The sequence below is a fragment of the Cyclopterus lumpus genome, chromosome 1 (genome assembly GCF_009769545.1).
Source record: "Cyclopterus lumpus isolate fCycLum1 chromosome 1, fCycLum1.pri, whole genome shotgun sequence".
Lineage (NCBI taxonomy): Eukaryota > Metazoa > Chordata > Actinopteri > Perciformes > Cyclopteridae > Cyclopterus > Cyclopterus lumpus.
This window is the reverse complement of record NC_046966.1, coordinates 13,312,338-13,380,512: the sequence shown is the minus strand read 5'-3', so window position 1 is coordinate 13,380,512 and position 68,175 is coordinate 13,312,338. Positions and strand designations below refer to the sequence as shown.

Here is a 68,175-nt window from a genome sequence, read left to right as displayed (position 1 = left end):
ATATTATATAAATATATATAAAAATAATATTTACTTCCAAAAGACTAAACTTCTAGGATCTTCTAACTGGTTATGATTTCTGGTCGGACAGAGCCAGGATAGCTGTTCCCTCCTTTACAGCCTTACATGACATTCAAGATGCCCCCGATTGTATTTGGGTTTCAATGACGTAATAAAATCCAGACGCAACACTCATAAAACAATTATTTACCTGGAGTACAAACAAAAAAAAAGATTAAATTCTGCCAGGTAATTCAGCCCACTTGAATACATAGCAAGTACACATATCAATTTGAACCATATCCCAGTTCAACCGCCTGTGCCTTCTGCGCTTTGTCAGGAAAATGTAGCCATGGAGGAGCAGCTGACCTGACGAGCGCAGCAGAACCTCGTGGAGGCATCAGCAAAGATGAGCGCCGCTCAGAAAACGTTGCTCTCCACAACTCTGCCGTGAATGCAGCCACAGCCGCCAGCCTCCAGCTGCTGGAGGACATCCGTTTAGCTGCTGGGGACAACGACTTTCTGAGGTATGACAGTGAGGTGTAAAAGATATCTTGAATGATTGGTCTGGAATCTCTAATCTTGATTTAATGATTTTACCATCCAGACTGAGGGGGGTTGACCTTTTTAATTCTCCACTTTCTCACAGAATGATGGGGATTGCTCGCTCATCCGTCGTGTGCTTTGTTATTGACACTACTGGCAGTATGTCAGATGATATCAAGGAGGCCAGGGAGGTTGTTTACGAAATAATTGACAGTAAAAAAGGAACGCAGGACGAGCCATCCGAGTACATTCTGGTGCCCTTCAATGACCCCAGTAGGAACTCTTCTACTTTACTGATAATCTATAAATCATTAGTTGTCTTAGATCCTTGGTGGTTACATAATGCCATCACAATTTTAAGCATGTGATATGCTTGGCCATATAGTTGTAACACTAGTTACAAACTATAGAGTATGATCTTATGTAAAGTGTTGAAAAACTCTGGTGAAAACTGTAAATCTATATAGACTAACAGTGGTTCTGTAGGATGAAAAGTGATTTTAAAATAGATATATTTAGTCAAAGATACTTTGAGTCATAGGTTAGTCTTGGCACTTATCCATTTTCTATGCTTCATATGTAGATTTTGGACCTATGATCAGGACACCAGACCCCGATAAAATGAAAAGAGAAATCTCTAAGCTCACAGCAACTGGAGGTGGTGATACCCCTGAGATGTGCCTGTCAGGACTTCAGGTACTATAATCTTTACTGACTACGGTGGCTGTTGTTCCAGATATGTGTCATCAACCCCTTAATGACTGAGGTGATGCAGAAAGGACTGACAAGTTTCATCGTTTCATTTCTCCAGTTGGCTCTCACCGGTGCTCCTGCCTCCTCCCACATCTATGTTTTCAACTGATGCTATAGCCAAAAGACATTGATCTCAAGGACACTATTGTTGCTCTCATCAGGAGCACCAGTCAACGGTAAATACTGACTGACACTCAAAGATGCCCCTAAAGTGACTTTTACTTTAAAGGCTGGGGGTGTAATCTCCATATTTAATGATTTCCATAGGTGTCATTCTTTATGACCGGGCCCAGTAGGAGGCGCCGTCGTGACCTCCGTGCTAGCTCCTTTGAGGACTACAAAGACCTGGCTTTGGCCTCTGGAGGCCAGGCCATCCAGGTTTCAAAGAGTCAGTTGCCTCAGGCCACAGACGTCATCCTTGACACCTCTACTTCAGCTCTGGTAAAACGGTGCAGTTCTAATAGTATATTCTGTACTATCTGAAGCATGTAGCCTTCAGTGGGTGTTACAAAAGTGGGAAATCATCAGGCTCTTCTTTTTTCCACAATCTCCCTCAGGTGACAGTTCTTCAGCGAGCAAGGAACCCTGGGCAGAAGGAGACTTTCCCCTTCATGTTGGATGAATCTCTGAAAAATAATCACCATCTACATCACAGGACAATCCATTACTTTCACGCTGACCAACCCTGCAGGTGACAAACCATTCCGATTTGCAGTGTTTTGCAGCGGTTTAAGACAATGTACGTGCTTGACACTCATTGGGTTTCCTTTTCTTTCTGGCTGAGACTATGATTGCGATACATCTTTATGAATGACGAATGCATGCCATCAATTTACAGGTGTGAGCCAGAAGCACAACGAAGCCAGCGGTAAACTGGGGACTATAAACACAGTGGGAAACCTGTGGAGAATTCTTCTCCACGTTAACAAAAATACAGGGAGCTGGCAGATTGACATCATTTCCAAACAACCATACACACTTAAAGTCACAGGTCAGATACTCGGTTCATTATACATGCTCTTTCTGTACAGATATGCTGTTGAAATTGTGTCTTATTACACTTAATTTGTAGATTAAATGAATAGTGTAACATTACGAGATATGTACTTATTTGCTTTCTTGCCAAGAGCTGGATGAGACGTTCACTACCACTCTCATGTCTATCTGGTAAATATGAGGCTACAACAAACAGCTGGTTAGCTTAGCTTAGCAAAAAGACTGGAAATTCTGTAAACAGCTAGTCTGGCTCTGTTCCACATTAGTAAGCCTGAGTTTGCAGGACGACCAGCAAAGGAAGTTACTGCTCGCTGCCTAAAAATAGTCCTGCTCGTCAGCTCCAGTAAAACAACTAATTGTTTATTTTACCCTTTACTTTGAACAAAGTTGAAACAAACAAGCTTTTGTTACATTTGGACAGAGTTGAACTAACTGTTTCCCCTCTTTCCAGTCTCTGTGCTAAGCTAATCGGATATTAGCTTCATATTTCATATACAGACATGAAAGTATTGATCTTCTCATCTAACATTTAGCAAGAAAGCAAATAACATTAATTAAGGTAATCTCCCATATTCACACTGACACTGATTGTAATAAAACAATTCTAATTAGTAGCATATTTCATATTTATTTCCACTCAATTTTGATCCACGAAAACCACCTAAATTAATTCAGCTTCTAATGTCAAAAGATTTTTTTTTTTTTACACAGTAGTTGGTCGAACATCATTTATTTAATTTTTTAATCTTTATTTACTGTAAGTCTGTGCTTGTGTTTCAAGCCAGAGTACTATTACCTTCATCTATGACTTTGTGGAGAGCTTCGGAGGACCTCATCCGGGTTACGCACAACTCAGTGGCGTCACAAGCAGGTACAATACATTCATAAAGCAGTAATGGTGTAATTAAGAGTCTCTATAGGAACTCTAGGATACTTGGTAGAGAGGGTGTATATCTTTTAATGTAAATATGACTCTATACCTTTTTTCCAATCATGAAGCATGTGTTGATTTTTCACCAGTGCTGAGCTCAATGTGTGAGCTCAAGAATAGCATCATAGTGGGAAAAATAATTGTGACACATTTCTTGTTCTGTAAGGCAGACAGAAAGATAATCTTTAAAGCTCCTATACTTAATATGTCCATATTGACAAAGGATCACAATGACTACTTGTTGTAAAATAATGAATATTTAGAGACAATAGTCACCCGACTGTAGTTCCTCTCAGCTCTTTTAGAGTTGTAGTGTCCTTTCTAAAACAGAGTGGATATTGGACTCACATTTGCCAGATGTACAGAAACACAACTCTGAACAAATGCTAATGTTGCTCAGTGTCTGCTGGGTGTGTATGTGAGCAACCCTTTGCTAACAAGTTTGCTATAGGTTGAGCAGATTTCCCCAGTTTGTGTAGGATTTTCCGAGTTTGAAGCGTGTCCCGAGTCCCCTCAAATATCTGTAAATCACTCAAATAGGTTTTCACCTAAATTAAATGATTACCTACCACAATGTAAAAACACATACATGTGCACATGAACATTTGCTACACTAAATGGGTTCCGGTTTGGTGGTTTGAAAACATGGTCACCCTCCCATACTTTATATGGTTAAATGACAAAATCAATGAATGCAGGAATTTTTATCCTATGGCAATGCCCATAAAATTAAGATTATGATGATGTTGGGCAAATCAGGCATCCATTCCACCCCCCATTCCCCGAACCCTCTAATGTCCACTTTTTGTCATGAAAATTAAAGTTGCTCTTGTTTTTGTCCCTACCTTATTTCTTTACTTCTCTCTTCTGGAAACTCAGGCCAGCCGGCCACTCTGATGCTCTCAGTAATGGGTAGGAAAGGTCCGTCCTCCATGACCATAGGGCCTGTTGCCCTGGTAACTGTGTCTGATCCTGAGACTGTTAGAAATAGCACAACAACTGACATGGGCAACGGAGACCTCCTGGTGACTGTTGATGATGTCCCTGAGGGGGAGTTTGTGGTCATCCTTAAAGGAACTGACAAAGTGTCAGGCAGTGAATTTCAGAGACAGTCTACCACCCAGATGTCTGTCTCCAAAGTGAACATCAAGGTTGGTCTCTTCACTTCCTGTTCACATCCTGTGTGCACACACAAGTATGTTTTGTTTTATTTAAAGACACATTAATATTCACACTTTTGTAGTATGTAAGAACAATAACACTTTTCTTCACATGCACCCTTCCATCCATTTTCATCCTCTTATCCGGGGTCGGGTCGTGGTGGCAGCCGGCCAGGCTTCCCTCTCACCCGCAACATTTTTCTAGCTCATTCTGGGGGATCCATCCCGAGGCGTTCCCAGGCCAGTTGGGAGATATAATCCCTCCAGCGTGTTCTGTGTCTTCCCCGGGATCTCCTCCTTTCTTCACTTGTTTTGTATTTTATTCTTTCACTTCTATTTCCCTTTAGGCTGTGGTGGAGAGCAATATGGAGCCAGGTAAAGACTTCAATCTCCCCTTCAGTGTCATGACCCAGGGCTCTGGTGGTCAATACTCCATCAGCGCCAAAAACGATAACAAATTCCTCATGTCCTACCCAACCAGGTGAGGAGAAGCAACTAACAACTATTCTTGTTAAATATCCTTATTGATACTGACACAGCTTTAAATCTAGAGCACCCATTCCTGCTACCTAAGGCTGAGGGCAAAGTTACATCTGAGTGGAGTAGCTTTGTGCAACCCTACTCACTAGTTGGAGTAAAGGTCACAGTCAGGCTTAAGGCAGCAGTATGCTCTGTTACAACTGCTCACATTAGGGGGCACTGTGTCCAACAATTTCTGTAACCTTCCGAATCAATGATCCGACATTCACACACACTTCACATTGTGACTGGTCAACTGTGTGTCGGTTAGAAAGTAAGCTGGGTTTGCACTTTCTTTACCATTTTAATATTTTAATCATATTCACAGTAAAAGCTCTGTAATCACAAAGTGTATTATTATGTCTTCTTTTGACAGGCTCACCTTGACAACGGGACAATATACTAATTCTACTTTGACCATCACGCCACCTGCCAACACACCATCAGGCACTGACGTCACTCTGACTCTGGAAGCCAAGTTGTCAGGAGGTGTTGACTCCAATTACGTCGTTTTGAGAATCTCTGTTGTTACCAAGGTAAACCAGGCACCTGTTGGATTACATATATGGAAACAGTGAAATAAACTAGTGAATAGAGTGCTGGAGGAATGAGTCCTGAAAACCCGGAAACGAGTAAGCCATTATTGCCCTTCCGGTTCCCTCTTCCCAAGTGGGAAAATGTGTTTTTATGAAATGGATTTTTGGATAGATGCCTCAATAAGGTCCAGGGTTAACACCTTTCAGATTGTTTTATGTTTTGTTCTCCCATTATAAAATATGTCAGTAAATACTCAACTCTGGAATTTTTAATCTGGTCATAAAAAAGATGGTTGCTAACAAGTTTCTAAATGAGTCATCAAACCGACCACTAGTCTGCCTTCGTGGTTGTGACGTTAAGCCATGCGACTATCGTGTACTGTTCATTTGTGAAGATTATCTTTCTGAGCAAGAAGTGTAAGTATCATAAATTTGTTATTACCACAGAGTTAATTTTCGGCAACAATCTAAAATTCAATGAAAATATCCCATTGGCTATGGTTGAGGGAACAAACCTTCTTGGTTGGCATACAAAATTACGTTCTTCCCTGCAGCACTCCGTTTAAAAAGCTCTGCACAAAAATGGCTTTTACAGATGCACTTCTTCAAAAAGGTTTACAATTATCCAACAGATTTTGATTGACGTTCATGAATAAAATAATAACTTTCTTTTCTTCTTCTCTGTTCAGATTACAGATTTTGTTCAGCCCTTTTGTGAAGTGGTGCATGTGCTGGCTGATGATTGCCCTCAAGAAGTGTTTCAGTGTGAACTTTTCCAGTGGGAGCTTATGGCCACCCTTACAGATGGAAATGGTACCGGAATAGAGACCGTTTCACTGCACCAGGGCAGTGGAAACTTAACAACCACCTCGCTGAGTGATCCCATCATCCAGGCTAACTACACAGCCTCCTGCTGCTCGCAGATTGTTGAGTTTGTAGCTGTAGATCAAGTTGGAAATGTGGGCAAGTGCTACCACTCCATTGTACGTTCTGCAGGCCCTCCTGTCTTAACAGGGTCTCTGCCACTGTGGTTGTGCCTGCTGGTATCTGCCTTTGTAACGAGGATTTGAAGGGCTTAAGTGAGGTTGTCTTACTCTGCATCAGATATTGGATACATCATTTACCACAAATTTATTTTAAACAAACTTCATTATGGTGATGGTTATCTAATAATCAGATATCTTGCTCAAATAAACGTGAGCATTAAAAAGGAAACAGATGATGGATGTGTACATGTTTTCCTAGATTAATTATTTATAAAAAAAAACACATGAAATATTATTCAATTGGAAATGGGATAATGAACCTTCTCTACATAATGAATTATGATCCATTCAAATAAAAAAAATGTCATTCATCAACATTGCATTCTGTACTATAATGGTGGCAGAAATGTGTTTTGTGTAACTTTAGGAGAAACAAGCGTGATGAACACCCATGTCATTTGCAACATGTTGGTCATTTTAAATACATATTGCCATGTAAAATAAAGGCCTTTTAATACTACATTGGATTATTTTTATTCCACAAATACAATGAGCCCTCGTCAAGATCAAATAAGCACAGTATGCCTAAAGGATTAAAGAGCATCTGAATGCGATCACCACAGCAATGCTTCAACTCCTTTAAGACTTTTGATTGACTTGCCAATCTAGTCATCACATAATAATAATACAACTAATAAGTCAGAAAGTGGCTTCTTTTAAAAAAAAAAACTACTGCAGGCCATTATTCTACACTAATGTAGACCTAATCACAGCTGCTTGGCAAGTCTTAGTCACAATTTAGAAATAAACTGGCCAATTATCTTACGAAATAAAATGACTATTTCCCCAAAATATTTCAAACAATAATATAGGTTTTCAACAAAAAGGTACACAGAAGGGGATCAGTTTGAGGCCTCTATTTATTATGTTTTCTCAAATCACAGGACCAAGAAAATACACATCTCAGTATATCTTTGAAAGCAATTAAATATTTACAATTTCTTACATGTTTACAATTCTAGCGGAATGGGTTTGATGTCTAGAACTTTAAGAAACAGATGGAAATAGATCTAATATCATTGATTTGGTAGATGATCAGCAGAATGTCCGACACACAAGACAAGATAAGAAAAGTGGAATTTACGCGCAGACTTTTGCTCAGCTCTTTAATCATCACAGCTGACCAAAGCAGTTTCGAAGGGAAAATGAAAGTAAAGAAGTGTAGAGACCAACTGAAGCAATGATGCGTCTGCTCAGATTGAAATGGTATAAATTAAAGTGAAAATGTTGTATTAGTCCCGAGCTGCATGACAACTATGGGGTTACATTCATGGGCTTTCTGGGGATTAAGCGAAATTTTATTTTCTGTCCAGTGTAAACATTAATAATTCTTGTTTGTAGTACTAGTAAAAATAAACTAGTACAAATAAACTATGTTGCCATTTTTGTTAACAGAAGTGAAAATCGATGTCATGAATGAACCTGCAATATAATGCATCCCCCTCCCCCAAGTAAAAAACAATTTAAATACTTTTTATGCATTGACTTTATTTTCCAGCTGTCAGAATGTCACATTAATGTGAAAATTGGTAACGGAACTGATCAAAACCTTTTTGCTAATTGGGTGTATGCTACCATTTAAAGTTTGGTAGTAGTAGTAATACATAAATCAATGAATGATGAAAACAATTTAAAGTGATACTCACAACAGCAAGATATTTAAACATATCCACTGGGGTTATTCTAAAGTTGTAGGTTATCTTTGATATACCAATGGAAGAAAAGTTATGATAGTAAAAAATGTGGCAGTTCTAAATGCCAATGTTTGCACTATAACCCATTTCCAAAACAGATGTTTGAAGAACATCATAAAGGCTACTTGAGGTTACGTAACAAAATCCTGGGATATTCCTTGGTCAAAATCGACAAACTAGAAATTATTAGTCGAAATGCATTACTAAATATGCTTATTTGTTAACTTGCTGAGAGATAGCACTCTTACAGCTGTTCATCAAATATTGAGCTGGATGAAAAAGGCATTTTGTTGCATCTGTATGCCTTTTACAATTTAAAAACAAAGCTTTGGAAGGTTCTGCATCCAGTCTTTACGCTGAGCCAATCTCCGCCTTGTTCTAGTGGCATACACGCAAGCGTGACATTGATACTGTTCTTCGCAATCAAATCTGGAAAAGAAAACAAAAACGCTAAACGTAAAAACATTGTATGTCCTTCATAAAACACAAAACAAAAAATCTCAGATGGGACACATGAGGAAAAAAAAATATTATCCATTTGCATTTGTTTCACAAAAGCATTTAATCATAAAAATAAAACTTGTCAGATCCATTTCGCAAGAAGCATTCTCACATTACAAGACTATATATATCTCCCTTCCCAAATACATTGGAGTTCTCACTAGAACAGGGTGGCATCTTGGATATCCATCTTTCATAGTACTTTATGTACATTTTTTACATGCTTTTTCAGGTGGCCTGACTGCGTGAAGCTCTTGGGACAGTGGGCGCAGGAATGTGGTTTCTCCCCTGTGTGGATATACTTGTGCCTTTTCAGGTTATTGAAATCTAGAAATCCTTTCCCACAGAATGGGCACCAGTGTCGCTTCTCCCCATTATGCCACCTCAAATGCACATTTAGTTCTACCCGCCGTGCAAATTTTTTTTCACATAGGTTGCAATGGAATGGTTTCTCTCCAGTGTGCATTCGTATATGGGCTTCCATATCTCGTTTTGTGAAGTATGCCCCGTGGCAAATTTGGCAGATAAAAGGTTTAAGTTTCCTGTGTACCATCTGGAGGTGTTTGGTGAGGCCAAAACGGTAGACAAAGCCCTTCCCGCACTGCTGACAGATATGGATTCTACCATTGCGGTGCACCCTACCATGCCGTTTAAGACCTTTTGAGTCTGGGAACCTCTTTCCACAGAGCGTGCAAGAGAAAGGTCGCCGACCTGCGTGGAGACTAACGTGGCTTTCCAGGGCCGCAAGGCTGCTGAGGACACGGCCGCATTCACCACACTGGTTTTTAAGCAGCCGTCTCCCAATGACTGATAAAGGCTGTAACGGTGATACAACAGGTGGAGCTTTGACAGGTATGGGAAGGAGAGAAACACTGGGGGGAAATACTAATGTATGATCCGGCAATAATGGTGATAACAGCTCTTTCTGTCTCCCTGTCGGAGGTGTTTTCCTGGCAGGCAGTCTAGGAGGAGTCCACACAGCTTTAGCTGTACATTTTCTCACAGCCTCACAGCTAGCACGGCTTTCTGCCAACTGGCCTGTTTTTGCTCCATTTTTCATTTTAGCTATCGTTTTGGCTTTTGCTGCTTTAGCCAACCTCTTAGCATCCCCCACTATTAATTTCTGTTTTGGACCAGTACCATCTTGAATTAATCTGGGTTTCTTCGCAGGAGTGGACTCATTTGTCTTTCTAGGACTGAGACCATCTTTAGCCAATTCAGGCCACCTAACATTTGGGGAACCCGTTTCAATCTTAGAGTTATTTGTACAAGCACTGTCTGCAGTTATGCTATACCTAGGACTGAGGAAATTGGATTCTCTTTTATTCTGTTTACTGCTCGAACCATCTTTAGGTAAGGTGCACCTCCTACGGCAGAACATTGATTTATCAATTGACACTTTGGGGCTAGTACCCTTTTTACTTAAATTTGATGTCTCTTGACCAACAATAGATTTTGCTTTTTTAGGAATAACACCATCTGTACTCAAACTAGTTCTTTGAGGGCTCAGAGAAGTAGCTTTAGTACGTTTAGGGCTTGCACCATCTCTAGTTGAACTAATCCACCTAGGACGCACAGAAATGTTTCTGGTATTTTTAGAGGTAGACCTCCTGGGACTCACAGAAGTGGATTTTGTCTTTTTAGGGGTAGTGCTTTCTTTAATTGAGCTAGACCTCCTAGGACTCACAGAAGTGGATTTTGTCTTTTTAGGGCTTACGCTTTCTATAATCGAGTTAGACCTACTCGGACTCACAGAAGTGGATTTGATCTTTTTAGGTCTAGCACGTTCTTCCATTGCTGTAGACCCCCTACGACTCACAGAAGTGGATTTTTTTGTTTTTGAGGCTACACCATGTGCACCTGAACTAGATCTCTTGGGAGTCACAGGAGCGGATTTTCTAGTAGCCTTAAACCTCCTAGAAATGATGAAAGACGGTTCATTAACAGTCTTCTTCGGGCTAACATCGGCTCCACGTAGTCCAGACCTCCTAGGACTAACAGGAGTGGGGGATTTAGTGGTCTTCATTGGAAAGGTAACATCTTCAACTACTCCTGGGTCTTTTGGACTGATGGGAATAGGTTCTCTTTTCTCAGGACTTTCATTCTGAGGTCTACTTTTTTTAGGGTTTACAGTGAGGGTCTCTGCTACTGTGCATGATTCTGAATTTGTTTTCGTTCTTCTAGCTTGCAGGCGAGTTTTGAGATGACTTCGGAGTTGGGCCACAAGGGATTCTTTCTGTAACCTTTTCTTTTCACTGGTGCTGGTCTCTGCAGTTGTTGCATCTACTGAGTTTTCAGAGGAGACCTATAACAAAAAGCATAATAACAAATTAACCTTGAATATCTATATAATCAATGATTTTATGATACAATCAATCAAGAGTACAACATTGTTTTTTAGTAAAACATTGTTAAAGAATATTACATAGTTTTTCCACCAATATTGTGCAACTCTAGTATAAATATGTTATCCACAAAGCAATTATATTGCTTAAAAGACTGAGAAATATTTACTACTAGATTACCTTTGTTGGGTCTTGCGGTACAGGTGTCACTGCCAGCTGCGCCAGAAACTGCGCTTTGGTCATCTGCAAATGAGGATCAGATGCGTCCTTGGTGGTGATGGGAATTAGTTGTATGAGGCCAGCTGATTCTTTCTCTTCCATTGGTGGGTCATGGGGTGATGGACAATCTTGCACTGCAATGCTTATTATTTCCTCATCAGAATTAGAAGTAGGTTCACCCGCTGTACCATTTCCAGCTGGTGGTTCAGTCTTGTTGATGGCTATTGTCGAGTTCTCAACGACTGGTGCTGACAACTGGGATGGTGTAGATGGCCCGCTGTCAGGTGAGCTTTCTTCCAAAATCAGGGTCTCTGATACCGGTGTCGATATGACCACAGATGATGGTTTCTCTTGTGTGGCATCTTCTTTCAAAATGGATCGACTTTTAGGAGATCCAATTGTAGGCAGTCTTGAGACGAAGACTGCTTCTTTGGGCGATACAGGAAATGGGAGCCTGGTTAATCTGACCACAGCAGTCGGTCGTACCATTGGAGACACCGAGGATGGCACTAGCCCAACTGACATGTTTGAACTAGAACAGGTTTCTATAGATGCATTTACCAGTTCAGAAGCAGTTTGTTTGGGAAAATCTAAGTTGGACAATGTTTTATACCTCTTTTGAGAGGATATTGCTGCTACTTCATCTAAAACTGTTTGTGTATCCACAGAAATGCTTAACTCCTGCGATGTAATCAACTGCGGCAATGATACTATAGCAGCAGCAGATTCGGTGGACCCTTGCTTGGTTGTCAGAACAATTGTCTTTGACGGAGGTTTACTTGATGCCTGTCTTGGAATTATAATAGTTATTTTTGGATGTGGTAGAGTCCCTGACTGCAGGTCAGAAGAGGTGGTCGACTGCGAAGGGACCACAGGAATTGATTTCCCGGACGTAATGCGTGTAGTTTTCTGAGGAACAGAGGAAAGGGAATTACTTCCGAGAGGCATGCCTGCAGTTGTAATGCCTGGAAGTCTATTTTTCTGTGCAGCAACAACTGTTGACACAACAGTAGGAAGCTGGGTTGGTGACAGCGCTGCTATTTTATGGCGTGTTAATGAGGATTCTGATCTTGGCATGGCAATTAGTTTATGCGATACCGCCATACCAGGTTTACTGGGTGCTACCAACGTTATCAGAGGACGGGAAAGGTGCTGCTGCATTGACTGTACACTTGTTTTAACTGCATCAGTTAATGATGTCATAGTATTGGATGGCTTGACTGTATGGTGTTGTTTTGGTATGACAATCTTAATGTGGGCCTGAGCTATATTAGTTGGAGTGGCATCTGATGTTACAGAAGTGACACTAAGTTTCTCTGTTGTCAATTGTGCTGGCTCTGCTGGAATCTCATCCACAGTCTCTAAAGTACCCACACAGGGGGCACACTGGGTTTGAGTTGATGTTGCCATTCGTTGAGGAGAGGTCAATATGCCTTTTATTATTGACTGATTCATGGCTTCAACTAACAGTAAAGCATCCTGTAGAGTAACAGAGGTGCGGCGTTCTCTGGGTTGAACAGTTGGAGTGTTTATTGTTTCATTTGCAGGTGAAGCAGGAAATGGAGCCCTAATCGCCCCTTCTTCAATTACCATAGACGGTTGAGATTCAGATGCCTTTTCCATTTCAGAGGAACATATTTTACTTAAAGAGGCTTCTGACACAGCGAGAGAACCAATTTCTTTCCCTGAATGTTGCAGACGTTTAGTTTTTTTTGGTGGCCGTCCTCTTCTACGTTTTTCTGGCTTGGGACTAGCCTCACTTTGTGCCACACTACTTTTTAATGCTTCACATGTTTCTCCTTTCTTGGGTGGAGTAGGATGTGACAGCTGTAGTTTGGTAGATTTCAAATCTACATAATGTTGCTGAGAAACATTAGCCTGTTCACTTACTGACACTTTGCCCTCTTTTTGACATTGTTGGGGTTTTACCAATGGTTGCTCTTTTTTAAGGGGTTCCACCTCTGATTGACGCTGAGCAACTACCAATGGTTTTTTTTCAGATGTTAGGTGTTCTCCCTTCTGACTGAATTCTGACTCTTCTTCGATGTTGTCATTTATTGCAGCGAGTGAGAGGACTTGTGAATGCTCCAATTCAGACAATTGGTTCTGGGCTCCTTGTAAACTGCTTTCCATTCCCTGGATCCCTTCATATTCAGTTGCACAAGCAGGGGCCTGTGGTGAACCTAGCCACAGCAGTGAGAGAGACATGTCAGAGGAAACATGATAGAACATAACAAAATATAAGAATGGGAATAACAAACCTTTCCACATTTTGTAAATGTCGCTTTTAACTCCTCACCTGCTTTATCACTCAATACTAGCCCACAGACAAGGGCCTCAGCTTCCTCTTGCTTCACGACTGACTGCTGAGAAGAATCATCATAAGAGTCCTGAAGAGGGAGTAAAACCAATTAATGTTCAGAGATAAAGACAAAAAATAGTTTGTTGATTCTCAGACAGACACACACCTCCTGTTTGACGAGTATGAAGGCCATTTGAGTAGTTCCCTCTACATAGGTGTGGTCCTGCAAACTGTGCTCCATCTGCTCACAACTGCCCTGTTGCTCTTGGTTTTGCAATGATGAGTGCCTCAGTGGTTGACATTGCTCCACTAATATTGTGCGGATAGGAACAAGGTCTGTAAAAAAAACAACACAAAAACTGGTGATTTTTAAGACCACAGTCCTGAACAATTCAGTTAACAATGCTGTGCCGCTAATATACCGTATTTTCCACACTATAGGGCGCACTGGATTATAAGGCGCACTGTCAATGAATGGTCTATTTTTGATCTTTTTTCATATATAAAGGGCACCAGACTATAAAGCGCATTAAGCGAAACAAAACAGTCAGTCAAACTTTATTAAACGTGTTCACAATAACTCAACATTGTTCAAACGTTAATGAGCGTATTCACAATAACCCCCAACCTTGTTCAGTTGTAACACGTAAAAAAAACAGTCTGAAACTCTGTGTGGTCTTCTTTACTTGGCGCAGGTCATCTTCTTGCTTCCTCCACTTCCGTACCATTGATTCATTAATGTTGAATTCTCTCTCAGCTGCTCTATTCCCATGTTCTACTGCGTGACTGATAGCCTTAAGTTTGAAGTCCGTGTCGTAAGCGTGTCTCTTGACAGGTGCCATTTTGGGGTTCTTATACACACACACACAGTAATATTATGGCGGAAAATACGGTACAAAGAACTAGCTTGCCCTTGACAGCTCAAATATTAAGTTGAAAAGCTGACAACAAAGGCCATGAGCCAGACAGAGTATATACACACATAACATTAAACATGCATACACCATTTTACACACAACTGTTATTAATAAAAGCAAAGGGCAATGGCATGGTCACGATTAGATTCAAAGGTTTGTACCATTGTTAGAATAGGGACGATCATTTTTTTAAATATATTTTTCTGACCAATAGCCGAACCTCGTTAAAATCGATAGATAAACGCTTGATTACAGGTCAATACAAAAGTAAAACAAAACAGAGACACTGTTGGTTTTCTGATGTAACAATGTAGCTGGGAATTAGCTTTGAAATATTTATTTCTGTTTATTTTGAAGTTAAACCTGTAATTGTACGTTTGCCTCTGAACTTTTCTCCGCTAAAATATGTCTCACACTATTACAATGTTTACTTCATGTATGCTGTAATTCATCTTGTGAGCTACAAAACTGGTTGACTGCCCTGAGGCACTGCCACAACGAATGGCATGCATAATAACTTAACCATTGACCAAATTTTTGGCAACTAATTTTATAATCTATTAGTTGTTGCAGCCTTTGCTTTTTGCATCTCCTCAAGCAACATGACCCAGCAATGCATTACCATGAACTGTCCAAGTGGGGGGCTACTTAGAGTCTTAATGCTCAGTTATCCCAGCATTTTAATGATAATTGCATCTAAACCATTTCAAAACTTTAATATATATATATAAAAAATGGAAGAAATAACCACTATTTCTGCTTTGTCCATGTTGCTGAAATCCCACACACATCGGACAATCATGCAAAAAAACATCCCAGTTCTCCCATTATTAATTCATCCAGACTCAGGACTATGTCAGTGGTACAACTCAGGTTGAAGTGAGTGCTGCTTATTTTTCGTCAAAGCACAACGTTTTTCAGTATTTACCTACTTATAAAAGGTAATCAGAAGAAAAGCTAATTTTGTATACTTAATGTTCCTCAATTTGGGTCACGAATTGTCATTCAGGGGTTATGGTGGGTTCCACAGCCAGACCAGTTGAGAGCCACTGGCCTATATCATACAGCCCAAGTCAACAGACAAGTATCAGATTTCAGTACGTTTTTCCCACACAATAAATTGCTCCTTGAGAATGACGTGAGTGAGAGGACATCATAAGACACAATAACATCCTGGTTGTGTAACACATGTGCAACGTGTTACATACCCATATAAATAAATAAGCCTCTCAAACTCCACCTCATTTCCCCAAGACTGAGATGCAACAATTTAAAACAAGTTGCATTGTCACAAACATTGTATGATCCAGACCCACTATAACACAACTAAATTGACAAAGCATTCCTTCAAATGTGTCAAGCTTCTTCCAATAATATCATTTGTAAATATTTCAACTCCAGATTATGTGACCTCACTCCTTGTGAACGTAAAATAGATATGAAATTGCAATAGTGAATCTAAAGCATCCAATTAGAATAAAAGAAATTGTGTTAATGAACGTCAACTTTTGAGTTTATACTGTTTGTGTGACAGGTTCAGTGCTGGATACAACCATTATGACGCAACCTAATGTTGTTGGAACACACTGTATGCATTGTATGGTTTCCCTCAGATGTTGGATTCCACGCTTTAGATACGTTCGAACTAGGCCGGGCTCACGTTACTGTCACATGCTGCTATATGAATTCAATATGGCGCAACAATACAGCTAAAACACCACATGGCATTATCAGACCATTGTTACGGATTGCATGCTTGTTGTTAGTAGCGGGCGTCACAACTCACCGCATTGAACAGCTCGGTCACGTTTCTCAGAGTCGTTGGTACGCCCTTGACGAGAATCACTTCCTCCGGTGTGAACAGTAGGTGGGTTTCTCGCACTCTCAAATTGGCTACATCTTAATTTGAGGTCCTCGTTCTCCTTCTTCATCCCAGATATTTCTACCTTCAGCTCGTCGACCATAGTTTCGAAAAGTTTCGTGGTCTCAGCGATTGCGCTCTTGAGCATACTCTCCATGACAGAAGAGTACTTTGTCTGAAAATCATCCGCGGACATTTTTGGAATGGTTGAAGGTTCGTCTGAGTTTAGTTATGAGTCCACTTTTACGAGTAGCTTTACTGTATCGTTATAAAAACTATGGCTTTAGGAGCTGACTCAACATGGCTCCTTTCCGTCGTGGCCCAACGCGGTCTCTCTGCTTTGTGTGACGCACTTTAACGGAAGTAGGGAGTTGACCGTATATCCGGTGACCCACAAAAAAAATGCCAAACTGTATGTTTTGTATATATCGTATACAATTGGCAAAATAACAATAAACGGGTACATGTGCAGTTATTCATTACCATTAACGCTCTATGTAAAACATATTGAGCAGGAGGCGTCATTCTTTAAAAAGACACCCATTCAACTGAAACACTTAAGATTGTCCCAACTCACGACCCGTATTTTTTATTTCGGAAGTATGGTTGTTGGCGGAATCAACAGGAAATGATAGACTAACAGCATTTGGTAACGTTAGATTACAGCGAAGAAATGTAATTGTTTTTTTTTTTTTACTACCAAACCCACTTTGCATTTTGCATACATTATATGAATGTTAACTGTGGTTATTTTATGTTTCCGGTCATTATTTATCGCATGTGTCGGACTCTAGATTGAACTCTGATTCACAACTAGCTAACCTAGCTCGCTAGTGCAGCAAGCTAGCTAGCTTAGTGTTGACCGTCACAAGCAACTCTGCAGTTAGGTTAACGTTTAGTTTGGTTTGGCGGAAGTCACACAACGGTTAATGTGGACCGACTAACATACGCGGGCGACTTGTTTGCCGTTATCTGGACTAAAAACTGAGTTAAAGACACTGGCACGTCCATCTTAAAGACACCGACGTTAGCTGTGCCCGACAACTGCAGTCTTTGCCAGTCGGAAATTGTCTGCTTTTCAGTTGACTGAAAGTAAAGGACAGTTATCGTACGCCATTACCATAATGGCCGAAACGATAGCAACGTTTCAGTCCCAACTTTCAGGTGTAATGGAAACTGTCTTCAAAGCTGCCATGTATGAGATCACGCGGCTGGTCGAGGACAGTTTCTTGGAAGAGGTGACAAGGTGCCGGGAGCAGGTCGAGTCCCTGAAGAGGCGACTGAAGGCGGAGAGCCGCCGTAAAGACAGAGAGGGAGACAGGAAGGGAAGATGCATTGACTGCGGAAAAGTCGGGGAGGATACTCACAGTAAGACAGGTAAGTCTGTCAGGTGTTACTAATTATATACATTCAGCCACTATTGATTTTGTCACATGGGGGACTAAACTTCATGACCTGCATGAACTCTTCTGGAATCTAACTTTTTTTAAAAAGTATAGCTGAAAGGGTGTTAGAAAGTTTAAAGACAAATATGCCCTGCAACAACTTTAACACTGCACAATTAGTCAAAAACAATGTGAAAGGGTTGTTGTTTAGAAAAAAAAACACAGATAATTTAACACTCAACTCTTCAAGTCTCCTCCAATATGTAGAGCATTTGATGTCTATATGTTAAAACAGCATACAGACAAAGTTAGCAACAAGCTGGTGAACAGAGAAGAACATTTAGCAGCCACAGAACCAGATTTCCCTCTGAGGTTTCTTGAGACCAAATCGGAGCTAAAAAGAGAGCAACTATTGGACTTTTATTTATTTATCATCCAATTGCATGCTAATGTTGCTCTGTTTCTGCTGGGTGTTTAGGCAAACTGATGATGCACCCATGAGGCCATCATCAGTCATGCTGCTCTAAACCAGCAATTTCTTTGTTGGCCACTTAAGGGCAGAAATAAACATCTGTCAATGCAATATTGACATATTAGTGCCTTCAAAAGGGATTTAAAGCTTAAAGAAATGTTTTTCCCATCTTCTGCTACAGAGAAAAGTCTTAAACAGGAGAGTGTGTTGCAAGAAGAGATACATAGTTCCCGAAGCAATGCAGGAGGGCCACCTATTCATGAAGCGGAGGAGACGAGACCAGAGGCCTGCAGTGCCATGACGGCACCACAGGTAGAGGGCAGTTTGTTACACTTATGTCATTTCAATAAATTAGATTGCAATGTTAAAATGTTTGTAAGCACCTACAATGGACATTGTATTGTTGTATATGTCCCAGGAGTTAAGTAATTACAGTATTAAAACCTCCATTATATTTCTAAGTATTTACATTTTTGTGAAACTTAAATGTTGGAGAGTCCAATTAGACCTGCTTGTTGATCTAATGCAAAGCTTATAGTTTCTCTTGAGGTGAGTACAGTTAAAGCCTTTTGTATGAATGTTGTCCTTTTACTTGTCTCCCAGTCTCCAGGTGTACAGGGTGAAAAGATGAATAGGCTGCTCAAGGAGGAAGTCCTTCGGATCACACCAGAAACTAATGAGTCCCAAGAGAGATGGGGAGTCAATTTGGATGGTTGGTCTCTTCATATATGCAGACATTCAGCAAAGCTATTTTTAAGCATATTAATATCATGTTGATTTTCAATCACATAACATGAGTATGTAGTCATTTCTCCAGCACTATTTTTACAGGAAAATTATACACCAGACGACGCACTTCCTAAAAACTTTCTCCAAAGTCATTATGTTCAGTGATCATATGGTAATTGTGTCATTGTATTCTCTACTCATAACTGTGAGAACATCTTTTTCTCCTCTCATTGATCAGAAACAGAGGCATCAGGTCTGCCAGGGCCCAGTAAACGTTTTGTTGACCAGAAGATCCCAAAGAGTCATTTGAACTGGGAAGCTGGCTATGACCAGAGGCCAGAATCGGGGCAAGATGGACACTCAGGTGACCCATCTGAACCACTTTTCCATAGCAGGTATGGTATGGAAGAATTGGGTGGCTTTAGCAAAACTGGCTATGGAGATTCCAATATGATAGACATGGGTAACATGGATGGGTTACAAGGATCACCTTCCCAACTGGGTGAGGATCTGAACTACATCGGGCACTATGAGGGAGATCTGGAAGCACCAGAAGGAGCCGAGCATCAAGTTTACCAAACAGGTGCTGCACCGAATAGAGGGGGCACGGTCGGTTCACCGGCTGGCTCTCCCACAAGGACAAACATTGATGTAAGAGGAGAGCTGAGCTGTTTATTGATCAATGAAGAAGGTTATCTACAGGACCCCAGTATCTTGTACCCTGGCAATGTGTCTAGTGATCCGGGCGGCAGGTTGAATTTCAGGGGCCAGGGCATTCGCATTGACCCTTCTTTAGACAACACAGAGGATATGTATAGACCATCCGATGCATACAGTGATACCGTAAACCTGGGAGAGAGACTGCAGCATCAGGTAGGAGGGAGAGGTGGGAGGAGACACACCTGTAACCAGTGCTCCATGTCCTTCCCTGACTTAGCCTCACTAAAAGCCCACAAACAGACGCATAAAGGTACCGTACAAGTGTCACCGTACTCCTGCACCCAGTGCGGAAAGACCTTTACTCAAGCCTGTAACCTCAAAGTCCACCAGAGGATCCATTCGGGGCAGGGACTCCACCTCTGCAGCCATTGTGGGAAAGGATTCCCTTCTTTTTCTGACCTAAAGACACACAAGTGTGGCCAAACAGGTGACAAACCGTACTGCTGCATTGTATGCGGGAACAAGTTCAGCCGTCTCTGGAATCTGAAGTTGCACCGGAGAATTCACACACAGGAAAAACCTCATCGGTGCAATATGTGCGATAAGAGCTTCACACGGGCAGACATATTGAAGGTTCACCAGCGCACCCACACGGGGGAAAGACCATACTGCTGCACTGTCTGTGGCCTCAGCTTCAAACGCCTGGATCATCTGAAATCACATCAACGTAAACACATGACAGATCTATAAAGAGCTTTTGGGGAAAGAGCATCAGAAGGCTCATAAATGAATATGTTAATTTTTAAATCCAAAACCACATTTTTTTTTCTTCTCTTCAATTCCACGCCTTTTGTGTTTTTTTTTTAAAAAACTTGTTTCAATGAATAATATAGGACAAAGATGACAAATACGTCTTTATTTGTACACATTTTTTGCTGCATATTTTCCACAACATTGTCCTTGTGAAACATTTCAAAATCAATAAAAAAAAGAAGTATATCTGTTAATGTTTTCCTAAAGATTACATGTTTTTTTTAACGCACCAGTGGATTTAGTGACATCTAGTAGTGAGTATGTAGATGGCAACTGAATACCCCTCTACAACAGTAGTCGTCTTCAAAATAAAATCAATGCAGCTGTATAATGTGCATGATGTACACATTTATGTTTTATTCCTAATTTACCATTGACCTCCCGCTGGCCGGTCGCTCTGTGTAGATATATATTACTCTAAGCCAACAAAAACGAGTCTTAGTTTCAGGTGATTTATAAACTAATGAAAACTAATTTGGAATATTATCTATCATGTTAGACAATAAATATTCCTAAATATCACACACTGTTCCTTTTAACAATGAACTGCTTCTTTTTTTCTTCTTCTTGAAACAAACTTTATTTGAAAATTACATTTTAGTCACTTGGCACGCTATTCACTTTCATGGAGATTCTAGGGAAGTATCGGCTTATGGTGAGAGGGGTATCTTCATATCTGCCCTCATCTCAGAAAACCACTTAACATAAAAGTGATCTTGGATGTTTAAAAACGTATGTGTCTGTGTTGCCTTATCCAATTTAAACTGGATTTAAACTTCTATAGCTGGGGTCTACCAGTTTCATCTCCCAAAGTTGAATGGGATTTTGTTGGCGTCTTCCATTTCTTAAAATATGTAAAAATATGAATTTTCATATTTGTTATGGCCTCATAACTGGAGTTTGTCCCGTCACAGTGTTGTGATTTTATTCTTAAGGGTTTTCTGGTTTGCGTGGGTCAAAACATAACTTTTGTTATTTGGCCAGAACATTGAATAACAGACATGTCATAACAGAGTAAAGACGTGCTTGAACAGGGCCACAATTAAGGTTACCTGTATATATACCCTGCAATGACATGTCAAGAATGCCTGCTGCAGAAAAGAGCCTAGTACAAAGTACAAAGTGAACATTTCTACGTGACCTAATATTCAAATGTAGAGGCACTGTTTTTTATGTGAAAGTAGTAAACACATATAGTGTCAAAAACCTTTATGGAAATGAGGGAATCAATATTTTATCTATCTTCATTTTGGATAAAAATGCGTAATCTCTCAAGAGAGCCTGGTAAGATATATAAAAAATACGCATTCCAATTTTAAACAGTAGGTACATCCCAAGTCTCCTAATTGACTTTTCCTCGCTCTTTGATCCTCGCTTAAACCGGAAGTTGTTCTGCGCCGCCATATTGACTGCTGTCTCAAGACTGCGGCTGCGGTCGAATCGTCCTTTTTGATTAGGAAGATTGCGAACGGAGTAAAATGACCCGGAAGTATCTAAGGGGCCGCCATGATAAGTGCTGGTCGAATTCTCTAAAGGGAAGGCGCTTCAATGCTTCCTTATTTAGCTCCTTTAACATAGGAAACCCTGGACCTTCCTTTATGAAAGGAAGGGAGATAATGCCGCCCCACAATTCCTTGCGGCCTCACGAGAACAAACTATCTTGGCCGAGAAACCCAGATCATGTAAATAAGGTGTTTCATAAACTATTGTCTGCATATTCTATGATCAGATTATAATCAGCGTATAAACCATAACAACAAAGAGTGATATGAGACAGTTAGTGGGAGATCAAATTTAATTAATATGTTTGAAACTGAACAATGAGACAGTTTAGTAGCTTTGTTCTTTGTGACAATCCCTTGGTTTCCCTTTTATATTCTCCTTTCATTTATATTCCAACCTCGTTAATAAAGTAATTGAACCAGGTTGTTCATGTCGAGAGGAGGGATCTCGAAGGAGCCATGATAGAGGAGGCAGGAGCGCGGGTTTCCAGGAAGTGTTTTAACGCTCGACACGCCCCCTTATTGTTTATCAGTTATTTGATTGGACGCTGAAGCTGATCGGATTGATCGCAGATTAAACACATTTTCCATAATGTATCATATTTCCATTCCGTCTCGTGTGGCTGATCATTCCTGGGTGTCGGGTTTGATGAGTTATATCATTTAAGTTTAACCTAAAATATTGAGCCAAAAAATAATTCCAGTGTTGAAAAGAAACCATCATCATATTGTGGGTTATTTTATAATGATGTCAAATCAGAATTTCATCAAAACATGCAGACGCAACTAGACAAACGCATTCCGCCCGTAGAAATTCTGCGTGTATAAGCAGGACCCAGAACACAGTATAAATGCCACAAAGCATATAATTACTCAAAGCAGTTTGTTTAACAGGTAACAGAGAAAACATCTCCACTCTGACAGTGATGATAACTGTGTCTTTATTAGTATACGTAGTAGATTAACACAAAGTGAAAACATTATACGATCATTTAAATCACTATTTAAAGTGGATTTGGATTAGAAAGTTCGCTACAAACTGTCCGGACCAGAGCCAGCTGTTAAAGCGGATTGAAAGCTGATCAGCTGTGATCAGTGGTCGCTGTCATCAAAAACAGACATGGCTTCACCTGACGCTTCTGTCCCATTTCTCTTAAACGTATTTCCTCGTTTCTTCTCTCCTCGCATGGTTTCCTTGGGTCTCTCCATGCATCCCCGGTGGGAGGGACTAAGACTCAAGGAAAATACGCTAGGGAGCGATACCGGGATGCAATTACGAGACTTGGGATGCACCAAGTGAGCTTAATTTATAATGGACTGCTTGGCGCAGCCTGTGGGTTTCACTTTATTAAAACGCGTTTTGTTATAAGCCTCTGATAGGGCCACCGTAGTGCGCTGGGTATGACGTCACGAGCAAAACAAGGAGGACCACAAGCGATTGTTTAGAAGCTAACTGGGTTGAACGCTTAATGCTGCTCATTTGCTAAGCTTAAAATCGGTCACTCAAGGAATTCATGAACACAAGTGTAAATAGATCAACACGTGAGGCTTGACTATGGTTCCCATAATTAGTTGTTGTGTAATGTTACGGTTTGTTGACGTTTTTACGCAGTTACCGTTCGATAGCATACGAATGCTACCGTTAAGCTAACTAGTCACATTAGCTGGCTGGGTAACAATCTGAATTTAGCATTAAGGCACTTTGTATCAATAAATAGCTCGTTGGGCATCGTTAGCCCAGCCTTTTAACGTTCATAATGGAATTAATATCTGTTCATTAAGTTAGCCTGAAACACCCACACCAAGGAGTTAATGTAAAGCAATGGTGTTACGTTAAAGCGTAAACAACCCGTGGTGGTATTCTCCGAGAAGAAATATTATATACGTGTCTATTTTTCTCACAAACACGCGGGACTCAGTTATAAGACACGAGACCCTGACAGTCAATCATGTCGGACCTGGAAACCCTCATTGTAACTTTCCAGACCCAGCTGTCGGATGTAATGGAGACCGTAGTAAAGACAGCCATGTACGAGGTCACGAAGTTGGTCGAGGAGGGCTTCTTGGAGGAGATGCAGTGCAGGAACCGGGAGGTGGAGTCCCTGAGGATGCAGTTGCGATGGGCTGAGACCAAATTAAGTGACCAAGGGGTGAAAGGGAGGAAAGCTGGGAGGTGTACCGACTGTTCAAAGGATGATTTAGAGCTGTCCAGTAATACTGAAGAAGAAAGGCCCACAGAACAGCAAGATGGTAAGAACGAGCAGAAATATGAGAACATACACACGCACACACACACACACACACACACACACACACACACACACACACACACACACACGGCATTATGTTATCCTACTTTAGTATTTTTGCTTTACAGACATCTTTGGGGGCTGTGGTGTAAAAGAAGAAGATGACTCCGTAGAAAGGTGGTCAATAAGCTGCACACAGGAGGTCATACCAGAGTCAACACAGGCAGAAGACCCTCCTACATCCACTTTCAGTCCTGCGATGAAGTCACTGGTGGGTCAGAGGACTCTCTCATAGTCAGTGATGATTGATCAGTATTGTTCCTAGAGTCTTTACGCATATCTTCTCCGACAGGAAAAGCATTCAATTAACAAATGAAACCATATTCTCTGTGCTGTTCAGACGACAGAAGAGGATTATTTGTTGCCAGCGGTGGATGTGAAAGATGAAAATTCAAATAAGCCATCTGGTTTTTCTCTGCATTGGAGTGGTCCTCTTAATGGTGAGTATTGTGCTATGTCCATTGTTTCATTTGCATATTAAGTTTGAACATCTATATTTATATTACAAATAAATTACTTTCTATCACTACTAATGCTATTAAAATAATTAGCAATGGGATTTACCAATGTCTAAATAAACTATCAGTTTGATATTAGTCACTTCTTTTTTTTACGCAGTGAAGCTCCATGACCAATACACATAACACTTAACATAACTACTGTATCACACTTCATTTGAAATATTTACTTATAAAAGAGCAAATTGAACCACATTTGGCACTTTTTTCAATGATGTAATTTGTGCAAAAAACGTTTTTTTTAAAGTTTCATTTATACAACTGTATTGTGGCATTTTCCCCTGTAGCTTGTGGACGTCAGAATTAATTTGTCACCATGGCTTGTGAATAGGATATATTGTCTCATGTAGACAGTTTCTCCACTGTAATTTACACCTTTGAACGTTGTGTCTTTACTGACGCCATCTTTGTGTAAATATGACTTTTTTTAGCTTTTACTGACTTAATGGCAGTGTTAAGTAAAAAAAAAAAAAAAAAAAAAAGATTTGGTTCTACATGTTAGTAAATAATTGCTGAAAACATGTAAAGAGTGTTAGACTTTTCCTCACCATTTCTGTTTTGGGGATTTTTTGGGCAGGCCTGAAGGACACAGAAGTCCTCCATAGCATAAGCATTCTCTAAAACTATATAAAAACAAGAGCACATAGCTTCAGTGGTTCTGCTTCTCAACCTAGAGAGCTAGGCAGACGCCCTGATGTGCTGGTGGACTCTCAACTATTCCCTAAAGTTTTTACCGGTCATCCGGTCCTTACTGTGTGCCAGTCTATCAGGGTGCACATGAGAGCATGCTGCATGCAAAATGAATCGTTTCACTATTATAATTTAATCAATTTGGTCCAATAACATTTGGAACATTTCTGGTGCGTATGCACATAAAGCATTCCTGCAGCAGTGAGATAGGTGTGCTTTCAGAGCCTTCAGGGAACAGTATTGCTTATTTCTTCCTGATTTTGTAACCTAATTTTATTAAGTTAAGTTTCAGTGACTGTAATGTCAGCTGTGGCAGCAAGCACATTTTTAAATATGTCTACCGATTGATAAAAAAAAGCAGTTGAAGACATTAATATAACCACCGATTCTATTAATCTTTCCAGGTGAAGCAGAACTTGAATCCCACAGCGCCACTGAGAAGACAGAGGCACAACCAAAACAGCCCCAAGAGAACAGTGAGAAACTATTGAGGGATGTTATTAAGCAAGACCCACAGGTGTCTGCTGCATACGTCTTCCTTGAAGACCATGAGGACACGCACATGACCACAGATCCAGCTTTAGTGGAGGACAGTGGTTGGGCTAGCATGACTGTCACAGCAGCTGGTTTACTGCAGAATCACAGACTTGCAACCGAACAGGACTGTGATCCAGTCCAAACTAGAGGACCTCTAAATCAAACAGAACACGAGCTGTCCGACTGCGTCACAGCACATGTTGATGTTCTGGTTACCCCAAATGGAGACCAGATTTCATCCTCAGTGTCCCCTATGTCAAGACTCCAAAACAGTGATGCGTTGGGTGTGTCTATCAAGCAGGAGTTAATTATCGATTCGGATGGGTGTGTGGAAAGCGAGCCTAACAAAAAGAAAATGACAAAGTCTAGGATGGCATCTTTTTCATGCTCAGTAAAACAGCACAGAGGGAGTTCAGAAGCACTGAAGCAGAACCGCATATCCCACAAAAACACTGTGCAGGAGGTTATGAAGCTACATTCCAAAGTGGGTACAGGCCTCAGATTGCAAGCTGCTATACAGCACCTCCACAGGCCGATGAAAAAGGCCTCTCACACATACTCAAACAGTGGTAACGCAGCACTGTCTATAGCTCACTCTCATGTTGCAAACTTAAATTCCCTCACCAGAACTTCCATCCACATCTGAAGCGTCCTCCTCCTCCACTCTCAGTCCAGCGAGTTCACCTGAACGACAAAATGTCCGCAGCACATAATCGAACTGGTGGCCCGTGGGTCAACATCAAAACACACCCGTCTGCAAACTCCCTTTGCAGCAACCCCTTACCCCATCCGGACTCTCACCCTCATGCTGGCCCCAGGCACCTCCTGCGCTGCGGCCAGTGTGGGAAGTGCTTTCCCCACCCCAGCAACCTGAAGGCCCACTTGCTAACTCACACAGGTGAGCGGCCTTTCTGCTGCGCCCTCTGTGGTCGCAGCTTCACCAAGCTGAGCAACCTCAAGGCCCACCGACGGGTGCACACAGGAGAGAGACCGTACTGCTGCGTGGCCTGTGGCAAACGCTTCACCCAGAAATGTAACCTGAAGCGCCACCAGAGAATCCACCTGGATGAATGATGATGGAGAGCAAGTGATGTAAGGACAAGTGTGGTGTGTTTCTCTTGGATTAAGATGCTGCAGTGTTTCTATTGCAATGTTTAAAATTGGAAAAAATCCTTCTTGTGTACTCGTCTCTTGAGTGATTGTACCAAGTTGTCATGTGCATTCCAGAAAGATTGATCTAGTAACTTGTTGTAGTGTTATTAAAGGATGAAAGGCAGTGTGTTGTGAGTCATGCAGAGATAGGTAAATTGTCAATAAATATTTATTCTGTGAATTCAAGTCCAACAAATGATTCCACTCAATTGTGCCTTGTTTTTGAGCACAATTGACACACTTACTGTATAACTGACCATGGATCAGAGCCCGTATTTATTAATCTGCTCTTCATTTTTATTTAAGCTCACAAACTTAAATAAAAGTTATTCATCAAATTACTTTTGTCCTGAAAATACTTTTATGAAATGTAATCGAGCTGCAGAGGCCTCTAAACCTGGTTTAGAGTAGATCTTAGATGGCTGCGTTACAGAAACGGGTGAGCACACACCTAAGACATATCCACATTGGCCCTGACCGATGATGGATAATACGTTAGTGAACGGCAAGAGTTCAGAAATGTGAAGCTTTAGCCTAGTGTTGCAATTAGTTAGTTTTTGATAAGTTCTTTTTGTTTCCATTATTATTTATCCCTATCCATTTATTTACATGTTACAAATTAATTAGATTGTTGTTCATTATTTATGTTCTACTGTACATATTATGGATAATAAAAAAAGATGACTGATTTTTTTTTAAAACGCATGAAAAAATTTACATGAAACAAAATAATTGTGTTTAATCTGGTCACTGAAGGGCTACTCCATTTGTCTGATTCATATTTATTTGATTGATTTTACAATCTAAACAAATATGCTGATTATTTAATAGGCAATTCACATGACAAAGAAGCGTCATATAAACACCTACGATTGACACAAATTGGCTCCATGCTCCAAACATACGTATGATTAATTTGAACTCTTTGAAACACTTTAAAGTAGGAGAAATAAGCTTGAAAATGTGTCTAATATTTCACACTCAGCAAATAATTGATTAGCTCTTCAGTGTAATTCTCAAAAGTCTGGTAAATACAATTCCAGGTCATGAGACTAACGGGCCATAAACACAAGTTAAAGAATAAAGAAACTTCATTATGATTTACTTCTGATAGAGTTATCGTAAACCGACAGCACCTAGATGATTTAATAAGTGGTGACTAAATTTACATGCTGACTGATGACAAATAATTGTTCTCGGAATACAGCTCTCTTAGCTCCTCCAAAAATACCAAACTCACAATATTGTTTTACAACAATATTTCAGTACCTTAATTGGCCACTTGGTCTCAGGCTTTCACCTAACTTGGTGCACATGTCAGAACTATAGCATATATTGTTAGATGAAATTAGGCCTTTTGTCTGGCTGCTAAGGTATTATTTGGAATAGAGAGAGTTCTCTGAAAGAAAAACATTCCTTCAGAACAATTCACAGTTTCTGTTGTGTCTGTAGACACTGTTTTACTCTGTTTTCAAGCTTGTGTGTGCGTTACACAGCTCATGTTCAAGATTAAGCTTGATGTGTTGTATCTGTAGTTTGAGTCGGAGCAGCACTGTGCAGGTGGTACAACAGATAACGTTTTCAATGTGAGGATAAAGCTAGTAGAGGCTACACATTGAGAGAGAGAGAGAAAGAGAGAATGTGGATTAAAGCAATTCTGTTCTAGATGATATCTTTTCTTTTGATGTTTGAACCCAATAACTAAAAGTTATCTATAAAAAGCAATTGAGAAATATCAATTTAGCTAAATCAGCAGTGAGTATAATAGATAGGCTGTGTGAGGGTGTTGTGGTTGGTTCTCAGTTGGATGTGTCGGAGTGCACACTATATAAACACTTTCCTGTATGTTAGCTAACATGCACCTTGTGTCTGTGTTGAAACATGATCTGCAGAATGTGTTAATCTCATGTAAATCTGTTTTTTCTTCTAAATTTTCCCTTTCCTCCTCACTCGGTCACGAGTCCTGTTCTTTGTACTGACTCTCTCATTCTGGACCCTTCAGTGAATCATAAGCCACACTTTGGCCACTGTATTATGAGGAATAAGAGAGACAATGTTTATGTGTACAGGGTGGGTCTGTTTATTTTGGCAATGTCAAAACGCTACTTCAAGCTAAGCTGCTGTTTCAAAAAGTGCCAAAAACAACACATGTTTACATTGAAGTAACAAAGCCCAAAAGCAACTGAAATAGTTATAACTGGAGCAAAGGAGAAGGTGAGGTGTTGTTGGAATAGGGCTACAAAGTATGCATATGGAGGAGGTTAGGGTGGATGGGTTGGTCAACTAAACATTGGACTATTCTGTTTGTTTCCTATTTCTAAATAACAGTCAACACTGAAAAAAAAAACATGATCGCAATCATTCCGTAACCTTAACCACATGATAACGGTCCCCTACCTTCAATAAATACTCCTTTAAACTAAACCACAACGTTTCCCAAACCTCACAAAAGAGCTTATTTTAACCCCAAGTAAGATCTTTCCCCAAAACAGCCAAGTCGACATTATAACTTTATAAGGGACATGTCGTCCTGTCGATAGTGATGTCAGATCAGGTTCTGGAGGGCGTGGACAAACATTTAGTCATTTCATTTGGAAGTCTTATTGGAAACTATTAAGCTTTTATCACAGCCATCACTTGAGAGAACAGGGACCAGACAACAGCTCTGTGCTGAAATGAAACGCAATATTCTCACCCAACCCGTATCCTCTGCATATGGTGCACATGAAAAACATCTTTCTGGTGTCAGTCCATTCTATGTTTTTTTTAACAACACTCACAAATATAAGATATGAAACTAAATAGAAATATGGGGCAATAAACAATGCTCCCATACTTTCATTAACAAAGTAAGACTATACCCTCCCTCCAGCAAAAAAAAAGAATTATAATACTTTAATCATTTTCGTATAGTCCCTGAATGACCTAAATGTAGTACTGGTTAAGTCCTCCCCAAGAACTCAGTGTATTCCTTCACAATCTAGACTTGTTTTGGCATCAGATCTCCTACTGTTTCTTTAAAATTGTAACGTGTGCAGCTCAGCACTGTCTCTGGGTCACTGCCTTTCATTACAGAGGCTGTTAATGTCCCCCTGGGCTGGGAGAGACAAAGGAAAATGAGAAAAAGGGCAGACAAGAAAGGAAGCAGAGAGAAGGTGTCAAAGGATAATGCTACTTTGAATAAGAAGACTAGAGTATTACAGTTGCTGGATAATTCCCATCTCAAATTCCTGATATCACATAGAGTTGTCGCCCCATTTACATCCTATTTTTCAAATTTACAGGGCAATCAATAGTATTAGCAGTGCATGACTGGGCTTAGAAAATAATGCATCTTCCTACTTGTATTGATAGATATACTTTAAAAGAAAGGTATTCTTCTCTCTTCCGTGTCAAATCATTAAAATAATAAATTCAGTGCTTACGGGGTGCACTGTGGAAGATTTATGCCCAATGTTGCAAGGCCTGTGTGCCTTATTAATAACTCCTTCATATTTCATAAAAGCAGCTCAGGCAGAAGAAATTGAACTTTGATGTTTTCATTGTAACTGTTATTCCCATTTTTGTAAGCAAACTAAATCCACTAAGAGGGGCTTAAGTCCTTGGGCTTCACCGTTGTTTTATTGTGTAAGAAGGAATTAGTGCAATTAGGAAGTCGGCAGAACTTCACTTGTTTCTTCTGATAAGAAAAGACAACATTTACACCCAGAATGAACTCCTCACTTAGCCTTTCTGCTTCGTTTTATTAGATACAAGGATTTGGATTTGAGTGGTCATTCCAGACACATTTCAACTCCCTTTGTTTTCAGAGAGCAAGCTGAAATTGGTGATGACAGTTTGACGTCAAAATGGATTAGGAAATTGGCCAGTTGGTATGATTGCAGATCTACTATATTTAGTAATGCCTGTATAGGATTATTGAAATGTAGGCAATTCCCCATCATTAATCTTTCTAATTCCACACAAAGTGGCTTCAACTTGGGGCATTGCAGTGTTTTGATTCATTACATGGTAGAGGCCCCAGCGGGATACATTTATTAGTACTATATTTATGTTCTAATAAATATGACTTAATAATATAACTAATTGTGAGGGGCATTGGTACCAGCAGACAAAAGACTCATTGACAAAACTTTATACAAAGAGAGGTTTCTAATAAAAGGTCTTCAGTTCCCCAAAAACAGGCAAAAGTCTGTTTAAAATTATTAAAGAGTGGTCCAATAAACACTAGGAAATACACACGGAACTTGTGGCTGGTACATGCAGGAAAACAAACTGGCACAGACAAAGAGGAGCACACCGACTAAACACACAATGAAAGGAGGGATAACGAGGGACAGCAAGTCTAATAAGGGGCAGGTGAAATGATTCAGGGCGGGGCAGGAAATAAAGTATCTGAAACCAGAGACAAAGGTGAGTTCACCAAAATAAAACAGGACATAATACCTGAAAACTGTAAACAAGGAAATAATAACAATAACTAATCACCCTTTTATGAAGCTTTATTGTTGATGATGTGTGCTATTATAACCCCTAAACACTTGACAAAGAAATCATAATTGCATCCCCTAAAAATGTACGCATTTTCAATACCCCCCAAAACCTTTTTCTCATCTTTTAGCACATTTCTTTATGTAAACTTATTTTCCTGACCTAACACCTAACCGTTTTTTTTCCTTGATCTGCTATGGAGCACTTAACACTGAATCACCGTATCTCTCTCAACAGCTTTTATATTTTACTTACTTTAAAAAAAAAAAAAAAGTATCCTCATTTAAAGGCATTGGTTGTTAATTATCCAAGCAATACGAGGAAGGTGTTGTGTATATGACCCCATGTACCTTGAACAAGAGATGTCCTTATTTTCAATGTATTGAACTCTTTCATCCCAACAAAACCGACTCATCCTTTTAGCTTTCTCTTCTTTCTTCGATAAATACTTCTGTGCTGAATAGGTTTCAAGAGGAAACTCTCAGCTAAAGCATTTAATGGCATTCAGGAGAACTCCTTGTGTTAAGATAAAATACATTGTGAATATGTTCCCTTGACAAAGTCTTCTACACAAAGTGAACATGTTTGAGAGCCAGCCACTTGACATTGAGTTATTTATGAAGAATGAATTAATTTCTATGTCTCTGCACACAGTGTGTGTGTGTGTCAAGCTTGATCATATCAGTAGGGTTCACACATCTTTTATCACTGTGTGTAATAATAGCTGTGCTGGACTCTTTCCTCTTCCAGTCTCACAGTTTGACGCTTGTTTGTCCTTCAAATCTGGCAGAAGCTTCTGAATTCACAGAACATGTCGACAATGTAACAAAAAAAAAAACACCACCTTTAATCCTACATATTTGTGCTCTGCTCACATAATGACTAAGAATATATTGTTTCAGTAATTTTATATGCTTTGCATGTGTGATTTATTTTACACTTCTCCCTGAAGTACTTTTTGGCATGGACCAGAGCAGCACAGGGTCAGGCCGGATCCTTGTTAACAAGGCCTTTGAAATTACTCTGAAGGCCTGCAGTGTTTTCTCTCAGCAGTATTCCGATTTAATTTTGTCCTTGAATATGTTTGACAATATAATAACGTATTAAGTAAAATGTATGTTCAGACAATTGCACGAGTGTTCAGATATTCCAAAGTTGCATGGATAGTCTGATGTATTATTAGGGCCCTGCAGCAACAAACTCTGTCCAATCTGTCCAATCAACCTTATGTGACACCTTGTTATATACTCAGCGGACATCATCATCATGTCAGCATTGTAAATTGTTTGCCCACACATTCAGAAAATAACCATAACTCTTATGCTAGAATATCACCTCGTCCCACTTTTTTTGTTTGAATGAGGCCTTTTAAATAACCAAAACCTTATTTAGACATTTAGAAAACGGAGGCTGGTTGTGACAAAGTGGGTGAGAACGCACCACTGGTCCCCATATTTCTTTATTGATTCAGTGCGGCATTTCATTAGTTAATCATATCTTTTGTTTTTACTTACCATAGCAGACTCAAAAGGAGTGTACTTTGAAGTGTACTGAATGGTGTCAGCTGTGACATCATGAGGTTAGTCCAAGTAGGGAGTAGATTATGTAAAGGTATGTATTTAGGTTTATTCTGATTTCTTATGCATATGTGCAAGGTAAATACAATGTTAGACAATTTAAAAGTGTTTCTACCTGAAGTTAAGGTTCAAAGGGATGGCTTTTGTAACTTAACATATTTCAGAAAGTAAATAGTTTCAACTGCACTCATGGTGCAAACTACAGCCTGCTGATTGGAGGCTGTATTTAACCAGATGCCTTTGGCTGTTACGGGGGAAGAACATTACTCTGTAGCTGTGTGCACATGAGGTTATGTTAATCTAAGTTACTTTTATTCAGTTAACTTTTTGTTTTGTTTATTTATAATGTTTGTATATAAGTTTGGTTCATGCGTAGCAGAGCTATTTATGTAAATAAACACCTTTGGTTTCTCTACCACTTTCCAAGCCACTCCGGTCAGGCTTCAACACACTGGTTTTCTATATTTTCTTATTTTCAATCAATCCCAATGTCTGATTTGTGCTATATATGATCTGAGCTCCATTGTTGCCCAAAAGCTATTAAAGAACCACACTGCTGGAATAACAGGTTCCTTCATTACGATGAGCATGGGCTCCTGTAGTTTAATTAATTGTATTGAACCTTCTCACTTTGGTCACTAAAAATAGTCCTTAAAGTGTGGTGACATTTAGAAACCTCCTCATTATGTTTCTTCCTAAATTGAATCTTAATCGGGTATACTGAAGAAGGTGGGGCTCCACTCTGTCTCCATCTTCTCATTCTGTCCACCATATGGTTTCATTTCTAAACCGGTTAGCTCCTGATAATGAGGTCAGCCTCAAGAACTGATGGGAATCACGTTCAGTTGGTCATTGTTTTGTTTTTTTATGTGAAAAGTAGTTTGAGTGTTTTAGTCAAGAATGAGACAAAGTCATGACCGAGATTCCTCTTCATTCACCTATTTTATTTCCATATGTATGTGTATCATGAGAAGTGTCTATATAAAATAATCAAAGGGCCTTGTAGAGGTGAATTTTCCTTTGTTTCTCTGTGAGCAATCGGCCAATGGACAGGCAGTTAAGTTGGTCGTGAACAGTTTAGAAATAAAATACAGCACCTTCTTTGTCTGAGACCGAGACGAGACCAAGTAAAGATGCAGGTCGAATCCGAGACGAGACCCTTCATAAAGTGGTCTGGAGACAAAGACCGATCTCCAGGATTCATTCACTGGTTCTCACCTCACTACACGTTGTATTTCCTTGAGGCCTAATAAACGCATGTCCTTCCACATAAAAAACATTTTCAGAGACGATTTTTAGATGATGCAGCGGCTTTCCCGATGTTCTGCATCGCCGACACTGTAAAACAATGTACCACAATGTACAACAATGTACCACACTGTACAACAATGTACCACAAGGCTCTGCATACAGTCTGTGAGATAGTCAATGCGTGTGGTGTTCAATGTACGGCTTGAGAAGGTCTTTAATAAATGATTCCTTGAGGGCAGAATCGATAGCGCTCGTATAGAAAGTCATCATCACGTGATAAGAAGTCTCCCCCTATAAAATGCTAATCTAACTAATATCGCTCCTTCATCAATGGGATCTCTAAAGAAGGGAGCTGACATTTTTCTTCCGGGGGCGTGGCCAGTTTATCCAGCTTGATTGAATGAGCCTGCGCTGGAGCGGGTTAACATTTTTGGATGTGTTGCTATGGTGATTTTGCTAAAGTTGCTTCGTGGAACCGAAAACCATGTCTTGTGTAATCTCATCCGAAAAATTATCCCACTAACTACGTTAGCCAGGTACGAGAAATAGGGCCCAGGTCTATTTGTATCGTGTCCGAATCTGAACGAGTCCTGTGCGGTTCTGTTGAAACGGTCTGCAGCGTCACTTCATGGAGCTTGTATAGAATAGTTCACGCTGTCAGTCTGAGACGGCCCTCTCATTTCTTCACCAACTGCAAACTGAGCAATATCTGAAGTTTTATTAACGGTGCGAAGTCAAAGATCCATGGGCAAGAACACAAGGAATACGTTTAACCTTTTGAATAAAAATAACGGCAAAAAAAAGCACATTTTGCATCCAATTAATATACGATTATTTTAAGTAATAATCGACTGGTTAATCGCTTATGGAAGCCCATTTCCTCCACTGTGAGAAAAAATGTAGGATCCTGTAAGTCATAATTATGAGATAACGCTACATCTACTTATTAGGAAACATTAGGAAGCAGAAAGGAGTAGAAAGAAGCAGAAAAGAAAGATAGGAAAACTTATTATTCCTAAAAATGGCAATCTATTAAACTCAGCTACCGGTGGAGACGGCAGCCCCTCCTCTCTACCTGCGGTACCTGCACGCAGATAAACGTGAAACGCAACTCTGTGTTTTGATGTCAGCGATTTGTTATTGTATTGATTTATATATACATAGACTTTCTGCTGTATTTGAGTCAAACAACTGTACTTTTCAAAAGACACTTTTTACTGTTTGTAAATAATTGAACAAAATATTACCAACACTGATTAGGTTATCTAATCAGGATTGCTCTTTTTTAACCAATGTTTCCATGTTTAGATTGATGCCAGCACCATACAGCTGATGACAGATAAAGAATTAAAGATTTATTTGCCAAGAAGGAGGGATTCAAGGCTGCTGATCCCCAGGACCGTCCAGGACCTCCACCTAAAGAACAGGTCCACCACGTCAAGCAGCACAGGCCACCTTTGGTGCTGTGGACATCATGAAGAAGGAGGGGTTCAAGGCTGCTGATCCCCAGGACCATCCAGGACCTTCCTCCAACAAACAGGAACTGAAAACTGCGCTGACTCGTGCCAACAACGAGATCAACAGTTTGCAAAACGAACTAAGCAAGATGGAGAAATATAGGATCCAATCTGAGATTTAAAAAAATGGAATTTCTGTCACCGAGTCCATCAAGATCAGGCTAAAATATGCCGCCTGGAGAGGGGACAAGAGCTCACGGAGAGAGTATTGAAGAATGTGCTCAATCTTCAGGAGCACAAAGACATGGAAATCGCCCAGCTGAAAAAAAAGATGGAGGACGCTGAGCGCCGCAGCCATTAGGATAACAACGAGATGGTTGCAAAGTTTGAGGAAGAGATCAAGAAACTCTGTTTGAAAACCGCCAACGACCTCAACGAGAAGGACCAGATCTTAGAGTCAACAAGCTTTGAAATCAAGCAACGAAGCTCTGGCCGAAACAGTCTTATCAGCCATTGTGTCATTTCAGACACATTTAGTTTTTCCATATTTTTTGTCAGATTTGTGGCGCGACTGTGAAAATGGCCCTAACAAGAGTTATCTTTGGGGATCTGTGCTAAAAACAAGCTGTGTTTTAACAAATGCACAATTTACTCTTGTTTGAGTGACATTTGCTAAAACTACAATGACCAACTGTTTTTTTTTTTTGGGGGGGGGGGGGGGGGGGGGAATAAGAACATGTTTTGCCATTTTTCTACTCTCACCTCTTTGACCTTTTCCCTCCCCCGTCTTCCACCTACTTCACACTGTTGTTACACTCAAATATTTTAATGGATCAATGCATTTATTGTTATTGTGTTACAACACACAAGCACACTGGTTGTGTGTGCTGGTAGAAGCAGCACTACTAGGATCTGTAACATTGAAAATTGCCACTCTGACTTGTCATTTCCCCTCGTTTAGCTGTATGCATCTACTCGCCCACACTCCCAAAAAGCGGCTCCTGTCGCCACTGCCAGAGGTTTTATAATTATGTTTAACTACTTTCTCATAATCCTTGTCAAGAAGCTGAAAATGCCACTTGTGTTTGCATTTACAATGCTTCAAGTGATCTTTAAATATATTTACACTTTTAGAGAATGGATTTAATTATTGTCTTTTTATCTCTTTGTTAAGTGATTGCTTGTGTTTCTATCCACACAGTATATGTATGCATATTTCCATTTCTTCACCGGAGTTTTCTTTATTTAAAATCAGCTAAGATCAACTGTTTTTATGAGATGTCCATTTATCTCCACAAAACAGAAGCAATGTTCACGTATGGTAAACGTATACCTTTCACAATTCAACAGTTTATAACTTTGTATTCATGCCACTATTCAATTCATGTAAAAAAAAGAAAAGAAGTTTACAATAGCCTACGACTTTTACCATAAATTGACATTGGTGCCAATTTGTAGACCATTTTTTTTTCACAAGACTTAGAGTCTACAACTTTTATAATCAGCATGCTTACAGCAAATATAATTTTCTATACATTTTCAATATCTTAGTTTTGCTCATTTGCATGCTTGCATTATTTAGCAGTGAACACAAAGTACAGTTGTTGGGAATGCCATTTGCTTTGGAAAAATTTGGTCATGAATTAAATTGGACAGATTGGAATTTTGACCAGAAAGTGGCATTAAATGAAATGTAATTTCAATGAAAACCAGAAAGGCTGACGCCACATGGCGCTATAAGAAACCAATCACCAAAGTCCTGAGAATTAATTCTGTATCAGATTTCATGGCAATCAATATACCAAGGCAACAGTTAGACCAAATAATCATGGCCAATAATAAAGTCATCAGAGTTTTTTGGGTGGTATAATTTGCAGTATTACTGTCGCTAACTTCCTGGAATAGGGGCTGCACCTTTTAAAAGGTTTGGTTGGTAAAACCACAGTGCACTTATTTTTGTCCCCCACACCCAAACCTTTATTATTTCAGGATGAGTTTCTAAAATCTTTCTAAACATTGTCTTATTACTTTCCAGCTGCCTAATTCCATGAGAGAGGAGAGGACCTGATAGTAATGTTGTGACATTCATCTGCGTTGCCTTCAGTTATTACCATGTGCTGAGAGGAATACACTTAACCTGCATTGGCCAAGTGAGTTATAGACTTTACAGACTCAGGCTGTATACATTCTGTCTCTTCTTGAGGTTGTTGGAGCCTTGTGAACCCTGAGCGGTAAAACCCCCGAACTCCCCCACACACTCTATACATTTTTCCGTAGACTTCGTATCCTCACAAAAGTATGCTCATAATGAGTATCAATGCAATCAGTAAAGCACCAAATTACGTGAAAAAAAGGGGGAAAATAATTTGTTTATTTATGAAACAAAAATATTTTCGGTTGGCCCCATATACTGTTGATTTTTGTTTGGTATTTCAGCAAACTTGTCTTTCCTATCCAACTTGGGTTCGCACACACACTGCACCACACATAAGAAACCTACTGACATCAGAGGTTCTATCAGCCGAGATGTAGACCGCTGAATCCCAAAACTGCCATTTGAAAATGTTGTCAGCGCTCCCTGAGCGCCGTGCGAGAAATTCTCCAGCTCGCATTCATTACTTTTGAAGAGCGCAGCCAACGACGGATGTCATTAAAAGTTTATACCACTGAAACCATGTGATAAACGTGTCCTGTAACAGGTTGCTGAGAGAGAATGAGAAGAAAACCAAAAAGCAGCAATCTTCAAAGAGAATCATTCACATTTGTTCATTAAAACCCTTTCTAATCGTTATTGCTGAGTCTCAATGATACACTTGCTAGTATATAGCATCACATATCAACATGATGAGATAGAAAGTGAGAAAGTGAAGTGTCCTTCATATGAATTAAAATGTGTTGTTGAAAACCTATTATCCTTTGAGCCGAGGCTTTCAAAGTCTTCATATGAAATGCTTTGATTAGCAGCATCATACTGCTACTGACACAATACATTTGATAAATGGCTGTTTTCAGTAGGGGTCAGTGTTGCTCCATTGAAATGTGTGAGACCACCAGCCTTTGACACTGTGTGTGTGTGTGTGTGTGTGTGTGTGTGTGTGTGTGTAAATATGTTCATGTGTGTCATTTGGAGAAAACCATATCAACAAAAATGTAAATAAAAACCCAATCCCCCAAAAACACACTGATGTGTCTCTGGCTTTGATTACTACAACTATATAGCAAATGCCACATTTTTCTTTATTCTGACTGCCTGTCTTTTTCTGCTTTGTGAAGTGTTCTACCCTCTGGCCACACACACACACACACACACACACACACACACACACACACACACACACACACACACGCGCACACATACACACACACACACACACACACACACACACGCACACACACACACACACACACACACACACACACACACACACACACACACACACACAGAGGCAAGGCAGACTGTGAGTGTTGGTGAGATTGGAGTGATGATAGCCATGGTTTGTGTTTTCCACAATTCTCTTTTGGTAAAGTGAGCCACCTGAAGAAAAAGGACACACACGCACACACACACACACGCACACACACACACACACACACACACACACACACACGCTCTGAACATGGAATCCCTACAAGGGGCAATAAGCATTAAGAGTGCTGAAGAAACACACTTCCCTGTGAGCTTTTCTCTGTGTGAAGTGAAAGTGTAATCATTTTTAATTTTTCTCTCTGTTTTTCAGTGTGTGTCTGAGAACATGTGTGTGTTTGTTTGTGTGCGTAAGTGGCTATTTCTAGGAGACACAAGTAGGATGAACTATGTGAGAGGACATGTCCGTGTGTGTGTTTGTGTGTGTGTGTGTGTGTGTGTGTTATCAATGTCGGCCAGGATGATAGGTACTCTCTCTCTCTCTCTCTCTATTTTCCTCTTACCAAAACCTATTCAATGATTTGTGGGAGCCAAGAAGGACAAAGTCCAAGGCTACATTTCATGTCCCTGGCTAAGCCTGCTGCGACTATCTGGACAAACTATTGACTGTCTCTGAGCCAGACAGAGGTCTGTCTCTCAATGTACTGAGGGAGTGCGATAGAGAGGGAGACAGGGGCTGGAGATTGAGAAAGAGAGACAGATCGGATTAGCTGAGTTGCAGTTATTCCATTACCTCTCAGCCACGCATAAGTGTGTGTACGCACACACACACACACACACACACACACACACACACACACACACACACACACACACACACACACACACACACACACATACACACACACACACACACACACACACACACACACACAGTTCAGTTGCTTACACTGGGTCTGGCCGGAGACTGCACATTTTCCTTGCTGAACACAAATGAAAAAGAGAAGAGAGGAGAAAAAAGTGCAATGGTGAGAAAATTGATTGAGCAGCCGCTCCTTTAATTGCATTCTGAGCGCAGATTCTTGAAGCTCTGAGTTCTATGAGCGCTGGAAATTAAAAGTATCCTGGATGTCCTCTGACGATTCTGTCTTTTGAGTAGCTTAGCAGCATAATATTTAATAACCCCTGAGTAAACACTGGGAGGAATTGCTCAATACATAATTTAAGCGAAATTTATAAATAATTTCCTCTCTTAATCTACTCCAGTGCACTGCCGCCAGTTCTCCAAAGTGATGCTCATCCCTCTGGACAGTCAATGGGTCTAGCTTGCTGCCTCATGGGGGCGCTCTGGTTATACTAAAGAAGTCACCTCCTCAGGACTACCAAATTAAACATTTTTTATTATATATATATAAATATGTATATATATATATATATATATATATATATATATATATAAATAAATGTGTTATTCACAAAGAAATAGTGCTTCTAAGAAACAGGCCCCAACCCTCTATTACAATCCTGTTTTTGAGAAGACTACTTTTGTTATCGGTGCTGTCTGAGATTTCTGGGCTCTTTCAGGAAATGAGAGAGGTTTGTTGCTCCCCGAGCAGCTGCAACGCTCTACAACCTGCTCCTGGGTCTATACAAAATGTCAGGCAGTATATTGAAGCAGACCTGTTTGACTTTGGACTTGTTTTCATGTGTTCTGTTCCCAACATCACAATTAAGTAGTGATATTACACAAACTGTATGTTTCTTTCTTCCATTCCTTCCCCCTTTTTCTTGCTTGAGCTCTTATCTTTTCCTCCTTTCGATCCCTCATTCCCTCTCTGCTTCAGCCGGTAGTAGCCTTGTATACAATTAGCAACTGTTTGCTAATGAGAATAAGTGGGGGCTCATTAGTCATTATATCATTCAAATGCAAATTGCGCTGTGCTAATCCTAATAACCATCTCACAGTTTAATCGGTTGTCACTTTCTGGTGCGACCACAACGTTAGTGTTCTTTGACATGAAGTCTCCCATGAGACAATGGCTCTGTTTGTGCTCATGATACTACATTTTTAGAAAATAAAAAAAAGTAACATGAATAATTACGTAATTAGAATGGATGGCAGACATATTCCCTTTTTGCTGATCAGTAACATGGTCTAATTGGAGCTTCAGAGTGTCTTTGGTTTCATCATTTCAGCTGTGTCTGGCTTGCTCTTCTTTCCCTTGTGCTTTTCTCTCACTGTCTTCCTTCTTCTTTATCTGTTCAACCGTTTCTTTCTACTTTCCCATCTCTTTCTGTCTTTATCTGTCTCCCTCCGTGTCCTCCTCCCTCACCCTCATCTGTCCCGCAGTGGTTCTTAAAATTGTACATGGTCCAAACAGTGGAGGATGCAGGAGATGCCGACACCTTGAATGGCAGGGAGGACGAGCGGAGGCAGGACAGATCCTCCCTCCATCACTCATCACCAGATAAAAGGGGGAAGACTTGGACACAGATGTGACGGGAGGAAGGGACAGACAGAGAGAGTGATGGGCAACCACCCAACACAGTCATCAACTACCATCCATCAATCATCTTTCTCAGCCCAAAGGCGGCCACTGCTTCATCAGCATCGTCTCCGTGGACATTATGTGTGTGTGTGCACGTTAATTAATATTTGTTCTTAAAAGTGTGTGCAGAATTGTGTAGATATGCTTTGTGTGTGTGCTTTATTGGCCTTACGTAGAAACTATACTATATACTATTTTTGTAAATATACAGTCAATATGAATAATAAAATCGTATCATATTCAATTAAAAACGATACCCTCATTCTCCGGTTCTGATACACACTTTTACATTTCACTTATAGATTAAGTAGCTTTTTCCAAGCATGGGATCTTTGTAATTAGTTTGCAATAGACAAAACATTTGAAAACAAAGACATTACAAAAATAAATGGCTATGTCTGGACCCTATCCCAGAATGCATTGTGCAGACTGGAGACACATACGTTCCATTTCACCTGAGTCTTGGCATCTAAACATATCAACTGTTGCAATGTCAAAAGAGAAAAGACAATTCAAATCATGCATTCAACAAATAACACAATGTGTGAGGCAATAATTTCCCACTTGATATGTTTGCTTTCAGCTGAAGAGCGTATCAAAAAAACTCTCTTTTACAATACCACCATATTATTTGGAATAAAAGGAATTTTAATACATTTAATTAGAAAGTTATTTAAATATTTTTGGATCTAATACCGACTTATACCAATAAGTAGACTTTGATAGATAGAGTCATCTTACCACAATGACGCACCATTTCTTTAGTTAGAGGCACCTTTCTATACTGCACTGAAGGCAACTTATATTATTCTGTCGTATGGTGGCTCTGGCTATAGGTTGATCTATAAAGGCAAGGTAAAACTAGAATTATCGCCTCACGGTTCTATGCCTCCGCCAACCAGTCAAGTTGAGTGCTCATGTGTAATATATGTGGTGAAAACTTTGAAGGTATTTAATATAAAGTATTAAGTGTATTTTCTAGCAAAATAATGTGATTCATTTCCAATGAGAAACATGCTGTCTTCACTCAGAGAAGTGGTGAGGAGTATAGAGGACCGATAGAAAGCTTTGTCACATGGTGCAACGACAATCACATGAATCTCAATCTGCAAAACCAATTAGCTTGTGGTGGACGAGAGGAACAGGAGGCCCCATGTTCTGGTTGCCATCCAGGTAGAAGAAGTGAAGAGGCACCTGGGTTTCAAATCAATAAAAACTGGACTGGACTCACAACGCTGGTAACCTCTTCAGAAAGGGAAAGGGCAGAATTGACCTTTGACCAAATTCTAGTCAAGTCATGCTTGTGTACGTGGACGTTTGTGCCAATTTGAAGAAATGTCCTAACCCTTTTCGTTTAATGTTGAATCGTCTTCATTTTTTTAACGAAATATCATTTGGTTGGTCTCTCAACATTGACTAAGACCTTATTTTGATACAGACAATTACATTTTGCATAAAATAGTTACTTCACCTTTGAAGATGCCGGAAAAAAACTAACTTGCTGCAAGAAGTTGAAACAGAATAGCCTTTTGGAAAAAACAGCGATCAATGGGCAATCAAATTGGCCATTTAAGCGACACTCCCACACAGCCACACAATATTTGTTTGGATAGGTAAGGGATGAACCACCCTACTCTTCCTCTGATTGGCGGACTCTGATAATCTTACCCTAACCCTAAATGATGTAGGCCATCTCTGCACATGTGTATATTGCAGTAATGACTGATTTGGTGTGAATCCAGCCTTATGGACTCACTCTGGCAGCCTGACAGCTGCTATCAATTAAACACAGACACCAGCATACACTTTCAAAACTCATCACTCCCTGATATATTTTCACAATAAAATCTTACATATAAAGATGGTGTACCATACAGACTGGAAGCAGGGGAAACAGCTAGCCTGGCTCTGGCCAAAGGTAAACAAATATGCCTACCAGCATCTCAAAAGCTCACATCTTGTTTCCATACACAAATAGAAACATAAAAAACAACAAAACAACAAGTTATGTTTTTTTTGTCTTGAGAGATACTGCTGAAAATATTACATAAAAATAGTGAATTGTAATGGTGCTGGTGGGCATATTATTTGGAGAGCGCCAGACTAGTACGGGACCCCCACTAACTGACGGACTCCCACATCCCCGGGACAATTTCAAACCTTGCACATATTTTCTTCTTTTACCACTTTTATTTTTAACATATATTATTATTATAATAATCTATTATTACACTATGTTTATCTTTTTTTGTTTTGATTGATATTGTTCCATTGTTTTATTCTATGTTTATTGTTATGCACCTTTCAAATTCCTTGTATGTTCAATGTTCTTGGCAATTAAATAATTCTGATTCTGATTCCCTATGCATCCATTTTATATGCTAAACTAACCTATTGCCTGCTGGCCCTGGCTTCATACCTAATGGCTAAACATGAGGTGGTATTGATCACCTCATCTAACTTGCGGCAAGTAGCCAGCATCAATGCCGATTAGCCCAAAAAAATACCCAGAATGCAATGTGACATGGCAACCTTTTGCCCTACTCCCTTAATAAACCGAAGGGCAATAGCACATTCTTTTTACTTTAGGCCATACAAAATAAATTTTATTGATTGTGTTTCACTTCTTATGGGACGACATTGGATCTGCCAGTATTGCAGCTTCAGTCATTCCTTTGTGATGGTAAGATGTGTAATTCATAAAAAATGTGAGTATTTTTACCATCACATTGTAAATAGATCATTCTAAAGATGGAATTAGAATGACATTTGGATAAAGCCCTTACAATTTGGGAAGCAACACCCAGCCAGGCACAACAAATGTTTTAAAAACATCTTGACATTTCCATAACTGTGTCCCACTCGACTTAACCTTTTTGTTTCTTTTCATTGCTTCCCGCTGCAGCTTGGCCACCTTGTTCCTCCCTCTCTTGCCGTTGGCGCCATATTGCTAATTGTGCTTTAGGAGCATGATCTAATTGTGCAGAAAGAAATCTGGCTGGAAGAATTATCCCAAGCTTTTAGTACTTGTTTAATATTCAGACAAATGCCAAAGCCAGTGGGTTTTCATTCACACACCAATCTAGGTGGCAATTTTAAGGGTTGATACATTTAAGACTTAACACATGCAGGCTTACTTTTATCTATTTTCTGCTTCGCTGGATGCAACCTGAGATCATTTTCATTTGGCTAAATAAGGCTCTTCGGTTACAGCAGTCAGACGTCTGTATTTCCTCTAAACCTCTTGATTGATATTTAGTGTGAATGCCCTTTTGCAAAACTTCTCCACTTCATTATATTTGATGCCTGCTGCAACCAACAAAAAGCCACACAGCCAAACTTCGCGTAAAACTCTCTACTCCTCCCTCTCCTCCTCTTCTAAGGAAAGGGCAAATGAATGAGGCGCACTGTATCGACACAACACTTTTTCCTTGCTCTCCTCCCTATGCCTCTCCTCCCTCTTTGCTAATGAGCAGTGCTAGCTCTATTGACCTACTTGTGGACTTAAAGGAAATCCAATCACAATTGCCTCAGGTCGCTTTCTTCCCACTTTGGGAGATTAAAAGATTCAATTCTCCATGCCTATCCACGCTCATCATCATCATTTCTCCTTCCTCTCCTTTCGTCTGTCTGCTCCGCTGCCTGCCCCTCCCCTGAACCCCCGTCCTAACCCGCTGACTGACGCTCTCTCTTTCCCTCTCCTTACTAACGAAGTTTTCAGGCTCTTTTACAAACTTGCTCTTTGTCTTTCCCATTCAGACGCAAGGAGAGCAGAGTAGAGGAGAGCAGCCGTGCAGAAAATTATCAGCAGGATACAAGGGTGCTATCGGCACACAATGGAGCTGGTGGACAGGGTCTGATGTAGTCGGCTGCAGGAGGACAATGAACTACGGGCACATCTGCAACATGTACAAATATGCACAGAAACACACACACACACACACAAACCAAACATCCAACATGCTAAAGTCATGAATGCTTTTCCCCCTCAGATCCGTACACTCACCCACACTATAAACAAAAACATAGACCTATACACGTTTCTACGCTTCATCAAATTATTGGAATTTGTGTGTGCTAACATCCAGTAGCTCATCCCTTCACAGATACACACATGGCACAACGCTCATACTGTGATGTAAATGGCTGCAGGGTGCTGAGCTACTGTTTTCTTTGCCTATTGCCAGGGTGTTTGTTTGGCTTCATGCATGCTGTGCAGTTATAGAACACAGTGAGGCTTGAAAAGGGCGTCTGCTAACACCAGACTGCTCTGTGAAAATGCTCTACATGCAGCCATGTTTGCGTGGGTGTGCACAGACAAGATGAAAGCATGCTTGAAGACATCAATTTGCCCATTAGATTTATTGAAACTTGTGACTTTAAAAGGTTCAGAAGGTAACTTTTATAACAAAATAACTCTTTTTGTCACATTTGCAGAAGCTGCAATAATAATAACAGATAATCTATGAAAACAATCTGGTGTCTCCGCCTTCCTCTATTCCTCTTTACGGCCTTTGCAAGAATCTACTGCGCCCCAACAAAAAGTCTAATGCAGTGTCAATCACTGTTCCTCAGGGCAACGGATGGCTAGTTAGCTAGCTAAGCTAGGTTGAGGGTTAGCTTCTCTGTCTGCAGGGCTCTCGTAAACTCTCCTCCCAGTGGACTAGTCTGCAGCTGGATGGGTTTACCTGCTCTCATGCGAATCCAAAACTGACTCTTTTCCCCCGCCCCTCTACATCTGATACCGACACACAAAGTAATGAAGAAAATATAGTAAGATGTCTAGTTTGATACTTTTATGAAATACTTTCATTAAGTTTATACCCATGTGCCATTCTGGCTCGTTGCACTCATTGAATGAGTTGTATCTTGTTATCAACAAAATAATTCAAAGATTTATATTGTAATCTTTTATTTTGTACATATTTCACTTTTGAGCCTTGGCTTAGTAACATCTTTCCCCTCCTTATCCCCTCTTCAAGGGTAAGTTATATATTGTTCAAGCTGTAAACCTATTTTTTTATTTTTTCATTGGTCCAGCATTGAGCAAGAACGGTAGCCGCTCAATGGTCTGCAAATGTGATGATCGGGACTATTCCTCTTCGTCGATGCACGTCCACTAAAAGTGCTTGGTTTTTGTCTCCGACAGGCTCAGATTGTGTTTCTGACAACATTAGGAAAAAGACACTACAAAAGGTATTTGTTTACCTTTCGCTTGATGTGGTCTGTTATTTTTTGTGTCTTGTGACTTGTTGCCAGAAGATAACCGTGGAAATGTGTGTGAGAGTTGTAGAGGAGTGCCAGTGTTGTCACTTTGTTGTGTTGAGAAGGAGGAGAGAAAGTGTAGCTTAGTGTTATCTGAAAGATTTTCAATGTCATATAAAGGATAATTTCGATAAAGTTGATGTGACATGAAATTTCCATTGACGGTGTGGAATTTCCCTGAGCGATTACATTGCAGTCCGTTGAGTGGCTGCCAGCTGCTGCGTTCTCCGACAGTGCTGGACCAATTTCAAAAGTTGTCGTCCCATTAGTCATTTCGACACAAAAACATGCAAATAGGCTCCATGTTGAAAATGTCAAAGTTACCCTTTGACATTCAAAACAATGTTATAAATAACTGAGAGACCTTAGATTGAACCGATAAGCCTTTCCTCCATTTTGGTTAAAGCCATGTGACGGAATAGTTTGTCCGAATTAAAATATTTCCATTTGTGGCATGGAATGAAGACGGACATGCAGGCAAGTTTGCTTGTCTTTAATGTCCAGTCTCTGTGTCCATTAACTGAGCTGAACATTTCTCCATCTGCACTCTCTTCAATTTTAGCACATCAGTTTAGTTCCTTAAAGTTACTCGCTTTATAAAGAGAGAGTCAGCATGGATTGATACGCGTGTACAGTCCCACACTGTCTCATGTATGTTTGCCCATCTAAAGACTACTGCTTGCCATTAATCCATGAAGTTTCACTGAAATGAGCTGAAATGAAGATGAATTGACCTAAAAATGCAATCCCTGCCCACAGGACATTGAAAGCATTTTTTTTGATTGGGTAATTTAAAAAAAAGGCATATTAGTGAGATTGCCAATGTCCCATTTTGAATTCTTGATCTCTAATTGCAGCATGGCCTCATAGATTTATATAAAGTATTGATTCACTCAGCTGAACATTATTTTGCTCTCATTTTAAGACATATTTATTAAACTGTAACGTACAACACAGAGTCTGAGCATCAATAGGTTGTGAATACTATAATTCAATTTAATTGAACTGGCTATGTTCCAAAAGGAACTGCGCAAGTGTCGTTGTGATTATAGTTGATATTTATTAGAGAATGAGGGGGAATGGATCGAATTTCCAAGCTCAGTGTTGCACAAAGCCCAGTTGATGAATCCTAATTATTTTGGTGAGCCTCTGACTTTTCATGTAGGACCATTAGCAGAGAAATACCTCTAAGTCTTGATACAAATGTTGGTACATATGTATGTCTAGCGCCACCATCAGGTCAAAATTACAATTAATTCAATAGATTGAAAAATGAAGGATGATTCCTTCATCCTTAGCTATACTCTTTACGTTCTAATTAGCACAGCATGCTGCAATGTTTAGGGTTAACATGGTATCCATACTTATTCAGTATTTCTGTTTTAAGCAGCCCTTAACAAACAATATGTATCTAAGCTCTACAAACATCCATAGGAGAGTGGAGGGGTTGCAACTGGTCTAGATCAAGCCCTCAGAAAGAGTGCCAAACGTTGAAGCATATTTTAAATAGTGGCCTTTGTGTGATGTCATTAGACTTATATAGGGAAAGAGTACACATAAATATAAGTTTAACCAACTTCCCTGTATGAAGAATTGAATAGCTCTCATTAAAATCATTAGTCTAAAAAAGCACTCATAGCCAAATAATCGGTATTTTCCTTCCTCCGTTCATGTGAATGCACCCGGGAACAAGGGCTGGGAGTTGGGGTTAAAGGAAATGCTAGCGGGCTTGCTCTATGGATATGGAAGCAATGGGTATGATTCATGTCATTTTATATAACAGTTTTAACTTCATGCACCACTGAGCAACTTTTATAAGACTGAATGAAGGCCCCTCTTCCAACACTGGATCAAGTTCTCTTTATTCATCCATCGTTCAGACATGTTTGTCATAACAACAGAACAGAGAGGACCGAATGGTGTAGGGCCACCTAGGAACCTCTGTATATCCATAGGCTGGGCGATCTAAGTACGACTGTGGTAGTGATGTCACACTGTAGGCGTAACAGTTAATTTCACAGTCTACTGTAGAAACATGAGATTAATGGCATTGTCTTTTAAAGCCGCTTAATCATTTGTAATGCCGAGGTAACAATCCATTTCACAGGAGGCAGAGGTAACATCACATCTCTCCTTGTGTGAGAAAACCATACATTTCACTTTGATGACAGGTTTTGAATAAGAAACAAAAGGCAGTGACATAACGCTTTTCCCACCCTCTAAAATCCCATAATACTGAATTTTGCTTTCAAGCAAGGTACCATTTAAACTGAAGTCGGGAACAATTTAAAATGGGGAACGAATCGCTGTGGAGTTCAAAAGTTCTAGCGCAGATGGAGGAAGACGGAGAGGAGAGGAGAGACGGACGAAAAAACAGAGAGACAACATGGGGATTCTCAGATGCAGGTGTATTTATAGCTGGAAAAGGAGAGTCACCCCCCCCCCCCCCACACACACACACACACACTCACACTCTGGAGGCTATCCTCGTCCTGCTGTTAAATAATGCAACTGTGTGATAGGAAGCTTATACATGTGTCATTGGAAGACACAAACCCTTCATCTCAATGATTTGTAACAGTCTACACTTTGTTATTAAGCCTGTGTGTGTCGTTTTTGTGTTTCTGAAATAATTAATTATATCCAACTTGATGACTCCATCGTACTCTGTTTTGCATTTTGTCACCTTCCTAAAATAATGGCCCAAGTAATTTTTTAAGGTTTTTCCGAAAACACAAAAAACTTGACCACATATTGATTAGATGATATTTATTTACAGTTTCACTCAAAAAGGTTATGCCAATTGACAAATTGACATACTAATGGAGCTCCTCAGCCCGCCATCTATTCCTCACATTCCTGCCAATCATTCCTCACACATGCTCACTCATTGTTTACTTGCTGTCATTGTTCTGCGCCGTCAATCATGACACCAGCTGTGCAGATGATCCCCTCTATCCAATAAGCACACGGAAACAATGACACGGCTAGCCAATCATCTTGCTGCTGTCTCATTTAAATATGACTGTCTCCCTACCTTCAGTTCTTTCATGCTGCTGTTACGCACCCCTCCACCTCCCCATCTCCGCCCAGTCTCCACGGATCCATCAGCTTCATCAACTCATCATTCCATCAGCTCATCACCACCAGGTCTGGACTCCACGGGGGGATCTATCTCGTTGCTGATCGGGGCAGTCGGCCCTCAATTGCAAATCTCCCCGCAGAGTCTAAGCGCCAAAGACGCTGAGACGTCATCATTTCATATCATCTGTTAACAATAAACATGCATCCTTTCTTTATCCAACTGGTCTCTCCCTGATTGAAATAACAATGTCTGTCTATCATGTAACATAAGAGGAATAAATGACTTAGGCAATTTTTGAACATGCCTTTGTGACTTTGTGAGCAATTTGAACTCTGTCAACAATAAAGCAGAACTAACAAACTAACTAAACATAATGCTTAGGAGGCATGTGCATCTCCTGACTTCTCCCTCCAGCTCTTCTTTGCTCAGTTCTTGATTGATGCCTATTCATGTGGCAAATTGTCAAAGAAGTGATGACACTCGACTGGCATGACGTGTTTTAATGACTGGAGGTCCTGGAAGTTTCTCTCCTTGATTGGCAGAGCACATGGAAACATTCTTATCCATGCTATCGGCTTATGTTGCACCTGTACCCTCTGTGGCAGTGCTTCCCACGCAGAGTCCTCTGAGAAGGACAGCTGGAAATGGACCTTGCCTTCAGTCCTAAACTAAAGAGCCCGCAAGTGAAGCACAGTTGGATCTCCAGCTTTTTTGCCTGCTCTGATGCTAATGAAGTAAGATTCATTCAGTTTAAGGAACTCATCATGCTTAAGCACCTTCACATGGTAAGGTGATGTCCTGATTCTTGCAGTCTGGAGTATGATGACATAGTCTCTCGGAGTGAAGATATCCGTAACTATTTTGCGTTCAATAGTACTATGCATGCTGTCCCACTCCATTTGTGTGTGCCCTGCAACAAGGTATTTCTGTATTATTAGTACCCATATTTCCTTGCAAGCTCAGAGAATGCATTCACACACATGCATTGCGGTTCTGATAACTGCTACCGTCGCTCCACACTATGATCTCCTTGATCTTGGTCTTTGATCACGCCTTCAAAATGGCGATATTGAAGGTGTGCAAATACCTCGCTATTGAGGTCGCCCTCTGATTCGTCCCAAATGTAGCAGTACCCTTCCTTTGATCTCAAGTCGAAGAGAGTGCATCATATATCGGCCTTACTGCTATTCCTATGCTTGAATGAAACACAAACATCACACTGATCTTTTCACGGAATGAATACAGAATAGTTCTCTTCATGGAACACATCTGTGAACTATCGTATTCCAACGGCCCTTACACCAATAATTGTAGCTGCCTGTTGATATTCCCGATGTAGTTGGGAGATGGTTGTGCCTGGGTGAAGGAACTTTTTGTCTTTGTAAGTTTCTGTGTTTCTGCAGTAGTTTTAATCAACAGTGGGCAGGTCCCTGAACCAGTCTTTAAGGAAATCCTTGACATCAGTTTCAAGCTTTGCATGCTTGCCACTCTAAGGTACATATTTAGGTTCTTTCAGGGAGACCAAGTGTAGAGGAAAAAAGTGCCTTGCACACTTTGAGACTCGTTCCATCTCGAATTTTTTTAGTTGGACAATGATGAATTGCGTCGGGATCCCTCAGCAACTTTCTTTTGCTTTATGTTAACCTTTTTGACCAAGGTGGTGACATATAACTTCCCAGGTGTGCATTGCCCAAATCTTCTGAAATATCCACTGCCGTTGCTCTTCTGTAATGACTTGGCAGTCTTGAGTTGAGATTCGCTGACATATCTTTGAGTTGCAGGTAGGACCCATAGCCTTTGCACTTATTTCTTTGCCACCTTTGCTCTTGTATAATATTCCTTTGAGACTTTTCTCCTTGGATTCATTTTGCTTCCATGTTTCCAGATTATGGCGTTTATTTCTTTTCATTTTGACCGTATTGTTCAAATCAACATCCTCCTCCTCATCGTGCCATTCTCGAGTTGTTGCCACCATGCTTAGGCTCTCTTCATATTCAGAGGTAGATAACTCATCACAGGATGGGTTATAGTCGTTGATGACATCATCATTACCAGATATGTCCTCCTCATGGTGTAGATGTGTCTGCTTGTCATCTTCAACAACATCAACGGGAGTGTTTAAGATATTATCTGCTCCATGCTGCTTAATCTCTTCAACGGCGGTCACATTGTCATTTTGAGTGGATGAGGCCTGATCATTGTCAGAATTGACAAGTGCATCTCCTACCAAAAAGGAAAAACATTTCAACCCTTTGAGGTGTATGGTCACAAATGTGTGATCATTCTGAAAAACATTAATTGCCTTGTGTGTATTAAGCTATATCAGGGATTGACAAGTGGTGTGCATGCACCCCTAAGGGTGCACATGCTGCCCTAGACACTGCACAACAGGCATACTCTAATACTGGTCAAATGATGTTATGATTACTAATATTATGTTCAAGTGAGATTTTCATTGACTAAAATGCTCACTAAAATGCTATGAGGCGATAATTTAGGCAACAACATATTTTTTGTAAAAAAAATGATGTAGCCCATTATTTTAGGAAGGTGCCATTTTGTAAACGTGTGTGTGTCAGCAATTGTGTGTAATTATCCACACCCTATTATGTGCCTCTCCTGGATGTGTTTATACAGTATTATTCATTTTCTGAAGTCTTTCGCCACCAAACATCTTTTGTGCCTCTTGTGCCCAATTACGCAGCTTTTTGAGCCGTTGCATCACATGGTTCCCTCTCTTGGCATCTCTCTTCCCCTTCATCACTCCATCCCACCGTCACTTCATCTGTCCACCCTGCAGTCTGGGGGTAAATTAATGTCAGTTAAGCAGTACCACAGTAAATTTAGGTATTGGTGCCTCTGAAGATTCACCTTAGGTTACAGTCAGCATACAAACGGTTGGATTTACAATATGACGATGCCTGATTTCCCAAAAGTTTATACAGGGACACTTTTCGCTTATGTTTCTCTCTGACATTTTTAAGAGAATGACAAGAGGACAATAAGAGAGCGTCATGGAGACAAGACAGAGAGGAGGATGATAGGAAAGGGATAGGAGTTAATTCACTGCTTCTCAACTAGTAAGTAGATCTTTTGCAAGGAGAAGAGGTGACACTGATAGCAGGTTGGGTCTCTGCCAGACACACACATACACACACACACACACACACACACACACACACACACACACACACACACACACACACACACACACACAAACACAGAGATATTCTATGAGCTTGGTAGGGGTGGTAAGAAATGATGGCTTTCTCCAAGCGAGTTTCCCCGTCTGAGAGCTCTGTCGAACAAAAATAAGCCGAATTGATGGTTCCAGTTACGCTAAAAAATATTTATATAAAAAGTACAGCAAACAGAATTACAAATTGAATCACACTAATAATTACACAACATATATCCCATGGAATAAAGATCCAGTGCCTGCCCCCGGGAAGACCAGCGTAGATCGGTTACCTGCCCGGCAGTCGGCACAAAGAGATCTCCTGATCTTTCGCCTTTTCCAGCTTTGTAAGCTTAAAGTCAAACCCCCTTCCTCCTCTTCTCGTCCATCGATTGGACAAGACCTCATTCTGTTGATCCTTATCACTTTCTCCATGTTAGGCGTTGGTCAACCCAACCACAGTTCACATTCCTGAGCAGTCCTCAGGCCTTAATGCTTCCTCTCATCTCCATTCTCCAGGCTGTGTCCTTGCTTACATTCACTTATTTGGTGGGGGCTTGATATTTTCTGGATTCCTTCCACAATCACTTAATAGATCCCATAATTCTAATTGATATATTACATACAGTGTCATTTATTTGATATCACATTATTTGTGTTGATCCTCCAACTTGTAAACTCATTGTAATACATAGCCGCAATCGCTAGGAGTGCCATTACATCTAGTTTTCTCACAGGGACAGGGAACTGTACAGCCCTATCAAGGACACACACACAAACAAACACACACACACAAACAAACACCCCCACCCCCTGACAAGCCACTTGCTGTCATGTAAGTGGTACTGCATGTTGATGATAAGATTCCAAAGTCGATCTTTGATCTCCGACCTAAGGTGTTCTGGTACCAGGTACTTACCAGAAGTGTACCTTATGTTCGAACATGGTGTTCGATATGGACTGAATGCACAAACAACAGTTCGAGCCTCACTCCCCGCAACCCGCAGGAACAGAAAGGCGACCCTCTCGTTCTCCGGGGAAAACTCCAACACGGTGGCGCTCAGCCGGGGGCTGGTGATTATTCCCACTCCTGCCCATCGCCTCTCACCCTGCACTGTAAAATGTAATTACTTAATTATTTTTCTTTGGTAATTTGATAGCTTGGTTGGCAGAAGTTCAGTTCATTGAAGTATTTTAATACAACAAACTGACAAACTTTTTTTTAACTCTTTTTAAAGTTACAGTTGATAACTTTAAAAATAACTTTACGATATGTCACGATATCGTGTCAGACAGATAGTCTGTCAAGAAAATAAATAAGTCAATTCCACCGAACCCAATTAGAGCAAGATTCTGGTACTGCATTGCATGTTTCTCACCTCAAAATGAGAAAGTTAGCTCTGGCCTTTTTCCCCAACTGTCAACCAACTACTCATGCAGCTAGGTAACAAACATAATTTCACAGCTAAACAGCACTAAAAATGAGCAGAGAAACCTGTTTCTTCAGTCTGTCTCTCCTTCCTTGTAATAATGTCCGGATATCGTGACAGTTTGAGCAAATATGACAAAAATGTGTTTTTTTTGTAAAAGTTACCTACTAAACTGTGACACAAGACAAACAAAAATGTTCCTCATACTGAACTATAGTCTGCGTTACAAAACTTGTCCAGCGTTTATTTATGCTTAATCCCTTAATCTCTATTATTATATGGTATATTCAACGCAATACATCCTTTTGATGTATGTGTTTGCTGTCTTGCAGCTATAGTACTAGTGATTTGTTTGTGGGGGGCTCCTACCGTGGGCCATCAAGAGAAGGTCCCACCGTGGGCCATCGAGAGAGAAGCTTCCAGGAGAAGCTTGGCACGTGGGCCATCGAGAGAGAAGCTCCCACAGTGGGCCATCGAGAGGAGCTCCCACCGTGGGCCGTCCAGAGAGAAGCTCCCACAGTGGGCCATCGAGAGAGAAGCTCCCACCGTGGGCCATCGAGAGGAGCTCCCACCGTGGGCCGTGCAGAGAGAAGCTCCCACAGTGGGCCATCGAGAGGAGCTCCCACCGTGGGCCGTCCAGAGAGAAGCTCCCACAGTGGGCCATCGAGAGAGAAGATTCCAGGAGAAGCACGCTACGTGGGCCATCAAGAGATGCGCTCACACAATGGGCCATGGAGAGGAGCTCCCTCCGAGGGCCGTCCCTGAACCTGATCTGTTCCTATTTCCAGATCTTTACAGCGAGGACTGTGATGTCACAGTGAAGTCATGAGCTCTAAACCAATACACCATTATATACCAATAATTGAGTGTGGCATCTATTCCATGATCAGAATCAGAACTGTTTGTCATTGGAATGCTGCTATAAAAGTTCTGCATACTTTCACCTACAGACACCATTTAAACTTTTAAATGTTAAATTATTACTGTTTGATTCAGCTTTTTATATTTGTTATGTTATGTTAAGTATAATGGATGTGTATTGCACAGCTCAATTTTCCCATGTCTCCAAAAAGATCTCACACAGACAACCGTAGCTGATTTCTACGTTGCCATAAAAAACACATTTTTTACACTACAGACCCAATTCTCACATTATCTTTTCATCAAGGCGTCCTTCTTCTCCAGTGCTGATATCAAAGCAAAAGGAGCGACGGTTATCTGAGTTTTGAGATAGTTCAACAGGTGTTCCTCAGCCTTAATTATTATCAGCCAAAAGTATATGCATGTCCACCAACATGGTACACACACACACACACGCACACACACATTTACACATGTACTTTCATTCATCCCTAGAGGGCTTAGTCTGACCTTTACTATAACCCCAATTAAGACAGAAAGTGAAAGTGCAGTGAGATCAAATTTGGGACACAGATCATCTCTGGTTTGACAAGCCCTCTCTGGTCAACTGTTCTGAAGTTCATATTTTGGCCCCAGATGTGAGACATACACAGAAAATGTGAAATTAGGATTGACGAAGGGAGTGCCACAGCTCTGCTGTCCCCCTAATTAAATCTGAATGAAAGACATCTATAGATTCCTTTATACCTCACTCTGTCTCACCCACTCCCTCTTTCCTCTGCACCCATACACACCAGTGTATATTCTTTATTTCCCCACTTCCCTCCCTCCTCTTCTCCAGCTCTCCTGCCCTCTCCTTTGTTTTCCTCCTTCTCTCATCGCCCAGCACACACACTGCACTGACCTCCTGCTTTCCTGCTCCTGTCTCGCAAAGAATCTGTCTAATTCAGTGGTTGGGCCTGTGGTTTGAAGCAGTATGGTTTTTATGAGTACACAGTGACCTTGGACATTATTCACACACAATGGATGGAGCTGTCCACAATGGGAGCACTGCAACTGCTGTGCACCGTTTTGAGTGTGTGCCTCTGTGTGTTTTTTTCTTGTGTGAGAAGCTGTTAAGAGAGAGAGAGAGAGTGCAAGGCAGGCAGTAAGAGTGAGTGTACCTATTTAAAATTGTGTGTAAAGGAGAGATAATATGAATTAGATTTGCGGGGGTTTAATGCATGTGAAAGTGTATATGTGAAGGATCTATTTGGTTCTTAAAAAGCATGTAAAACTGTTGTACATATTTCAATAAAATTATCACACACAATATCACAATAACAGCAAACAAAAAGGTAGGGTTTGTACCAATTTTAAATACATCTGTATTTATTATCTACTTAAGATACTACAAGCAAAAACGGACACATTTGCCGGAGTACCCAGTTAACATGGTAACTTGTTAAACTGAAACACCAGTGTAACATGTGTGAGTTCCGGCAAAGAATAAAAGAGGGCAACACACGGTATTCCACAAGTAACTGGTTTTATTGTTTCACGCTTCCGGTTGCGTCCTGCTTCCGAACGCTCGGTCAGTGTCTGCTCCCCGCTCTCTCTCCCGTTCTCCAGCCACTACCTACTCTTATATTGAAGAGACAAACATTTAATTGACCTCAGGTGAGGCGGTTTACACATCATGGCACTGTTCCCTGAACCACACCCCCGCTCCACCCACTCTGCAGCTGAGCCTAACCACACCCCGCTGCCACATCCAGTTGTTCTGAAACGGATGTGATCCTGTTGGAATTCTGTAGAACTTTAATCTGCTGTTTTAATATTGATTCTGATAATTTACCACCAAACAACCTGACATTGTGATGCTGGTAGCAGTTATAATTCAATGTTTAAAGCTTTCTTCCTACACAGGATTGCTGGGGCAAAAGTGCCACTTGAATTGCAAACATGCATATTTCTGATGACTGGTTGAAAAATCTACAAAATTAGTTTTGAGTATCACAGGACATTATTGAGATAATATTGCATTCTGGCATCATTTTGGCCAAGGTAATTGCATTGTAGAACATGTCTATTTCTTTGTATCCACCACTGGCAGTATGAGTCGTTTGTCCACCTCAGTTCATACACACACAGAAATGCGACCGCATCCACACACATAACTGCCATGTTATAACACCAATCAGTCAACTGTCAGAGGCGGAGAGTGTTTATGGCAGCTTTATGCAAGGTGAAGCAGCACTTGGTAGTCCATTTGGCTGCCCATATAAATTACTCATCTTTGTGTGTGTTTGGTGAATGCATGCATGTGTGTGAGAACGATGAGTGACTGTGTAGCTTACAACTGGGCATATGTGTGCATGAAATGCGTTTTACATAGCCATGCACATCTCTGTGTATTGTCAGAATGTGGGTTCAAGTGTGTGTGTGTGTGTGTGTGTGTGGAAGTTACATGCAAGTGCACTCCCATAACTGTCTGTTCTGTCAGAAAGTGGAGTAGATGAAGTGAACTGCGAGTCTCTCTCTGCACCATTTGAGGTGTAAGATACCAAGTAAGAGTTAGAGACACAGAGAGATGGGCCGAGTGGAAGAAGGGAGAGAGGGAGAAGGGTGTTAAATAGAGATGAGGATGACAACTGGGGAAGAAAAGAAAGAAAGAATCTAACTTTTGTACTTTTTGGCCTTGATGTAGCAAAGTGTCTTGTAAATCGTGTCATCCTCCCACTCAGACGGTCAAGTCCGTGCCCCCTGAAATTGGCTCGTCTTGATGACCCTTCTTCTTTGAAATGGCCCCTGGCCTTAGCCAGAGGAATCCGGCATACAAAGTAAATGAGCCAATGCCAGTGTTTTGTGAAATAGCTTTCTTTCCCAGTCTCTGACTGCTTTTCTGCACATACTTTTTTTATTGTGTTTTGACAGCCACAACCAACACTCCTTCCATCCATCATTATAAGAACAATCAAAGCTATCGATGGCCTGCATTTTTTCATGTTAAATGTTTTTTTTGCATTTGCATTTTTTCATGTTAAATGTTTTGCATTCTTTAATTGCCTCTTTATAGGATATGTATATTCTTTGCATCACGCCTGGTTACTAAGAATAGCAAAAATGTCAGTGTGTTGTTTATAGCATCCATCCAAAACTTTTTAATATTATGTGATCTAATTAACATTACTTCCTCGAGGGGTTGCTAGTGGAGATTCAAACGATTTAGAAATTTAACTTTTAAAGAACAATTCTAGATGACTTACTTTTGAAATAAAATTCTAAATTTGTGCTTCACTGCAGTGCAAATATATTTATTTCTTATGTGTCACAATAGGTAATGCATGCACAGACAGGAAAGGCTCTGTTTGAAGATACTGTCTTCACGGACTAGCATTTGCATATGGAGGGTGAGATCAAACAATAATATTTGATACAATCAGAGACACAAGGCTCTGAATGTCTCATTGTCAGTGTGCAAGAAATATTCAACTAACTTTCATGATGATAACTCAGACGTAATCAATGCTTAGGTGTTTCTGATACCACTTAATTGCACACTGATAGTCTGCCTGATTTGATCATATGGCCCGCAATTAAAAGTGCAACTTCCTTCTGCACTAAATCCGTGCCATGGATTACATTTTTCACTATGAAATCCTTTGCAGACTAAAGCTTGATTTATGCTTGCCGCATCCGCGATAGTAGCAAGTGTCCACGCAGACAAAGTGCCATCACACCACCAAATGTTTGGCCGTTCAAAATAATAGGTGTACTACAACACTTGTGCGTCTGATGCTTTCAGTGTGTCTGTGCCTTACGACTTTATAACTTTTTGTTTGTTTTTATGTTTAGAATTCTACACTTCATGTTTCAGTCATACACATCTAAACTCTGTGTAAACATTGCTGTCTGCAGGCCACTGGCCGAGTGTATATCCCATTAGAAAGAAATGGTGAAAAGTTGTGTCAACTGATCAGTTATCTTGCCGCCCAATTATAAGTGTAGAACATGGAGTTAGGAAGGCCAAACCAAAGTTAACTCCTGTGGGGGAGAGATACAGGAGACACAGAGAGGACTACCTTTTAGAGCTGCTATAGGGTAAATACAACATGAGACTGCTGTTGTTGATTGTTTCGAAGGTATCTATAAGACAACCACATATACGAGTCAAATCACACAGCCTGCACTAGTTGCTTTTGCAAGCAACTTGGGAGCAGAACTACAGTGATGGGGCTCCTGTGGAGGCTTTGATGAGGTAGAAGTGAAGGCATTTTCTTTGTCTTTCTTTGCCTTTCTGCCTCCTAAATGGTTCCCTGGGTGTGCTCAGGAGTGTCTCAGTCAGAAGTAAAAGTATACCAAAAAAAGGCCTAACTTATCCAGACTAGATGTAAGGTAAAACGTGGGTAATTGAACCCACCGTGCTTACGGCACTTTCCAAGAAAGAAAAGAAACTTTGAAAGAACCTTACTCGGGTGTGTATTTATTTAGCCGGGTGCCGTAAGTACTATAAGCTACCTGCCCGCTTCTGACTCACTGAAAGTACAGTTGTGAAAGTTCCAATCTTGATTGCTCACTGTTAACATAATTGTATATAACAATGCCAGCATTATAACAGGGCTTAATGTGAACGTCATAGTCTGAAACACTCTTCCCCAGCTTCATCCATAGAGATTTCAATCACAAAATGTGTGGAGAACAGAAAGTATTTCACCACCTGTGGCCCAGTGCTGCATATTCTGACTCTTTAAATGGAGTGCAAGTTTATTTCTGTCTTCTTGTTCAGTTTTTTCACTTGTGCTCCAGGCTGGTTCAAACCCTTATTTTTGAGAATATTTATGGTTGACATTTTTAAAGCAATTCATTTTTAAAGCAATTCATTTACATATTAAACGTTAGTCATGTTAGTTAGTCAATTTTAATCAAGCTCCGGAACGGAGACTGGATTAAAATTGACTTCACACGCACAAGTGATTCACAAGGAATGTATGTTATCTGGTACAATCTGGCATTACTAGTTACTGTTTTATTTCCTACTGCTACTGCCGATACATCATTCTTAATTTATGTTAACAGATTGATCTGCTGCTCCTCTGACAAAGTAGCTCAAGTAGTGTGTGTAAGATTAAACCACACTTTCTCTTAACACAGTATTCACAGGTGTCACAAAATCAATTTAAGTATTTAATTTAATTAAAGACTTAAGAATTACAACTTCAAGTCCGTTCTAAGTCCCGACTTCTCATGTAACGATGCTTGGCCCGTAGCCCTATGCGTCTGATACCGACCCTTTAGCGTCTGTATGAGACACACTCGGCTTTCAGGTAAATCCGATATAAATCCAGCTCTATCATTATTAGATCGTCAAAGCAACTGTCTTTTAACCCAGTGGGCAACAACAGGGATTTCAATGTTGATTTCTTGTTGAAATATAAATATTAAATCTCAACATCTAAGACCTATTTTCGCCATCTTTTCATCCAGTTAAAATGCAGTTACAATATTAGTCAAACAATATCACTAGTGATGATGTTTTCAGTTGTAGGTTGAAAAAAAGATGATATTGTTTATTGTGAATGTTATACTCCAAAGTTACCATTTTAATGTTTTTAATAGAGGTATTAAATCATGGTTAAAAGAGAAACAACATTGTTCTCACACCTAAAACCCCTGTACACACACTTGTACTTTATGTATGTATTTGTGTATGTATTTTCTTATTTTCTCTTTAAAAATAAAAAATAAAAGCCTCCTGTGGACAGGTGTTGTAAATTAGCCTTTCGCTACAAGCATACACAGTGCATCTAGTTATTGTGCAAATTCTAATGCAACTGTGATGTCCATATGAAATAAAGTCAAGTCAAGTCATTTTAAGCCAAACCACTACCTTTTCCTAAGCCCAAAGAAGTAGTTTTGATGCTTGATACAATTAACCAAGTAGTTTTGTGTAAACTACTAACTAAAACTACGTTGATTTACTCTAAAAATTGACAATCTGCATCAAAAGAATTTAACATAATGTCAACATAGAAGTTTATTTTGAAAAGACATTATACTTATGAGTCATAATTTGAAGCGTAGGGCCACTGACCAAGTGATTGAGAATGTATTGAAAATAGTGTGAAATTAATTTTTGCTAAATATGAGCAACACAATTTCACATTTAACTTATTTTTTCCTTTCAGTCACATCACAGTGCTGAAGCTCAATTTATCATTAAATAAACATGAATTTTCAAATTTACAAAATGCATTTATTTTACGTTTTCTAGCTGGAAAAAAACCCTTGACACAAGAAGTCACTGAGCCCCAGGTGCTCATGAAAAACCACAAGCTCATCTAGTCTTTGCTATCTATCCATCATGGCATCTGCTGCATCTCTTCCTCATTTGCTTCTTTTTCAGTAAACATTCCTACCGTTTTTTCAGCTATTCTCGCATTCTTTTATCATATTCATTCATTCACTCTGATCCATCATCCCTGGCAGGTTCCAAGGAGCTCAGTTGGGGAGGAGCAGCAGCCATTTTCTCCAACGAGCCATCGCCATGCCAACGGTGAGATAATTTAGCCCTTTCTCGTAGATGCTGCAGCTACTCCACCTGGAGCAGCTGCAGTCAGGAGCAAGTCTGTTGTGTGTGTGTGTGTGGGAGTGTGTATTTGTGATTATTAAATCCTGCAAGAGATGATGGTAATTTGACAATTATTAACATCTGCTGATAAACAGAGGCCAGGTCACACCATCTCACTACACACATGGTTATCTCTCATGGATGTTTATGTGTGTGTGTGTGTGTGTGGTCTAATATTTAGATTAGGAAATATGAGGAAGACACAGCGGCCAGTCTGTGTGGGGAAATGTAATTATACCATGAGATATACAAATATAAAACCTTTGTATGTGTTTCAAAACACTACAGTGCAAGTATTCACATAAATCACATGTATGTGTCAGTGAGGAACACATACATGTGACAATATACATAGGGAAAATGATTCCCTCTCATTGTACCGTTGTCCATGATATTGATATATTATAAGTTTAAGAGCTTGTAACAAAATAAATAGGATATTTAAGTTACATTTCATACTTGAAATTGTGTTTGAATACATAACATCGCTGTCCTAATCAAACATGCATTTGTTCGACTCTAAATTGACCCATGTTTGTGTCCTAATCATAATACCGGCCAATTTCACCATAACAAACTTAAATGAATAAATACATGTTCTTCACCAATACAACTTCCATTTCCGAAACGATATCCCAGGGTGGAGGATGCAAATCATTGCCGCAAATATTTCGGAAGCAATCAGTCTGATTACTGTAAACATATACATATTGCAGTGCCACGCACAATAATTCTGGAAAAATAGACAGTTGTTGTTTTTTAAGTCAATATTTAATAACATACATTTCTGCTTGGATGTACATTATTTGAAATGGATAATAACAATTATTTGGCATGAAAACATTTCAGGAAACCATGACATGATTTTATCTCTTGTGGCCTGAACCTTAAAATAGAGCCGGCTAATGATGGCTATGTAGGTGGGCCTGGAGGCGGCCCGTAGAGCAGGTTAAAGCAGCACTTAGTGTACAGGGCATGTGTGTGCTCATGAACGTGTGTCTATCTGGGTGTGCAGTTGTTCTTGCGTACGTATGGTACACCTATATTTTATCCTGTCATCCCTTTCTAAAACCAGCCACAAGCCTCCCCAAAGGGTGGTGGGTTAAACACACAGTAAAACACACTCTGGAGCACAGAGTGCACAGACACGGATGACTTTCTCTAAAGAGCAAACTGTTCGCTCTCTTCAAATCCCTTCATCTTGGTGTGTGGATGTGTGCATATATGCATGTGTGTGTGAGCTCTACTAAATAACAGTAGCTAACAGCCAACCACCAACCCTCCCCGCTGTTTACACTGTGTTGTTTATCAGCCTAACACAGTTGAACGAAGTTTGAAGCCCAACAGAGAGGAAGTTTCTGTTTCTCACTCTGTCCGTCCCTCTCTTCTGTATCCAGCACAGATTGAACCTGCATATGTTGACTCATGTGATTCCTTAGTTCTCTAACAGAGGGAAACAAAAGTGACTTATTGTTTCTCTTGTACACTAAAGAGTGTAATTCAGGTGATCGATGCTTGGACGTTAAAGTAAAACTCTGACGACAGAATCGAGAATGGTTAAAGAAGGCTTTTCTCAGTGCTCAGCTGGTTTAAAATCCTTAAATGGGCAGGCAGTCAAGAAATGGTAAACAGATCCAATGGTGCAAGGCAGCCAGTGAATCCTTCTGCATGCATTTGTGAGTCTAATTTATTTGTAAATTGTTCTGTGTGCATTTGTGAATCTTTGTGTTTGCATTTGTGAGTCTCTCGGTGTGCATTTGCAATTATTGAGACTGATCTGACCCCATACTACTGTCTCACAATGGAATTTAAAAAATTTCGGAAAACATTTGGAACATAGAACATTTCCACCAGATTTGTGGGCGACTGTGGCTCAGTGGTAGAGCAGGGTCACCGTTCAGTCAGAGGATCAGCAGTTCGATCCCCGGCTCCGCTAGCTCATGTCGACACTTAACACCAAATTGCTCCCGTAGCTGTGCATACGGTGTATGAATGTTAGTTAGTCCTGATGAGCAGATTCTAATTCTGTGCAAATAGGGTTATAGCGAGTCTCACAAATGCATGTCTTTTTGATTTGAGAAGTAGAAGAAGTCTCCATGTGTACCCACAGAATAACACTGTCAACAAAAATGTGGTGACAGTTTTTTGCAATGTTTTGCCAAATCTGCACTAGTCTAAGTGGTTATATTTGGTTTGAATAGCACCAAAGTTATAAACATAAATGTGTGTAGTGTTCTCGTGCAGGGTGTTGGAACTCTGGACTAAACACCGAGTTAAACCACAGTCAATGAAGACGGAGTCGTAATAAGTTTCACCCATTTACTGTAACTCTTTTCCTTCAATCATGCTGGTGAAAACTGCAAACAAAGACAATACAAACATTCAGTGTACATACGTAAATATAACATTTCACAGTAGAAAATATAAATATACATTGCATCTTTATACATTTACAGCACTCACGAAATTGCCTCTACGATGCTTCCCCGTGGATGCGAGCAGATTCTGGAGCATGCGGTCCACTGTCAAATGTTAACCCGAGCTAGTGAAACCAGACACCATTTAACCAGAAGTCCCGCCCCGGAAGTGAATTAACCGGAAGTGACGTCATAACATGCCATGAACAGGAAAATCATGTTACCAATAACTGTCTTGAAATAAACCCCATTAAACAAAAATAAATTAGAAAATGCCGTAAAGGCAACACAATGTGCCTTCCGTGTCAACCTTCAATTTTTTTTCTTTGCTTTCGTTTGTTTTTTTGCTTAATTTGTGACTTTTTAAATAATTGCATAATTTAGAGTAAATTGTATTTGGAAAGCTTTTTCTTGAAGGCTTTCTCTCCAGTGTACACCTTCTCCTGGCCTCCTCTCCATTTCCATGCCTTTCTCCCACATCTTCCTCCTCTTGCTCCCCTCTGACTCACCTGCCTGCTCCACCATAATTCCTGTCACCATTGCCACAGTGACTGCGTGGATCAGGGGGACAGCAGCTGTCACAAGTAATTGAAAAGAGAGTTACACCCTGTGTCTGTCTGTGTGTGTAGGTGTGTGTGTGTGTGTACAGTTGTGAGATTGTGAAAGCACCACAGAGCAAATCTTTTCTCATTTTAACGCCACTTTGCCCCTCCTCCGTTTTCCTTCCCCTCTCTGCCCAGCCATCGTATCCTTCATCCATCAGTCATAGATACAGTATCTCCTCTCCTCCCTCACCCCCTACCTACCTGTTTCAAGCCGCACTGTTTCAAGTCTAGTCTGGCATACTGCTTTTCTCACATAATCTCTCGCTCCCTTTTTGCTCTGTTGCTTGATTTCTCTTGGTTTATCTCTCCTGCTCTCTTCTATTTCTCTATTCTTCTTTCACAGTATATCTCCTCTCCTAAACCCTCTCTTCACCTCTGTTTTCCTCCTCTCTCCCAATCATCCTTTCTTATTTTACTGATACCCCTACTTTCCTCCCTCCCTCCCTTCTACCCTGCCTTTTTTCTTAGCTGCTGTGATATGATAACTCCCCTGTCATGGACTCCCAGTCTCTGTGTCATCTGGTTTGACAGATAGTACCTTTAGCCTTGGGCTGGGGGTCTTCTGACAGATGGACAAAGCTCACCAGCTAATGCCCTGCAAAGGCAAAACAGTTATAGCCTTTAAATGTGCAGTACATTTATAAAATGTACCTAAAAACCAAGCCAAAATGTAGTATATGCAAAATGACTTTGTACTGAATTCCAGAGATGTATTGTTATTCTGTGTGCTGTAAGGCACATCACCTTTCTGCACTCTCTAAAAGCTAAGACAGCTTAGTATAAGAGGGCTCTAAGAGGTGAAAGCCAACTTTTAGGTAACTGTAGCTACTGTAGTGATCTCAAAGTGAATGTGTAAGTGGGGTGGTCCATAGGTGACAATGCGATGTCTAGTGGTGGCCACAGTGGATGTTATTGTGTGCACGTGGCATGCAGACAAACTTTTAATGCTTTAATATTCTACTCATCCCCGACTCAACGGCTCCCTAAAAAGAAGGAGTGAATTGGTGGCCAGAGCAGTTGCTCTGTGCGTCTGTATTGCCACGGATTGGTTTACTTTGTACTTGAAACCCTTGTGCATTGATATCTGACACCGAGGTTCTTGCCAAAACCACATGTCACCAACCTGGAAATGACGGCGGTCTGTATTGCACGACTCACCCCTTTAAAACCTTGTATGGTGTCATGTCCTAAGTTTAAGCGCTTCCTGTTTCATTTAACACCCCGTTCTCACTACCAACTTCTTACATACAGATGCCCGGTCACAGTTATAAATACGGGGTTAACGTTGTGAATTCAAACAAACTGTTTGACACAGAATGCTACGTACATTAAGTAACTTACATAATTTAAGTAGTCCATGTAAATAAGTGAACGGTTGACTTTTGATCTCACACTGCACACAAACAGCAGTCTCCTGGGTGAAATCCATATGTTGGACCCTTCCAAATGACATATACAATTGTCATGTTATTCATAAGCCTATTGGTAATACCAGGCGGACAGTTTCATTATTATTTTCCTCCTTTTTTGTTGTATGTAAATAAAAAAACACATTTATTGTTGAGGTGACATTTAGGTTATTCTGTTTGCTATACTACAACATTAAATACAGCAGCAGCTAAATCAATTCATTATGGACACAGAAAACACTTGATTCCAAAAGTGATGAACTGAAAATAAGCTATGGACTATTAAAATGGTAATCAAGCTAAAGGTAATTTCTTTATCAAACTAGCTAAATGATTAAGAAAGCTTAGAGAACACATTTGTGGGTAGTACTTGCAGTTTCTCTGAGCAATTGAAGATTATCCAAAAGCTAGTGCAATAGTGCAAGAGCCATGCAATGGATTCCATACTCACTTGACAAATTATCCAACTAAAATGACATAAAATAATAGCATGAGAACCTTTCTCTGCTTTACAGCTTGCCATCCAGCCTGAAGACGTCAAATCTTTTTTTCTAAACCTCACTGCTTCTGTAGTTATTGCACTCTGATTTTATAGGGCAGTATGGCAAATCCCTGATGTCTCTCCTACACACACACACACACACACACACACACACCTACACTCAAATGTGGTATAAAGCAGTGTACTATATATCACCTTTACTGTCACTGCCATTCCACTCCCACCCTAAAGCTGCACTCACAGTGCCAATTTGGATGATTTAATTGGTGGATTTAGTGTCCTGATCAAGGTGAAAGGCTGTATGGGACACAATTTAAAAAACTGTCAGAAGAGAGTGAAGAAAGGGTCGCAGGCCAGAGTTTTCATAATGACAATTACTTCTTCTTTTGTTTGATAGGGGAGAAGGAACATTGGTGGACAAAAGGGAAAACTAGTGTTAGGCAGAGTTAAAAAAAAATTAAAGTGGAAGACAAACAGACAACAAGAAAGAGGGGGAGACAGCTGAAGAAAAATAACAACAAACCACCCTCCAACCCCCTCCTCCTCTCTTGGTTTGTAGCAGCCAAATACAATCAGGCACTAGCCCTGTCTGGCAGGGAAGAGACTGCACGAGGGACGGAGTGCAACGCAGACAGGATTACATGCCAAAACTGAGGGATTTGTTCACAAAAACAACTTGTCAATCGCTTTAAAGTCACGATATTGACTTGCACAGAGGCTGTGAGAGCATTCTCACCTTATTTCTAGACTTTGAGAGCCACCGGCCTCGCAGCATCTTTCAATAAAAATAACACAATTGGAGCTTTCAAACAGATGTCCTCAGTTGGACCTGAGACAAAAATACACCTTGTTTTTCAGACATTCAAGTGGCAACGTTCCGCCATGAGCCATTGAGTAGAAACCAGAGGTTGGACTCAAACTGTTGATGAGACATAGATGTCCTGTGTAATTTCATAATTCTAGCTAGATGGTTTAATGTAGGAGCCAGTGTGAGACAGCTGAATGACAGCAGAAGCACACACAGAAACGGA

At 40.3% G+C, this 68,175-nt stretch overlaps 4 protein-coding genes across 7 annotated transcripts in view; 3 read left to right on the top strand and 1 right to left on the bottom strand.

Moving 5' to 3' along the window:
- Nucleotides 1-6,636, top strand: part of vwa11 (von Willebrand factor A domain containing 11) — a 10,609-nt gene extending 3,973 nt beyond the window's left edge. Inside the window, 15 exon segments of the mRNA XM_034541071.1 lie at nucleotides 341-527; nucleotides 650-819; nucleotides 1,130-1,242; nucleotides 1,358-1,417; nucleotides 1,420-1,474; nucleotides 1,565-1,740; nucleotides 1,857-1,934; nucleotides 1,936-1,990; nucleotides 2,138-2,290; nucleotides 3,076-3,155; nucleotides 3,735-3,743; nucleotides 4,102-4,377; nucleotides 4,734-4,867; nucleotides 5,282-5,441; nucleotides 6,131-6,636. Coding sequence (XP_034396962.1) covers nucleotides 341-527; nucleotides 650-819; nucleotides 1,130-1,242; nucleotides 1,358-1,417; nucleotides 1,420-1,474; nucleotides 1,565-1,740; nucleotides 1,857-1,934; nucleotides 1,936-1,990; nucleotides 2,138-2,290; nucleotides 3,076-3,155; nucleotides 3,735-3,743; nucleotides 4,102-4,377; nucleotides 4,734-4,867; nucleotides 5,282-5,441; nucleotides 6,131-6,511 — 2,087 coding nt within the window. The 3' untranslated portion in view covers nucleotides 6,512-6,636.
- Nucleotides 6,637-7,955: 1,319 nt separating this feature from the next.
- On the bottom strand, nucleotides 7,956-16,677 carry LOC117737852 (proteoglycan 4). The gene is made up of 5 exons (XM_034544068.1): nucleotides 16,252-16,677; nucleotides 13,715-13,884; nucleotides 13,546-13,636; nucleotides 11,208-13,429; nucleotides 7,956-10,987 (listed from the first exon to the last, which is right to left on the bottom strand). Exons 1-5 carry the CDS (start codon nucleotides 16,520-16,522, stop codon nucleotides 8,876-8,878), a joined length of 4,866 nt encoding a protein of 1,621 aa, XP_034399959.1. The 5' UTR covers nucleotides 16,523-16,677; the 3' UTR covers nucleotides 7,956-8,875.
- Nucleotides 16,678-16,902: 225 nt separating this feature from the next.
- Nucleotides 16,903-20,579, top strand: si:ch73-109d9.2 (uncharacterized protein LOC565042 homolog). Of its 3 annotated transcripts, XM_034544098.1 has the most exons (5): nucleotides 16,908-17,001; nucleotides 17,491-17,703; nucleotides 18,365-18,495; nucleotides 18,787-18,895; nucleotides 19,151-20,579. In XM_034544098.1, exons 2-5 carry the CDS (start codon nucleotides 17,496-17,498, stop codon nucleotides 20,320-20,322), a joined length of 1,620 nt encoding a protein of 539 aa, XP_034399989.1. In that variant the 5' UTR covers nucleotides 16,908-17,001; nucleotides 17,491-17,495; the 3' UTR covers nucleotides 20,323-20,579. The 3 variants fall into 3 exon arrangements, with proteins under 3 accessions (XP_034399980.1, XP_034399989.1, XP_034399972.1); XM_034544089.1 differs by having other exon boundaries at nucleotides 16,903-17,703; nucleotides 19,157-20,579; XM_034544081.1 differs by having other exon boundaries at nucleotides 16,911-17,703.
- Nucleotides 20,580-23,271: 2,692 nt separating this feature from the next.
- On the top strand, nucleotides 23,272-27,431 carry LOC117737874. 2 transcript variants are annotated; one of them, XM_034544119.1, is made up of 5 exons: nucleotides 23,272-23,429; nucleotides 23,873-24,137; nucleotides 24,265-24,407; nucleotides 24,537-24,636; nucleotides 25,809-27,431. In XM_034544119.1, exons 2-5 carry the CDS (start codon nucleotides 23,891-23,893, stop codon nucleotides 26,585-26,587), a joined length of 1,269 nt encoding a protein of 422 aa, XP_034400010.1. In that variant the 5' UTR covers nucleotides 23,272-23,429; nucleotides 23,873-23,890; the 3' UTR covers nucleotides 26,588-27,431. The 2 variants fall into 2 exon arrangements, with proteins under 2 accessions (XP_034400010.1, XP_034399999.1); XM_034544108.1 differs by having other exon boundaries at nucleotides 23,272-24,137.
- The last annotated feature ends 40,744 nt before the right edge of the window (nucleotides 27,432-68,175 follow it).

Coding starts and splice junctions, on each gene's coding strand:
- LOC117737852 (XM_034544068.1), bottom strand. CDS start 16,522: ATGTCCGCGGATGATTTTCAGACAAAGTACTCTTCTGTCATGGAGAGT. Junction 13,637..13,714: donor TCATACTCGTCAAACAGGAG/GTGTGTGTCTGT, acceptor CTCCCTCTTCAG/GACTCTTATGATGATTCTTC. Junction 10,988..11,207: donor TACCGCAAGACCCAACAAAG/GTAATCTAGTAG, acceptor TTTTTGTTATAG/GTCTCCTCTGAAAACTCAGT.
- si:ch73-109d9.2 (XM_034544081.1), top strand. CDS start 17,451: ATGGCCGAAACGATAGCAACGTTTCAGTCCCAACTTTCAGGTGTAATG. Junction 17,704..18,364: donor GGATACTCACAGTAAGACAG/GTAAGTCTGTCA, acceptor CTTCTGCTACAG/AGAAAAGTCTTAAACAGGAG. Junction 18,896..19,150: donor ATGGGGAGTCAATTTGGATG/GTTGGTCTCTTC, acceptor CTCATTGATCAG/AAACAGAGGCATCAGGTCTG.
- LOC117737874 (XM_034544108.1), top strand. CDS start 23,837: ATGTCGGACCTGGAAACCCTCATTGTAACTTTCCAGACCCAGCTGTCG. Junction 24,138..24,264: donor GCCCACAGAACAGCAAGATG/GTAAGAACGAGC, acceptor TTTGCTTTACAG/ACATCTTTGGGGGCTGTGGT. Junction 24,637..25,808: donor TTGGAGTGGTCCTCTTAATG/GTGAGTATTGTG, acceptor TAATCTTTCCAG/GTGAAGCAGAACTTGAATCC.